Here is a 72,089-nt window from a genome sequence, read left to right as displayed (position 1 = left end):
TGACTCGGTCGTTGTGGTTGTTTTCTCTTAGATCTTAATCCTCTCTGGGGGAGCTCGGCCCGGCGGGCACCCCGGGAGTGGGGCGCTTACCGAGTCCCCCATGCGGCTCCCCCGGCGCCATCTTGAGCACATGGCGCCGGCCCGGGCCCGAGCGGCCGCCCGGCCGGGAGCCGGGAGCGAGGGCAGCGCCCTCCTGCTCTCTCCTCGCTCCTGAGCAAAAAGAGCCCTTTCCCGCCCCTTTGTCCCAACTTAAATAGGGCCATTCGCAGAGGCGCCAATTTGGCTCAACCTCCCCCGGGGGGGATGGGACTCAGATCTGGTGGCACAGGGAGCAAATCCCCTCCCCTGCCACCAGAACACTCCCCCACACATCAAACTATCACACCTCTTTTGGTTACCAGGTGTCTGCTCATAATTATTTCACAAGTTTTTGATGAGTTTAACAATATAGATAAGAATGATAATTACATTTTCATAAAACAGTTTATTTTTAATTTATTATTTCAAAATTAAGTTCTACTCTTGCTAAAAGCAGCAAAATGAGCATTAAAATAAATGAAATTGATGTTTGCCAATAATTGCTACCAAAGTAAAGTTTCTGAAACATTATTGAGGTAAAGGTATTTTATTAGGGGATCATGAGAGGAAGTCTGTTTTTAGCCTGTATCTGGGGCTAAACAATAGCTAGCTGTTCTAGTACCCAATGACCCCTCCCCACTCGAGGAAGGGAATCGGGAAAAAGAAGGAAGATCCATTGGTTGAGATAATAATGATAATAATAATATAAACAGAAAAGTGACGTACAGTGCAGCTGCTCACCACCCTTTGACCAATGTCATGCCCATTCCTGTTTAGCGATCCCAGAGCAGGAAAGTTTCAAAATCGCAATCCTGGAAGAGAGAGAGAGTAAGCTTTGGGAGCAGAATGATGGGTGAGACCCTCCAGGGGCCATTGAGGAAAAGAGCTCTTTCCCAACGAACTTTCCGATTTATAGTGAGCATGATGTTTCATGGTATGGAATACTCATTTGCCAATTTAGATGTCAATCACCCTGTCCACACTCTCCTCAGGTTCTTGGACATCTGAGTCATTAGCAAAAACAAGTTGAAAAGCCCTCAATCACTGTGGATACCTGCGTACCACGGTTGGCTACAAACTAAAACGAAGTGTCTTATCAACTTTCTTCTCACCAAATCAGGTGCCGCAATCTTCTTAAAAATGCATCTTACTTTAGAAATGTAGCTGCTCTGAACAGAAAATTAATTCTATGATTCCATCCCAGTGAAACCAGGACAGAGGAAGTGAAAGTTCTGAGGATAAATTTGTTGTAGATTTGCACTACATCAGATGCTCTAAGATGTGTATATATATACACATATGTATAGACATGTATCTTTATAAGTGTGTATGTATATATGAATGTATGCATCTGTGTATACATATATGCAGCCGCTGATGATGCAGCTGATTTTCCTGCATTTGAAAAGAAGACAGAGGAAAGTAAACTGCTAGATCCCCATTTCTCATCCTCCTCCTTTGCATTTTACACGTTGAGGGAGAGCTTTGCACATCTAATGGAAAGACGGATCTTTTCAAAGAGAAGTCTTTAGAGAAACAAGACAATTTAACTGATGCATTATTAAGATCAATTCAGAAAGTGAAACCTCGTACTGACGCAGTGAAGTCAGACTAATGTGACTGAGAGATTCTTGAAAACATGGGGTTGTAGCATGTTCCAAATTGACAAAGATAACAAAAGTGCAAAATTCCTTTGATTAGAGGCCAACTTGGTCTGTTTCAAGGCAGATAAATTATATAGCACTCTCTTCTAAAAGTTCCCTTGTATTTTAAATCAACACTTTGAACAGAATGTCTATCAATCAATGTATTAAAAAGCTTAAATGTGCTCCAACAGTTGAAACCTTTGTACCATGACGTGTAGAATAAAGATCTCTGATGAAATTGTGACAGCAATTGTAAAGACTAAAGACAATCAGGTGGAAAGAAGAGGATTTATCATCTGGGCTGTTATCAGTACTGTTTATATTTCCCTTGATTAACATGTTATTGGGTGATGGTCATTCACCACTTACAGTAATGTTAGCTGGAGGCAAATAGTTAGCTTGAAAATTAAAAAAAAAAAGTGTCAGATACCATTTGGTACAGCTGAGCAAGCTGACTATTTGTCCTGTTTCCCTGGGGTCTGTCACTAATGTGTATTTTGTAACTGACTATGACTATACAGGTGCACTCCAGTCTGAAGATGCAGCAGGAAAAATTGTGTCAGACTTACCACAGGCTGGTCAGGAAATAACATCAAAAGATGACACAATATCTTCTTGCTCTTTTACAAATCAAAGAAAGTCCTCTCCAATTAACTTTTCAAAGTACCTGAATAGGGCACGTTATCTATTTTTCCTCCCAATTTTTAATCTAATTTTTAGCAGGAGGAGGTGACCATGGGACATCATGCTGGCTGTGTTGAGACTGAGCAATATCTTTGCATGTTTAAAGGGCAGGAGAGAAGACACAAATACATCTAGAGACGATGCCCCTTGCTCATTCTCAGTCAAGAAGGACTGAACAAAGGCATCCATTTCCCTTGAGACCTATTGCTGGAGATGGAAATATACAGCACTGATATCCAGAAGATCAACATTTATGCTATCTTTGAGACAGATAGGAGACCAATATAGAGCCAGGAGCAGCTCAAAACATTTAGGGCACTCTTCTTAGCTGCCCTGAGGGTGGTGGCTTCTTTGAGATATGTCATTGTTGATCTGTCTCTGAAGAACCACCAAATTTTCACTATTTTCTCTTTTATGTGGTTGGTTCTTCAAAATTGTTTTATGCTGCTTTCCCTTTTCAGTGCAGTGAAAAAACTAAGGTAGGCCTTGGTTGATGATTTTTAAAATCACAACATCTTTCAGCCACCTGTATTGTTTCTTCTTATTTAGGAACATATTTTGACTCTAGGAGCTGTTTATACTGAATTCACACTTTATGAATTTATATAATCTCCACCTAATTTAAAATGTCCTTTTTATCAGGGAAGTCTTGTTTGGATGCTGAACTGATTAGGAAAAATTCTGTCAAGTTGTAAGCCCAACCTTACACTTACTGCTGTAATAAGAACTTTAGATCTCTGTCCTCATCAAAATACTCTTTATCTAAAATTACATAAAGCTTACACTTCTTTTCCTGCAATGTTCCCCACTCTGAGCTAAAAACACAGTGAGAAAGACAGTGTAATTTATGCAATTCCAAAAAAGAATGGCTAGGCAGATGCTCTGTGAAATGTAACCACCTCCTTGACCTTTAGGAAGGCATGAGAGAAGGGAAGAAGGGAAGATGCTGCTAGTTTCTACGTAATAATTCGTATTGTTTTCCTCAAAGCAAGGTATTCACTGGGGGAAAAAGGAAACGAGTTACCTTTGTATTCAGAAGAACAGCGTTCTATTAATGTAACTATAGCTTCATTCTGTAACAGCATGAAACAAATCAGATCTGTCACTTCCCCATGAAAGTAGGAAAATAAGGGAAAATAAGGGACATTCTCCTCCTTGCAAAATCCTTCTGTACAACCTTTTTTAGTTGGGGAAGATCTGAAGGATACTCCTTTAAAACCTAACCAAGAGATATACCAGTAGTTTTCGATATCTACTGTCTTCCTTTCAAGTAAACCCAATGTTTGCCCAGGTTATGATGTATGAATGATGTTATTATCATTCTTAGAATAGTACTGAGTGAGAATCTTTAGAGACATTGCAAACAGGTGCTAAAAGCATATACTCATTACAGTTTTTCATATATGACTTGCAAAATCCCAAGTCTATGATATAATTACTTTAGGTTCATATAATCTTTTGCTGTGGTTTTCACTCTGTCTTATCTGTTTGTTATTCCTGAAAGATCTGCAATAATTATTTGAGATAATAATAGCATCTGTGAGGTCAACATTCATAAAAAGACCTCATGAGGAAAAGCTGATTCTATTGACTTCAGTAGTGACATGATTTCACTGACTATCTTTTGTGTAAATTTGTGAGAGTTTTAGTACAAGAAGCGCCTTTTTTTTTTTTTTTAAACAAGGGGAAAAAATTAATCTGCTCTCTTCCATTTTAAACAATTTTAATAGCAAAAGTTCTTGAAATCTGAAATTCTATGACAATGTCAATAAGGTCCAAAGTTCTGTTATACATTGCTTTTAATCTTTATTTACTTAAGGAGTGTTCCTGGTCAGAGGTCAACATTAGTATTAATCATTGATAGATTCTACATATAAGAAGAAAATGCACCCATTTTATGAAAGAGTCCTTGTACTAAAGAATTCATGTAAGGGGTTTTACGTTAGACCCAAGCTGCAACTCGAATGGCATTATGAGAGCAGAGTGATGTTCCTTCAGTTAAAAAAACTGTCGTTGTACCCTGGATTTACAAAGAAAATCCCAGAGCTTACAAAATCCCCCCTAGACTTGCTTGCCATCATGATCACTGTGAAGTGAGGATAGGGATGGATGAGCATGGGCTGTGCCCATGGTGGAGGCCTGGCCTTCCTTGTCTCTGGTGAGAAAGTATGAGGGCAGGGTGCAGTCTGCCTTCTCCTCCAGGTTGTCCTGACAGCCTGAGGGAGGCTGGTGGTGGTGGTGGTTAGGTATTCTATAATGATCCAGCTGTCATGTACCATTCAATACCCTTTCAACTTGCAAAGAAGATCCATGTCAAAGCAAGAACAGAAGTATGCTAGATACTTAATGAAACTAGAGGGAACTGTATTGGATGCCACTCCTACTCAAATGTCAACTCCTTTGTTCAAGCCTCTTCTTCTTCCATTTGATGCTGGGACAAGTCCTTCCCTGCATGCAGACATTTGGAGGTAAAAGACTGCATTGCTCCTTGTGTTTTCCTTGGAGATGTAAACATGGGCTCCCCACCTGTCACATCACGGATATGCTATTTAGTTTTTACTTTCAGTCTTGCATAAAATTACAGCCCCGTCCTCCAGAAGGTGGTTAGCTGGTAGGCCCTAGTGTGGCAGAGCATTGCTGATAGCTTTGTAGCTAGCTGGGCGGCAGAATGTGCATGTGTCACACCATGACACAGTCAGCATCTCTTCTGTTCCACACCTGGGATGCAGGGTCAGAGTGGCCTTTGCAGCACTGTTGATTTGCACAGTTTGTGAATTATCTAATGACCTAGGGAGCATTAGGGAATTCATGAAGAATGCTGCCCAGGCTGGTACTAAGCATAGAGATTAAGGCAGCAAGTAATAAGGCAAAGAGCAACAGCAAGACATCTTAAAAAAGCTCTCAGATGATGCAAATTAGAAAATCCTTTGATGACACTTACGTACAAAAGGAGACCTATTCTCACTTGACCTGTGATCTTCCAAAATCTTTCGGAACAAAATAAACAGTTCCTCTCTGAACCAATAATCTCACCACCCTTAGTTTGTTTTGACCAAGCCAAGGACTGCAGCCCCAGGCTCTCTCTATATCATCGTAACAGTTCATTTAAGTGAAAATTCAATGACCCTGCAAATGAGCATTAAAAGTAGGAATAACTACTGCTTTTACTAAAGGAATAAGAATTTCAGGTGTTAGCAGTGAAAAATTATTTAACCTCCTAAATGGATGAACCACTAAAAGGGAACAGTAAACTGCAGTCTTCTGATACTTATAAATGGAAAGGTAGGTCCAAACAATGCACATTTGTAAATTCTCAAATAAAACCTTAAAATATCAGCAGACTTACTTTCTATTTTCTTTATCAATGCTTTAAAAGTGAGTAATTAAGATCAGACAAAAATTAGTTATAGTGTTTGACCACTCTTACAATAAAAAATATTTTTCCTTATGGCTACTTAAAATTTCCCCACTTGTTGCCTCCTTTCCTTTCACCATGCAAACCTGAGCTGTCTATAAGCCCTGCTTAAACCGCTGGAGAGGGAAAATAGATGCTCCTTAGCCTACACTTCAGGTTAAACAAGCTCTGTAGCCTCCCCTCATATGTCACGTGCCTTTCCCAGAAATCAAGGCATGCTTGCAACCATTCTGATGGTCGTCCATTGGGTTTCTTCTGCATGCTTCACAACTCTTTTCTATTGAGAGGGCTCAAAAATCAAAACTATATCCCAGATGCAGCCTCACTAGTGCCCAGCAGAGAGGAATAATAACTTTCCTAAACCTGCTGGCTATGCTGTAATTAATGCAAATGTATACCAGGTTATCTTTCATCACAATAAGGGTAGACTGGCCCATGTTCAGTTTGGTGTCAACTAAACTTCAAGTCCTTCCCTGGAGAGCTGCTACTCAACCATTCACTTACTGGCCTGTACTGTTGCACGGAGTTGTTCATTTCCTCTGTTCCCTTATCTCCCGCCAGACGCGGGATTTTGTATCTGCCTTTGTTGACAAAGCTAGCCCATTCCTCCAGTCTGACAAAGTCCTCCAGAATGGGAGCTGTATGGTCAGCATATCAGTCTCTTCCTCCCCTCCAAGTTAGTAACATCCACAGACTTCCTGGACAAGCTCTCCTAGCACCTAGGTCCCCTATGGAGATGTCACTCTGGCATCTTCTGAAATGCCACCTGGAACAGAGACTTTGAACTAGTGGTCAAGCCAGTTATTCATCCACTCTGTAGTTCACCCTGCTCCTCAGTTTGGGTACCAGGTTACTGTAGGAGACTGTGTCAAAAGCCTTGCTAAGGTGGAATAAAACAACATTCATGAATCCTTGTGAATGGAAGGTTGGCCACATGCTCTGTTCTCTCAGGATGTGGTCCAAAAAAGAAGTGGAAACCCAACATGAGTCTGAAATGTCCTCTAGCATGCATTTAGCCAAGGTGATGCTTGTCTGTTGAAATTTGCTGTGTGCAGTATATTTCGTCAAACATGTCAGTGCATGAAAAATCATCCTCAGTTCAATAAGCATAAATATAAATCAACAGCGCAGGAAACCAATATTTTTAAAAGACAAGATACTGTATGAATTTATCCACCAGTTTGTAGAACTGTGCCTGCTTAACATACGGCAGTTTTTACTCTCCTCTCCACTTTGTTTTCACCTTTTATTTCCCTTGTTTTCTACAGGTTGCCAATGAAAGAGGTTCTGTTTAGGTATGATGGTGAGTATCATTATTTTTCTGACTTGATTACAGTCAAACTTTGAGCATGTAACTAGTTCTTTAGTGTCACTTCAAACATTTTGTATGATTTTGTTTAAAAAAAGAATAGGATGTTGTAGCTATACAATTTAGTGTTTGGATAGTAAGCTGGCTATGTTTAGTGAACTATTTTATATATATATTTACCAGTGCAGAATAATTCAACTTAGCATCACAGAATAAAGTCACAATTAAATTAAGTGAGATGCAATCAAACAGAAGAAATTGAGGTATGGTCTGGAATTAGATTGCAAAGTAATGCCATTGAAATAAGATGAATATTATGTTATATTTGACTGTATAACCACATAGTGCCATTAAAATGAATAGTTTGCCGGAGTTAAACAATACTATATTGCAAATAATGAGCTATGCTTGAGAGCAGATATAATGTAGTACTTAACAAGGGAGGTCAGAAAATAGGTGATATAAAAAAGACTGAAATGGTCGATACCTTTTTTTTGTTGTTTCAGTCTTCACAAAAAAGGGTAATTATGACTTAAAGTTCATTTAAGTTATTATTAAGAATTTGGGAGTAAGATCATGGAGAGAAAAGGAAAAGAACACCTGGACTCCTGAGGTAAATTGGAGTATCCAGGATTAGACATTCAGTCTAATGAAACTTACCCTTAAAGTACTTAACCAAAGCAATTTGTCAAACACTAGTGATTAGCAAGATGAGTGAGTTCCCAGAAAACTGGAGAAAAGCAAACACAATGTCATATCTAACAAAGGAGAAAGGAAAATCTAAAAAAAGTCAGCCCTAATAACATTTCTAAGACACTGGAACAAAGTATTAAACAACCCATTTGTAGGCATCTAGAGAATAGCAAGGAGATAATAGGACTTGCACAGGGACACGTCAGAAGCAAATCCTATCCAGTTGATCTCATTTCCTTCTTTGACAGCAAAACAGATACAGGGGATGTGTTTGATACAGCGTATCTTCGATGAAGTCCCACATGATGTTCATAAGCAAGCAGAACAGATATAGACTAAATTAAATTCACATCAGGTAGATGAGCAACTGATTGGAAAGTTGGACTCTGAGAAAAATCTTTTGCTGCCGAAGTGGGAGAACATCTCACACAGGCTTCTACAATGCTGTCTTTTAGCTCTAGCACTATAAAATATTGTCATTAATTACTTGCTCAATCACATGGACAGTAAGCTTACTAAATTTACAGATAATGCCCATTTGGGAGGACTTGCAAACAATTTGCAAGACAGGATTAGAATTTGAAAAAATGTTACTTACATTAGAGAAACGGCTTGAAATCAATATGATAAAATTCATTGAAGACAAATACAAAGACATATGAAAAGCATAGATAGAAGAAGAATGACAATAATACTGCAGGAGAGAACCTGAGGATTACAGGTGACCACAAACTGAATCTCAGTTGATGAGGCAATGCTTTCACAAAAAAATGCCATTCTGGGGAGATGTTGAAGGGTGTGATTATAACATGATGGAGGTAATTACTCATCTCCGTTCAGCATTAGTGAAGAGTCAGTTGCATGGGATGTGGGAAACAAATGGCAGATTTAGAAAAGATGTAAAGGTTTCAGTGTCTTCACACAGAAGAAAAGAAATAAGGACAGAGCAGAGGCACAGCAGTATATATCTCTTCATAATGGACTGTTATAAAGGAGTATGAGTCACTTCGTCATCCGTCCTGCTAATATGAGAAAAAAAAATGGGCCTAAATTTCTGGGAGAGACATTTGGTTTAGAAATTAGACAGCTGACAGCTATGTGGAAATTTAAGTGCTAAAACAGTTTACCTCAGGCTGCTGCAAAGACAGGCAAGCATCTCACAAGGTAAGTTTGATCTGCCAGCTGTCATCTTCTCTCACAGCTATAGCAGTAGAAAGGCGGCTGAATATATCTTTAGTTTTGGTTTTTTTTTTATCTGAAACCATAAGTTACATTTGTTAGCCAGATCATCAGGTTGTATAAATTAGGAAAACAAAGTCACCTCAGTGTATGTTATGCAGTTACTAATCTGTATTTTTGACAACTTGTGTTCATGCGAACTCTTCTTTTGCAGCCTCGAATTAGGATCAAGAGCTAAAACCGTAGAGTATTTTGAGACCCGTTTCTATACTGAGAAGGAGCCCACAGCACAAATGTCATTTAAAGCATCATTTAAAAAAATTACTTGCTTTCAATGTGCTAATTGCAAAGCAGTAATAACAATCAAATATTCTTTCAAGAGATAATCTTGCGTACTAGCATAATTAACCCCAGAGATACACACATGAATGTGCTATACTGAAATATCATTTCTTGAAGTGCTTGTTGGTTTAAGAGATGCCCAATATAACACAGATAATTTTCTTTAGAAATAATATAAATTTTGAAATTAAATAAAACAGTATTTTTGTTGCAAAGTGCTTGTTGTGATTCTTATTTTTACTCCTGCATATCTGGCTCCACATATTTCAAATAGCTAAGAATGAATGCCAGCACCATTGGGAAAGGAACACTCTAATGCTCTTAACCTTGGTGGTATTTTGTGACCGTACAGATGCTTATGTTTTGTGAAATACTCCAGGAATTATTCACATTTATGTCAGCACCCACAGCAACCAGCATGCACAGTGATTCTGCCCTGCCAGGCAATACTCCTCGCCCTTTTAGCAAGGCAGTGTCTGTGCCAGCTGGTGAGTGCAGATGGAATTACTAGTTGCACTTCTGGTGCACGTGGAAGAATCACCACTTTCCTCTCCAGTTTATGACGCTGTTTTTTTGACCCTGTGCTGCTCCCACACAGTGTTGTATCTTAAAAAATTTGCTTCAAAAATGCACTATAAAAGTCTAAGGAAGCTGACTGTCTATGCTTGCATGAGTCAACTGCCGCCTTCTTCATCCCTTGATTGTTTGTACCACAAATCCCCCCACAGGTACGTATATGCTCAGGACCTTCACATCGTAGCCCTGTCCTGGTGTGCGGGAGCATTCTACCTCTTGACACATTGCTATGTGTTGTGGTTGAGATTAATATTTTAATGAGAATTGCTGCTGCTGCTGTCATTAAAATTAATGCGATGAACTAATTTATAAAATATTGTCATCAGTTAAAACATTAAAATTAAAAACAGTTTAAATGGAATAGTCCTTAGGTTACTCAGCCTCTTGCACTGTTGGACCTGCTGTAATTTCAATCCATCCTGCATATAAACTGTTGAACTCCGGAACCATGAAAACAGAAGAGAAGTTCAGCAATCAGTGAGTCTCTCTACATACCTTTACATAGGTAAAATATACGTTTTACCCTTGATGCAGGAGCTCACACATCCTATTGAACATCATGAACAGATTGACAGACATACAAGGTTTATTTTTCATTAGCTTCTTTTCTCAATAGAAAAATAATAGAAGTTGTGTGTACATGTTGTGGACAGCATATTCGTTAAACAAATGCTGAAAAGAAGAAATTGAGAAAAGCATTTCACTGAGTTCAAGAGAGAGTTCCTGGGGACAGAAATCAACACATATAGGTAAATATAACAAAAAAAGTATTGAAAACTTTCAAAAATACATATAAGATCATACATACAGACACATCTATAGCTATAAATGTTTTATAAATATTGTACAAGATGTAATAGGTCTACCCACTAAGGATCTTATTTTCAGTAGAGCACTGAACGAGGCAAAATTCGTATTTAGAACCAGTGTGATATGTGTGATTCTCAAAAGTCTTGGTAGGCTTTCCCACTCATTTTTTCAAAGCATTTGCTTTGTTCTGAATTTGTTCCAAACCCAACTTTCTTTTCCTCTTGAATTTTATTTTCGTAAAGCTCAAATCCTATTTAGCATGTCTAAGCAAGAGAATTATTCATACAGTATGGTTTAGGTTGAATTAGCCCAAGTGATAGACTGAAGCCCATAGTTGGAAGGAACACAAACAAGAGAAAAAACTACTGGGATTATAGGAGGGGCAAAACAGGAATCCTTTTGTTGATCTCTGGTTTTGTGAGTTTGTTCATCTGTGCATACTTTACAAAAGTTTCCCTATCTGTTCAAACAGCTTCCACCTGTAAATGAAAAATGAGAGTACGTTGGCAATTACAGTCTTGGAAGTGTATCCTGAGAAATCAATGGAAAAAGTATTAAGAGAAAAAAATCCTTTAAGAAGAGATTATAAAGAGCAAAACTCAACATGAAAATTTGATTGCTTTTTCAGTAGTACTGTAAAATTAATTTATGCTGTTTATTCAATAGTGTAATATATTTAGTCCAAGTTCTGATGTCTTTACTTCTATTCATTCTTTTTCTGGCAAAATACACATTCATGTCAGGCTCACAGTACTGCCTGTGTTTAGCGAGAGCTTATGGTTCCTTTTCTCCCTCATCCTCTCTTGCAGTCTGGCACACAGTGTTCACTCCATCCTGTGTGTGCTTGTTGCATTTCTGTTGTTGTTATGTGCTGCAACTCAAGCCGGCAAAAAAAGACTTATTGAGGTTGGCCCAAGTGGTGAGAAGGGAGATTTGCCTAGCTCAAGCTATGTATCTGGGCAGGGGCATAGAATTTCGTTGCTGCATCGGACTAAGGAGAGCCCTTGGCCCCAGGAATCAAATTCCTTGTCTGGAATCCAAAGCCTGGTTTGGTGTGGCACAGCTCTGTGGTCTTGACTCAGTTTTAATGAGAAAATTGCTTAAATATCAGGAAGTTCACAAGTTAAAGCTATGCTAAATGAGAAAAATGAAAGCACAGAGAGAAGCCTTTTGTTAAAAGAGTAACAGTAGCAGCTCAAGGATACAAAAAGAAAAAAATTTGTACCTCAAGGTATAAAAAAACCTTAAAAGTAGAGAAACTGGCAACTCATCAACACCCAGGATCAGCATTTTAAGAGGGCTAAGAAGCTCAGTCCTTTGCCACCTCACTGATGCTTGCCTACCCTGCATAGGCTCACTGGCTGCTTCACTGGGGTTAGCGAGCATGTTAATATCGACTAACCATTACGTGCATGAGTCAAGGCATAACTGTTTCGTATGAATAAGTTGTATATATTATTCTTGCAGCTTCTCTTTGTACGTTGTAAAAGACATCTGAACAAAAATGAGCTGATGATTTCTGTATAACACTGCTCTCACTTATGCAAGTAGTATCTAGCCATACACAGGGCAGTCCTAGGCTGTATTTCTACAACAGTCAAGTCATACACCAAATACATACAGCAAATGGCATGGAATAGTTTACAAGTTAAGGGAAGAGCTGGCTGCAAACTGTTTTTTCGAGAAGTTGACCAGTGACGCTCACATTGCAGTAACTCCAAACTTAATATGTGTCTGAAGTGTCTCTAAGCCTGCTTGGTGGTAAGACTAATGGTAGGCACATGGACAACCTGTTTACGTTTCTAGTATTGGTTTGGGAGGCTACTTCTGCCTCTACCTTTGTCAGTCTACCCATGGTCAAGAGAAGAGTTTAGACTTGGGGTGCCAGCATTCGCTGGTGGGATCAGATAGGGCCACATATTTGAGATGAACACCAGTAGGCACACATTTGCAGTGCAACACCAGCAGAACACCTTCTGAGAGCTCATCCCAACAGTGAAATACAATATGTGTTCCCCTTCTTCACCTTTAACTGGTAGGTGAGGTTTGGGATTAGCAAATTCACTGCAAGCATCATTGCTTTGAAACTATGTGCAGCCTTGCAGAGGCTAATCTGTCCACAGTAATCTGTGCTGACAGCATAACGAAGGTGGAGTATGGTCCATGATGTGCTGGGGCCACTGCCAAGATTTCCATGCCTGATTGTGCCTCCTGAGAGGTTCCTATCAACGTATAAGCCACAATGACTGCTGTTACCCATTCCACAATCCCTAGCGAAGCACTGTTTAGGAGAGCAATTGCAGCTGTCTGGTTGCATGCACATTGTGTTGGTTCATGCACAGGTTCTCCCATTCTTCACATGTATTTACTTGACTGAGCCCAGAGCAGGCTGACCTGAGGGCAATGCTAAAGTATGGCTGACAACAAGAAGAATGCAGGGGCACCTGCTACCTTGAAGTTGACCAAATGATACAACTGGGGTAGGAAGCATGTGTGGTGAATTACTGTGGTGGGAAGAGTGAAAAGGCTATGAGGCTGTAGCAACACTTAGTACAATGTGATACCTATAAAGTCGTCTTCTTTTACCTGTGGTTGTTGGCTTTGAGTGCTCGAGCACTTATGTGTGTGAATCTATGTGTGTGAGGAATGGGATTTCTTTGGCATAGGTGATTTGGGTCAGTTTCTCTTTCTCTACCTCTGACTTTGACCCTAAATCTGATGATTTAAATATCTGAGGAGCTGGGTGCATTGGTCCCAGAGGCTGAGTATGGTAAGTTGTGCAGTGGCAGGACTCTACTTAGACATCTGATGAAATTTGTCACCTAAACTACTGTTATCCTGAGTTACATGTAACCTAGATTAGCATCATAAAAATTAAGACAGGCAGCCTTGAAATTAAAAGTGGCACTGCTTGATACAGTGCCAGCAACCCACAGCAGTGAGCTGCCAGGCTGTTGCCAAACAGGGTGAAAACACTCCCATTACTGTGCTTGCTCCAAACATATGGAGACCAAAGTGACAGCGAGAAAATCACTTTAACAAACAGCTTTTCTCTGCATAAACACACGTAGGAGCTAGTCATTCACAGTTTGGGAGGATGAATCCTATTCTGTCGTTAGTACATAGAAGAGAGAAGACATTGTGGGATAATACTTTTAGTGAAGTGGTTTTGCTTTAAAAACTTTTACTGCATTGCAGCTATTACTAATAAAGAGTAGTAAGTGTAAACTATTGCAGCCATTATAGATCAGTGATGTATTTTGTGCAAGAAGTCACCAGGTAAATTTCCATTTGAGTTCAAAGAAAGGGATGGCCTGTATCGTTGCAGAGTATTAACTGGAGATAAGCAATTACACGTTTTCTCCAATGCATTGAGTTGTGTCTACTGGCAAAGGACTGAACTGGGATCTGTCATCCTGGTTTCTTTTTAAACTGACTGATCGTCACTTCATTTTCCTGGTGCAAGGTAGCAGTACTGCAATTGTCCCTCCAGGTCTGGGGCAAGGCTTGATCCCAGTGTGCTTGCAGCAGCCAGGAGAAGAGAAGGTGTTGTGGTCTTCTGATGGGGTGGACTCTGGCATCTGTCCTGAGAGTGACCTTCAGTATCCAGAGCCTTTCCGACCATTGCTATCGCCTGTACTCTAAAGGTGATCAGAAATGAGATTTTTATGATGCCCAATAAGCTCATTCAGACAAATCAGGGAGACATTTGAAAGAAAACTGGAATAATCCTATTCCAGCTTTAAAGAGATTCTTGGACATTTTAAACTGTTTTTTATTTGTTACTCCACCAAGTGTTCAGTGGTACCAGTATTTGAATTCCTTCTAAATGTGTAGTGTTTTTGAAGCTCAACAGTAGACATCAGGTAGTGCTGAAACAGGCACAAGTCAGCTATTTTTGTACTTAACTGTGAAACTAGAACTAGGACTAGGACCCTAACTCAAAAGCTTAGCAGAGCTATTATGCTTCAAATAAGTTAATCTTCAATAACAAAAAAAGATCATCTTTAACTGTTTCTAAATAGTTACAGGTAAGAAAACACGTGCTTTCATACAGTGAACGGAGAGGTATTTTTGCTTAAAAAGAAACTACTGAAATAAAAATATTTGCTGAACCACAATAGAATAGATTAATGAGATTTTTTTTTAAGGTTTGAATACATGCCAGCAGTTGTGAAAAATAGATTTTATCGAGTTTCAGCACCGTTTCTTGTGTCACAAAACAAAGCTGTTTAGAAGCCTAAGTTACATATTCACGTTTCTTTAAAAGAAATCTCATGCCTCCGTAAACTATTTTACGTAATTTCCAAGCAATTCCCTTGCCTCTGGTTTATCACCAGCAAGTCTTTAAAGCTGAAAATTAAATAAAAAAACCCACCTAACAAAACCAAATGAAACCAGAGTTCTGCAACTTAGATATGCCTGTTCACTTAATCTGACTGGCTGATAACATTTATCACATACAGTAGCTTTTTTTCTTTCTTTTGCTTCCAGAGCAAGGAGATAACTTTGCAAAAATGTTTCCAAAGATCTGTAATAACGGAGAACATTTGCATTTTGCTAATGTCAGTGCAAATCAGGAGTCATTCTCTTGGAACTGATGGCGCTTCATAGACGTAAGAAAAAGAACTGGATTGTCATTTCTAGTGAACTTGAGTTTCCATGAACATGTTTTTTCTCATTTTCCTCACATTGTATTTGATGCCTTATAGCAGTCAGTGACAGACTTAACACTGTCCAGATTTTTGTCTCATAAACAAAACTTAATAAAAAAAAACACAGAGCAAATTTGAAGGCTAAGATTTATGTCCTATTATGTGATGTACAGTGATTGTGTGTTGCTGACCTTGGCCTTTCTATTAACTTCCACACAGAAGATTGCTTGCAACAGAGCAAAATAAAAATTCTGTGGTCTAATGCAATTTTCCCTCATCCGCAGTAGTGTGGTGGGGACAGTGTGGGAGGCAGGTCCAATAAACGCACTGCTGGTAAGAAATTGTAGTAAAGGCTTGAACAGTTGGATTACAAGCCCATATATATAAACATACACACACATATACACACATTTCCTCTTAATGTCTGTCGTTCATGGCAGTGCATCCAAACCAGCTGTGCTGCCAGCTGTGCTTTCAAAAGCAGCTGCCATTTGATGGTATGGCTTCCTGTATCACTGAACAGCCCAGCTGAAATCACAAAGGGAAAGATCTCCTTCATTCTCTAGAAAAGAGTTTGCCATCAACTTCTCCAGGTTCTGATTTACAACAAAATGGACATAGAAGGATGACTGTTTTTTACCTCTGCTTGTTGAGCTCTGGAGACTTAAATTGTCTTGAAACTGTTTAGAATTGAAACTGATTTTTTTTTGCAATTTAGCCTTGCATGGTTTTTCTGCTAGGAACTTCAAAGTTCTTTGCTGCTTTTTTTTCTGAATCTTTTAAGTTTTGGCAACAGTACTGTGCGTATTTCTTTAAGTCTGCTGTTCAAAAACCTGGAGATCAAAGATCAAACAGTACAGGCTGTTAGACTTTTGATATCTGCTCTGGTTTTCTTTGTGGTTTTATTAATACAACTTTTTCCTTTTTAAATAGGAATGAGCATTCATGGGTGGATATTTGTTACGCTGTTTACAATGATTACCAATTTAATTTTGACTAAAGAAATGCAAACCTTAAAAGAGTATCTTTGGGTAATAGTTTATACTGAATATCACCTGACTTTTGAATTTGTCCACAGTACAACAATGCAAAATGAGGGATATAAAGCTAAGCTAGATCACTGGAAATGCGATTGAAATGGGGGATGTACGGTAAGTTTACCACAGTGATATAGCCCTGCATATCAGAAAGGAAAATGAAATGCAATCTAAATGTTACATAGTTTCCAATCACATGGAAAACATATTACAGGTAAATGAAGCCCGAAAGAGCGAGCTTCCTTTGACACTGTGTACTCATTCCTCACATTGTTTTTATTTGACAAGTTGAAAGTATAGAACTAAAATATTAGACCCTGTATATTCTGTATATTCTGAAACATTTACCACAAACATTCTCACTTGCAAAAGAACGCACCCAGTGTTTCATAATGATGAATACATAGTTGTGGCTCTGTTTCCAGTATCTCTGTAACCTGAGCAAACAAATCTGTTTACAGCATGTCTGACTAATATTTAACACATACAGAGTCTTCCTAGAAAACTGTAGTCTGCAGCTTTCTGTTCGCATTTCTTTCTGAATACTAACTGAAGGTATTACATCTACTGTAAACGAACATTTACTGATAAATTGAAGCACAGAGAGCCTCAGAAAAGACTGCTAGAGGCAGAAGAATGTGGCTCAATAGTCAGATATTGCTCTTATATTGCATTGCAAGTGAAGTCTGGATGCAAAAGCAGCTTGACTCTAGAAGAAATTTCCCCCGAGGACTCTACTCTGTTGAAGACAGTGGTTCTGCAAAATGGGACAGACTGAAAAGGAGCCTGTATCAGGGAAGGTCCTGCAGGGTACGAGGCTGTTGCACAGGAAGAGACGATGGCTGCAGCTTTAACATCGTCTCCAAAGCAGCTATATGTTACTGTGACCAGTTCTGTGCCTCAGGTTCTCCTGGCCCTGTAGACTGTTGTGCTGACTACTGGGATGTCTGTGACCACCCCATTGAGCCCACCAGGTCAGATGAGCCTTGGCCACCTCCAACATCAGGTAGGTATAAAGAAAACACTCAGTTGGCGTTAGTGCATTACGATAAAAATATACTTGGAACTAAAATTCCTGATTAATCTTTAGAGTGTATACAGCCTAAAAATGTGATTGAAGACATAGTAGACAAAGAGACTGAGTAAGAAACTGGTATAAGAATTATGCTTACCGTTATTACTTTGTCTTTAGGGGCATATTTTTAGTGTTGATTAGACCATATTTCCATTGGACAGAAGCTCTGTTTTACCTGAAACACCACAGAGATAACCTCATTGGGTCAAAATTAGTGTAATGTCAACAATTTCAACAGAGCTTCACAGATTAACTTGAGGTGAACAGCAAGCTCTAAATTTTTGTATCCATCAGTACAAATAAATCACCAAGAAAACTGGGGGTTATCCTGAATGATATTGCTCTGAGGTATTGTGCAACAGTTTTGATGCAGCATAGCTTTCCTGTGGGACACTATTTTTCCTGTGACAGCTCAGGTGCAGGAGTAGGTGAAGGGATGTGGTTAGAACAAGGAATTCTGGCATATTTTAGTTTCTTACTGGTTAGCTAGTAGTGGAAGTCCCTCCAGGATTACTCTAAACTTAGTCTAATTTTTTTAGAGCTAGAGATTGAAAAAAAAAAAAGATCTATAAATGGCTGGTCTTCCCTTGATTCCTGCATAGATAAGTTTAGAACTGTGAATTTTAAGACTATGTAACTTCTTACTATTGGTAGACCAAATCTGGATGAAAATATGGAGATTCTACCAAACTTTCAATAGCCAAAAATTAACAAAAATACTACCATGAGTTTTTAAAATTAACTCTTTCTTTGCAATAACTGCTTGTATTCCACTGCTTAGACCACAAGTTCTTCAGGAGGCTGTGCTCTTAAGCCAGGCATGCAGCCAAAATCTGATAAGTGAGAGTGACAGAAAAGCTGTGAAACAAATTTGATTTTCTGAAGTGTTTCTAATCATCTAAAAGAATGTTCTACCATTCATGTAAATAAAGACATTTGTTTCATATTTATTTAGTGCAGTGGTGTGTATTATTTACAACAGATCGGGGGTTGTTGTTGTAAGCTCTACATAAACATTTAGCAGAGTTTCTGCTCCAGAGCTGACAGCCTGCGGGTCTGGTTTGGCTAACTGCTTTGTGGAAACAAATCCCTACAAAACCTGAAAAAGTTTGCCATGTGGGCCCTGCCATAGGTCTGCCTCTAAAAGGTGAAAGTGTAACAGAAGGTTTAGATAAGGGAATAGGTGAGCAGTAAAATTTTTACTGCCTTTCTTAATTTTTTCACGTGTGTTCACTGTTTTGTAACTTCTGGACTGTACATATCCAGTATGCCAGAGATAGTAATTATATTTACTCTATTCAAGCACCTTTATTTGTCCTATAGGTGGGCTTATGTCTTTTTTTTTTTTTATATCTCATCTCAAAGCATGATTCTATTTTTCTGATCCTTAAAGTGTTTCCTTGATGGAAAGTCTGCAGCTTTTTAAAATCTGTTTATTGAATATTTGTTATGTAAGTAATTTAAAGGGTAAAAGGAGAATAATCAAGCTGCCAAAATACAGTAAGGAAAAAAAAAAACCAAACTCTAAAGGAACTTTCTGGAACTGGAATATCTGAGGAACAGGGAAGAGAGAATCTAAGTGAAAGGAAAAAAATGGAGAAGCAAAAAGGACTGAATGCCTGAAGATTAAGGAAACTATGAAGCATTTTAAGAAATGACATAAGTATATTAGCTGACTTATAGTAACTGGGGTAACATTTCTGCCTTTGGCTAAGAATTATTTAAGCACTAGAAGACCACATACGCTGAAGTACTTTTCACCTGGAAGATTTTGATATTTTGATTGCCAGTGGTTTTGCTCTCAGTGCTCTCTGAGTCATATTTCTTTAAGTAAACCGACAAACCAAAGTGCTTTCCACAGGCTGGAATGAGCAGCAATAAAACTGCTCAGTGCTTGATTTCTGGATCCCCATCGATTCACTGACTTGGTGCACGGCAGCAGTAACCTGCACTGTGACATTCCATGGGTGTGTGCCATGCTGAGGGCCGGTCTTAGTTTAACCATGTGGAACCGCTCTGACTTTGCCTTTATGAACCCAGCATTCAGTATGTTTTGATGGCTTTCCTGTGTAGTTTCAGAAGAAACTGTGAGCATTCCTGCCCTAGATATAAAATAGAAATTCTGGATTATTTTTATTATTATTATTATTATTATTATTATTATTATTATTATTATTATTATTATTATTATTATTATTATTATTATTATTATTATTATTATTTGTTATTATTTGTTATTATTTGTTATTATTATTATTTGTTATTATTATTATTTGTTATTAGAAGGACTGTTAGAGTTTTATTTCTTGACTATATTTATTATTTGTTTTATCTTCTTGTTTCAATCACTCTGATGGTACAAAAAGCCCTGTCAGAGTCAACACACTGGATCTCACCCTGTTGATGGTATAAAAGTGACATGCAGAGAGTTTGCTAATTGCTTTTACACTACACAGTCAGGATCTGGCCTACAAGTGAATAAATCTGGGGACATTTCGCTGACAGAAGTACCTACATCAATACTGAGAACAAATGAAGTGAGAGCTGTAAGGGTATAGGCATGCTAGGCTGGGAGGGAGGTCCTTGTTTATCAAATACTCTTCCCTCCAATCATGATTTTCACATCATAAAATCCCATTCACAAAATCATCAGGCTGCATCTTCAAATTAGTTAATTTCCCACTTAATTTATTGATGTTCCAGTCCAATATAGCCACAGCCACACAATCTCGCTGTGTTCTCATGCAAACATTGTCTTTTAGCTTAGATATCTCTGTGCTCTGTCACTGATGCCTCAGGGAGCACTCCTGGCCCTCAAAGTCTTAATCTGGCTAGACTAAAGAAACTTCATAGGTTCAATCTCCAATTCCCTAAGCATACATTATTAGAAAGCTGCTTCTGTATTTGTTCAGGTTCACATTTTCTCTTGGCCATGGGTGGGAGATCTGCCAGGAGAGCTCCAGCGAGATTCTGTCCCGTCTCTCAGATGCTGCATCAATACATCTTTCTTCAATATATTTGAAATATCTTGCTTGATGCCTCCTTCCAGCTACAACCTGATGCTGAATTTGTGTCAGACTGTGACAAACTGAAATGCTTAAGTAATTTGTTTTGGGTATTCTCTGAAAAATGTCTTGGATCTTAGCAGGAGCTGATCTAGAACAGACACTTCAGGCATCCCACTGCTCAGGTGGGATATATCTCACCTACGTCTGTGTTAGCTAACATAGCCTGCTGTTTGACTAACAAGGAAAGATAGGCACTTACAATTAATTCATCAGCTCTAGTCTACTTCTGCGCTTTGGTATGAAATGAGCTATGGCTTAGAAGTGTATATTTCTCTCCAGCCAGCAAAGGAGGTCTGGCCAGCCAAGGCACACATGTGGATGTTTGGGCAGACAAACTCCAATCCTTACCATGAGAGGCAGATGGCCTTCCTCACACTTCTGGTGGGAAAAAAGCCTGATATAATGCAAATGCAAGTCAACACTATATTAATATGAAATACGGTTTAAGCTTCTTGAAAATGGAGGAGAAAAGAGAGCTTGGCTATTCTGGTTCCAAAACCTTTCACTAGGGAAGGAATATGAGAAGCTCAGCACGAGCCAGGAATGTGCTCCTGCAGCCCTGAATGCCAGCCATATCCTGGGCTGCATCCAAAGAAGTGTGGCCAGCAGGTCGAGGGAGGTGATTCTGCCCCTCTACTCTGCTTTCGTGAGACCCCACCTGCAATACTGCCTTCACCTCTGGGGCCTCCAACATAAGAAGGACATGGAGCTGTTGGAGCAGGTCCAGAGGAGGGCCATGAAGATGATCCGAGGACTGGAGCACCTCTCCTCTGAAGACAGGCTGAGAGAGGTGGGGCTTTTCAGCCTGGAGAAGAGAAGGCTCTGGAGACACCTTCTAGCAGCCTTCCAGCACTTAAAGGGTGCCTACAAGAAAGCTGGAGAGGAACTTTTTGCAGGGGCATATAGTGATAGGACAAGGAGTAATGGCTTTAAACTGAAAGAGGGTAGATTAAGATTAGATCTAAGGAAGAAATTCTTCACTCTGAGGGTGGTGAGGCACTGGAACAGGTTGCCCAGAGAAGCTGTGGATGCCCCATCCCTGGAAGTGTTCAAGGCCAGGTTGGATGACGCTTTGAGCAACCTGATGTAGTGGAAGATGTCCCTGCCCATGGCAGGGGGTTTGGAACTCGATGATCTCTAAGGTCTCTTCCAACCCAAACCGTTCTATGATTCTATGATCTCTAGCTGTAGGATTCCCAGTGGAGGAACCATGAGAATAGGCTGGTGAACAAAGACCCATGTGATAAATGTACAATATTTGTAATAGACTGGATCCAAAGCCCTGCACAGGTATTCTGGACCTTTCTTTTACTGAAGCTTTAACAATAAAGCACCCTGAAGAAACAGTTTATGTGGAAGGTCTTAAAACACACACAAAGTCTTTTATCAGTGAAGTGTTTTCAAAGAAAAAAATTTGGAGGTCTGTATCTGTTTGGAAAAATTATCTCTCAATTCAGGTTTTATACTGGGTTTTAGACAGTATTTGAAACTGTCTAAACTAATTTGAAACTATTTGAAATTTGATATATTTGCCTAGAAACATAATTGATCCATCTATTTTTCAAAGAGGAATTAAACTTGAAAGGAGAAAGACTATATTACAACAGGTTTGGAATAGTTATTAGGTTTTTTTTTAATCCTATAGCTAGAAAAACTTATTTCTATTTAAATTGTCAATTAGAAAATGATTTTTATTAGAAATGTATTCTTTTAGGTTTATTACTGGAAAATAACTTTATGTGAATAATTATTTTTATTTACTTGTAAGATAATAATTTTCCAGTGGGTGTTTTGAATCTGTTGCTGATTTTATTTACTATGGCTGATAATGTACCTGGTAAAATATTAAAAAACCTCAAACTGTCTTCATCACTTGGAAGAAACTGGAAATAGATGTTTCCAACTTTTAACTAAATGATTTGTGCATACTGCATACAACCTATTAATTCAATAGTAGCAAGTGTTTTGAGTTAATTCACTTCAAAAATGATTATTTTTTTCACACATCTATATGTTATGTTGACAGGTTGTTATAAAGATGGCCAATATTACGGAGAAGGAACAATAATTAAAGACAACTGCAATTCCTGGTAATGTTTCAGAGAACAGCAAATTGAATTTTATTTAGCATATGTCATGAAACAGGAATTAAGGTCGTGCGCATCCTTAAATTCATATTAAACATGTAATCAGATCAAAATGACTGGAAGAGTAGTGCTGTATTAAGGTGCAGTAGAACTAGATTACAGCCAATTTAGAAGAATGGCAAGAGGTCAATGGGCTTTCTAATCGAGGTACGAAAGTGAGAGTATTAAAATCTCCACCTCACTGGCCTAATTCTGCTTCTGCTCAGTCAGTCTGCTGGCTCTGACCTGAGTCAAAACGCTTTTAGCCTAAACCTTGGCATTGACTTGGACACGGATAAAACAAGTATCATTAAAATTGAGGGGATTGTTGAACATCTTCCTCTGTTTCTTTGGCATGAGTAACAAGACCTTACCTTATTTCCTAAAGGAAGAACAGATATACATATATTTATGTAGGAAAGGGATGAACTCTTTGAGCATCCCTTTCTCTGCCTTGGGACAGGAGCCGACAGCACAGTCAGGGAGCTCTACTGCTTGCCTGACAGTCGGCTGCCTGAGCCTCCTCCCTGCTTTGCTTCTCCAAAAACCAGCCCTGCACCTCCAGCCACAGGGCAGCCTGAGGGGCTCCAGCAGCACCCAAACAGGGCTGGGGCCCCCACTACCCTGACTTTAGCCCAGAGTCCTTGGAGCAGGGTATCTAAAGGCCACATGGCTCCTTTCTGGATTTCCAGAGTGAAACTTCCTCAAAACATCTCATTTATAGGACATTGCCTTTTTACCCTGGTTTACTGTTACAAAGATGGAAGCAAAATTTTTCAATTACGACCTTTCCCACAAGCTGTAAAACTTTTCATCTTGTTCCAGTTATGATTCATTAGGTAGTGTAGTAATGAGAAGCATCATTGTGTTTTCATAAATACCATGTGACATTTATAGTGTTTACACTTTTTTCTCCATGTTCCTTATACTGTTAAAGCGCATGTTTTTCCTTTTCTGCTCAGTGATATTCTTGTCCTTTCAGCAAATGCTTCCAAAGTCTCTGGAAGTGTTCAAAAGAAGTCTGCCTTGTTCGCCAAGACTTAATTCAACACATCAATTCTGGAGATTATGGGTGAGAATGCTTTTATTTTAAGGTTTTGTTGTAAACCACTGTACCACTCATTGTATGTACATGCAAATTGCAAGTTATGCAGTCTTCCTCAACCCTTCCTTCTCCTATTACATTACAGCAATTTGACAGCAAATGTACATCTGTGAAACTTTCCTAAATCTCCGACAGATTATAGAGTTTAAAATGGAAAGATATTGAAAGTCTAATGCTGGTAAGAGTTGACATTGTAAACAGCTTTCTAAACTATTTTCGAAATCTAGTACAATTTTTTTTCTCTTAAAACGTTATTTAGATCATCTTCTTTTATTCTTCACTTTCTTTATTACTTGGATAGATATTTAAAGTCATTTTTTTCTCCTCCTTCAAGAGCATTGTTCCACATAATAGGACTCTAGGTAAGAGTTGGAAGTGTTGGAAGAGGAGAAGATGGGCCAAATGGGGACCAAGATATCAGAACTTTGTGAGGCTCAGTGTTTTACTTGCTACCATTACTCATTCCGCCCAGGTAGTGCAGATGGATTAGGGACACCTCAATACCAAAGCTGTGCCTTGGGAGCCTGCTGACTGTTCACAGAAAGAGATACAAGGGTTGCCTCCCTAGGAGCCGAGGTGCTAAATTCATCACTGAAGCCTGCACAGATTTCAAGCTGTGACTCACTGCTGAAACATCTTGTACTTCATGGAAGACATTCAAATCAGCTGATGGACAATTAAGTTAGGTACCTGGAGCCCTTCACCTTTCTCTTGTCAGTGGTAAGCAGTAAGGTTTGCCACAGAGTGGTTAAGCCCACCTGAGATATGACTCAATTTCTGCGGGTGCTAGCATTCTTCACTGACTACAGGCAGACCAACAGCAATGAGGCTTCTCATTTGGGCAGCATGAATCCTTGTTCCTCATACACAAATGTCACGGTTTAACCCTGCCGGCAACTAAGCATCACTCAGCCACTCGCTCACTCCTCCTTGGTGGGATGGGGAGAGAATCAGAAGAGTAAAAATGAGAAAACTCATAGGTTGAGATAAGACAGTTTAATAAGTAAAGCAAAAACCATGCACACAAGCGAAGCAAAACAGGGAATTCATTCACTACTTCCCATCAGCAGCAGGTGTTCAACCATCTCCAGGAAAGCAGGGCTCCATCACACTTTAATGGTTACTTGGGAAGACAAACGCCATCACTGAACTTCCCTCCCTTCCTTGTTCTTTCCCCAGTTTTATATATTGAACATGACATCACATGGTATGGATATCTCTTTGGTCAGTTGAGGTCAGCTGTCCCAACTTTGCCCCCTCTCAATTTCTTGTGCACCCTCAGAGTACTTGCTGGTGGGGTGGTGTGAGAAGTAGAAAAGGCCTTGACTCTGTGTAAGCACTGCTCAGCAATGACTGAAACATCTCTGTGTTATCAACACTGTTTTCAGCACAAATCCAAAACATAGCCTCATAGTAGCCTCTAAGAAAATTAACTCTACCCCAGCCAAAACCAGCACAACAAGAAGAAAGAAAGGGGTAAGGAGAATGCTCTCCCCTGTGGCTCAGCTCTTTGCTGATAGTAATAAATTTCAGTGTGTTTCAAATGTGTATGATAGCAAGGTGGGTTTTTTTTTTCCTGTTGTGCATATAGTTTGCAGAGTTAATGCTACAATCTGAGTCTAGTCTACCTGTGAGAGGAAAGGAATAATTAAAGAGCCGTGAAGAGCACTTTCTCTCAACCTGGCTATTGGTGTAAAGCTCAGGCAGAAGGTGTCAGCTGGCTTACTGCTGGGTTCAACAGTGTCTTGCTGCTGGTGCACCAGATCTTGAAGGCGATGCAAGTCATCACATGAAGCTGTTAGTTCTCTGTGGGCATCTGGTCTGAAACATAATTTGAGCATAACTTCAAGGCGGTAGTAATTGTTATGACTGAGCATCTTGTTTTCCAGTACTTCTCTGAAGCATTGCATGCTTATCTCCCGCAGGGTGACACGAAGATGACCTCACATCACTACTTTTCATATAACACTGTGTTGCTCCATCCTATGCTCATTTGCAGTGGAAGAGTCCATACTAAATATTTTATCATGTATATCGAATACAAGGTTTTGAAATGTAATTTGAAAGATTTATTTCTGGATATTACTGTTAGTGGTGCTCTTACAAAGGAAAAAGGTAGTAATGTGAGTGGTATCTCTAACTTGGGTTTTGTTTGTTCGTTTTCTGTCTGTGAGGAAGATGGAAAGCTGACAACTACAGTCAGTTCTGGGGAATGACAGTGGAAGAAGCTTTCAAGAAGCGCCTGGGCACCTTCCCTCCATCTCATTCCTTGATGAATATGACAGAAGTTCCCGTAAGTGTCATGTGCAATTGTTAAATTTTTTAGTAACTTTATCACATAGAAAAATGAATGTGGACAATTATAAGACTATGATTCAGGGATTTAACATTAAATGCTTCTATGTTGAGTATGAAGCTCCCAGCACTGTTCTCCAACCCATGGAGTGTGTGGTTTAGCCTAGCTGGCAACAAAATGCCACACAGCCACTTGCTCACCCTCCCCCCACCCCCAGGGGATGGGGAAGAGAATTAAAGGGGAAAAGGGAAGCAGACTCATGGGTTGAGATAAGTATAATTTAATAATATCAATAATAACAACAATAATAATATCTGTATGTATAACGATGATAATATATACAAGCAAGTGATGCATAGTACAATTGTTGACCGCCTGGTGACCAAGGCCTGTCCCATCCTGGCTAACAATCCCAAAATAGATAAGTCCCGACACCACAATCCCGGATGAGTGACAGGCCTGAAAAGTAAAGAGCGAGATAGCACTCTGAGGGTCTGAGAGTGAGAGCCCCGGGAAGAGCAAAAGCCCTTCTTTCCAGTTAACCCTCATCTATATACTGGGCATGACGCTGCATGATATGAAATACGGCACTGGCCAATTTAGCCCTCAATTCTAAGTCTAAGTTCAAATCTTAAGGGGAGTTGTGGACCCTTTGTCCCAGCCTTGCTCTCTCTCAGCTTGCCGTGCTTCTGCACACTGGCCAACTGGTCTCTGCCAACTATAAACATCAGTGCACTATCAATGTTCTTCTCATAATGAACCCCAGACTGAAGCCAAAACACAGATCTCTTCTAGCTGTTAAAAAGAAGAACTAACTCTGTCCCAGCTGAAACAAAGCCAGTCCTATTGATGGAAATCAAACAAGGAAGAGCAAAACCGAATGCTAACCATGGGGAAGATGTGCACCAATATTAACTTATCATTGTAGATCACCGGTGTTTGAAATCGTTGCTTCTTTAGGATGGTTTTGTGTTATCCTCTTCATTTGATAGTCATTGCACACATCATAGCTATAACCATAAAAAAAAAAGTAATCTGGTCATAGTTCATTAAGGTTAACAGCTGAGACTAAATAGCAGTCTGAAAGAAGCTCTGAAACCCTTAAAGATGAAGAAATGTAAAGATGCAGTAGGAGGTTGGGGTTCTGACTAAATGGAAAGCAAAATGATGGGAAGCATGGGAAAATTAGATGATTGTCTACTACCAGCTTTGTAAACCTCCTGGCCATGGCTATTTTCTTGGCAGCTAAACTAAATTTCCTATCATTCATTTATGCTCAAATTAGTTCTGCAGCAAAGCAAATGCACTTTAAGTTATGTAGGTAGGTTAAGCAATTAAAGAAGATATGCATAGTTACTGAATCCAGAGTAGATTTTCCAATGCTTTGGATCAGTTACTTAGCTTCCTTCTTAGAAGACTCCAAATTATGGAAATCATAGACTGAAAAGACGAACTACCTCACCATATTGAAATTAGAAAAATTGCAAGAGTAAGTAGATAGATTGAAGGTTCACAAATGACACTAAATATAACAGGTTTTTATCTTTGGCTTCTATATAGTTTGGGCAAGTGATGCCATTTGATTATCTATTTGGAGTCAGTTGTTGATGCTTGTATATGCGCACGGCAGAAGGGTTTCCTCATTATGGAAGGCTTTGAGGGGACAGCAGTGCAGAGCTACCAGTTCACAAGGAACTTGGGGAGAGGGGAAGGGTGAAGTGCCTCTGCAACAATCTTAACAATCCTGACTCTTTTGTTTGATGCAGACCAGTTGTTTGTCCCACACAAAGTCAGCTCCCTGCACCAGCATGGCGAAGCGTTGGGTTGTGGCCCACATTGGCCAGCTTGCTCAAAATTACACTATGGGGGGTTGTCAGAGCAAGAAGTTGACAGAAATTAGGCTTTGGAGTTTTGCCTCGTATGATTTGCTAGACTACTCTTCACAGCCAAAGATGGATTCGTTTCAGTTGAAGATGGCAAGTTAAAATAAGACAATGACATAAAAGAGTTTAGTGCAATATTTAGCAGCCATCTGCCACAAATTTCCAGTGAAATGCGTTGAGGCTCAGAAGAGTTGGACTTGATTTGTTGTTGTTGTTGTTGGCATTTTCCTTGAGGAATACAGTATGATGCTTTTATAGCAGAAGCAAACAGAGGATATCATGTACCTAGCTCAGAGATTGACTTCGACCTTACTAGATATCTAGTTAGGTGAGACAATTACCACCTAGGAAAACAAGAAAGGAAAGGTTGCAAGAAATGCTTTCCAGTACCTAAAGGGGGCCTACAGGAAAGCTGGAGAGGGACTTTTTACAAGGGTGTGTAGTGATAGGACAAGGGGCAACGGATTTAAACTGAAAGAGGGCAGATTTAGGTTAGATATAAGAAAGAAATTCTTTACATTGAGGGTGGTGAGGTACTGAAACAGGTTGCCCAGAGAAGTTGTGGATGCTCCATCCCTGGCAGTGTTCAAGGCCAGGTTGGATGAGGCTTTGGGCAACCTGGTGTAGTGGACGGTTTCCGTGCTGATGGCAGGGAGGTTGGAACTAGATGATCTTTGAGGTCCCTTCTAACCCTAACCATTCTATGATTCTATGATTCTAAATTATTTGCCATATTTCCTCTTTTTCATTTACTTTGGGGTAGCTGGTTACTCAGTGGTCCTGCATTATATCCAGCCTATTGAATCATTTTTATTAAAGTTCTTGTAGCTTCTTTGACTGCTGTACTACTTACAGCCTTTTTTCCACTGATACGTATATCAGGCATATTTTCTCTATCTGCTATCTTTTTACAATATCTATGAGCCACAACCCAACTACTTTTTGCCTTGCCACACACCTGAGGAGCTTTAATGCATTCTTCTCCAGAAATCCAGCTTTGCACATTTGTGCATTTAACCCTTAGGAAGTCCTACATGTTGCTGGAAGCACAAGCTTTGCACAGGATTCTAAGAAATCTTTCCCTCTACTTACAAAAGCTAAAAAGCTAAAAAAATAAACTCTATATGACTTACTCGGCTTCTGGAGAATTCTTTGAGCTTGCAGAAAATTGCTCTAAATTGTCCATGAGCCTGTCTCCTATATATGGTTTCTTTTCGGAATTAGAACTTTCTTAGCCTTACTCCAGTGGTTTCTGTCTTAGCTAGTCTTGATGTATAATATTTTTCTCTGAAAATTCTCCAAAGCTCCAAATCTCCCTGATTCTGTCTCCTTCTATAGTTTTCTAGAAGAACATCATCTCTTTAGTGTCCTTGTTCTGCCTCTGCCACATTTTAATACTTCACAAAAACATATAAAAAATGGTTTTCTTCACTCATAGCTGGCACAATATCTACCACCACTGCACCATCCAGCAATTTCATAGCATGGATTGGGCTCATCACGGGTACATCGACAGATTCTTCCAATTGGCAAACTAACAGTAGCCATGTTAATAGGGAGTTACCTTCCAGGCACTGTTTATGATAAGCATCTTAACAGACTTTCAGAGACATTCACCCCTGCTTTGCCTTCCACGAATAATTTTCTGTCACTGATATTTTGTGAAGCATACTAACATATTTACAAAGTCCTAAGTGATAAAAAAGAAGTGAGTTTTCATGGCAATGTTTCCATTAAGCTTCACCTGTAACTAGGTGTCAGCTCAGTAGACAGTAAAACGATAGGAATGACAAAATTCAGAAATAATGACTTTTTAATATTTTTCAGAGACATTCTCCAAATGTTAATGGTGTGACTTTAAGTGACTTTGATAAGTACTAATTCACCTGCAGGTCAAGGTACTAGTTACTTACTGTGGATAAATTTGCGCTAATTAAATATTCATGCATTCTCTGGGATTATTACTGCCTTTCCGAATTTGCAAGTGAAAAAACTGCAAGTCATTTGCCCAAAGTCATATTTTTAGTTGATAAAAATGCTACAATTAGTGTTCAGGAGTTTTTGGCACTGTCTTGTGCTGACCTGACTACAACTTGGTAACTTTGCTAGAAAGTAGAAAGAAAGCAAGTAGTAGAAAGAAAATCATAGCTACTCATTCATTAAATACAACTTTTTAAAACTTTAGATAAAACCCATCTTCAGCATGCTACTGGTCTACTATTTAGGGAATAAATAACAGTTTCTGATACTTGTTCTGATTATTTTCTATTGTCTTTTGGAGATGCTTGAGAAAAGCATTTTTTGTGTAGAAGGGCCTTCTTGCTCAATTGCATGAGAGAAAAGATTCAAGAACGTAAAGCCCTGCTGTGTTAACCACTCTACATCTACAGCAGAGTCTTAGTTCTCAACAGTGTTTAAAAGTTTGGTTGTGGAATAGAGGCCTTTTATTTGTCTGTTTGACTGACATATCCAACTACAAATAGAGCTTCATAACATCACTTCAAATTAAATGATGTGACATCTTAGGGAAAATACAAACTTCCTGAAGATGCCATAGAGCTTTTAAAAGCCTTGCTATTAATAGAAGACTATACCTGCTCAATAAGGTGATGCTTATGTCTGCAAGGGTAGTTTAACACGGTGACACATTAGAATACCTAAAAAACAATGATATGGAAAAAGAACTAAATCTGAACTGAGGACCCTCTGCTGCGGAGTGTGGCTAGACCTGAACACAGACTGACAGCTAAATATGCCACTAAAACTGTTGTGATGCCTGACAAAGCTGAAGCTCCCAATAGTGTCATGTGTGTTATCTTAGAAGGCATTTTGAAAGTGTTTACTGACTGCAAGAGATAGTTTAATCATTCTTGAAGTTCTATGTAGCACAAAAATAACCACTACACCGTTAAAACACATGGTGATAAACATTTGGTGGTATTCTCTCCGTACATGTTCTGGTAAGAAATACATTGCAATGGTGGGGTCTGCACCTGCCAGAAATGAGGTGCTCACTCAACTGCCATCTCACAAGAAAATGAAATACATAGTTTAGTTATAAGGCACCAGTTTGGATTAAATATCAAAGAACTCATAAAGACAATGTGAAAGCATACAAAATACAGCAGCTTTTCCTCTGATATATGACTTTTCATAGTAAAAAACCTCAGCAGTTGCAGAACTCCCTGTTGCAAACTGAAGGTCATGCATGCCCATTTTGTCTTCACAAAGCAAGTGATGTCCAGAACCTTTTTCCTGCATTAGAAAAAAATATTGATTTTCCTCAGAAAAAACTATTTCCACTTTCACAAATTCATTAATCTTCAGCTTTTTTTTTTTTTTCTCTGATGGGCTATCTAGCATTTCTGAAGAAGTCATGACTGAAGTACAAACGTTCTTTTATATCCACTTACCTTCCTGCTTTGGCCAGACTCATAGCTTCACTGCAGAGAATACATATGAAGGTTTAAAAATAATTTGCCAGTCATTTTGCCAATTGCATTGTGCTGTCTGATGTTGGTGCATAGAGCATACGTTGAGAAACAATTGTCTAGACTTGCTGTTTGTCACAAAACAGCAGTCCCTCTCAATATCAGGGTGGTAATTTCTCAGACAAAAAGCTGTTTCTGGCTACAGGTCATTCCTGCATTTCAAAATGACAAGGCTGAGGGTTAATGAGGAATTTGCTCTAGGATTTACTATATGAGGCTATTAAATACATTGGCAGTAGTTTAGGAACACATAAAGTAACACATTGTCTTAGATCAAAAATCTATTTAGAATTTGGTTTTTCTCAGCTGCCTTATTTGTAGCATTGTAAGTGGTCATTGCCCACATAAGTGTGCTAAACAACATTTGCCAAATTTTTCTTGTTTACTGCTTGATAGTGAGCATTCTTATTATGTGAAAGAAACACCAGTTGTCAGATTTTGCCCGTGTGATTCATCTTCAGAGCAAATCTTGTGCTTAGGTTTGCTCATTAATAATGAACATAATAATAATTGAGCAAGATATTCTTTAAATTAGCTGTTGCTTTCTGTGTATCATTTGAGGTTGTAAGTCCCAAGTATAACAAAAGCTTTTGAAAAAGCAGACTTTTGAAAGTGGTTAATCAAAATATTGAGATTAATATTTCAGCAAGATTTAAAAGATTCCTGGTTTCTTACGGCTGAAGGTGAAAATTTCAAAAGTGCTTTAGTGACTTAACAGCTTGTGGTATACTTTAATGGTATTTAGGACTCACAGCCTGCATCTAATCTAGAAGTACTTGAAAGTTACTGTTATGCACAGACTATATCAACCTATCTGTTGGGGCTGTATCCCAATCTAAGGTCAGATACAGACCTGAGGTGCAAGCTTCTTTTCTCCTTACCTACGTCTTCTCAGCCATGGTTTTTCTGTGGGAAATCCAGGTGTATAAGCTGGACGGAGGCACCACTGTTTCCCAATGTACACAACAAAATGATCTGGATACAGCCAAAGTGGTAAAGTTCAGTTCCCCAAAGAGTCCTGAAATAGTTTGAAAGAATTGGCCTCAAACATTTAAACCATCTTAGGAAAAGGTATGTAGTCTTGTAAGTCACATAAGCAACCTAGAAAAACGGTGCAGCAAGGATATCCAGAATTAGAAGACAAAGTAAATCAAAGTAAGATGAAGGAATTTGAACATGATAGAAGCCATTGCTCTTCAGGGTATAAACCTGCTTATAAGAAAGAAGCATCAGGGAATGTTTTGCTTAGGAACAGTTTATCATATTTTGTATATTGTATTTTCCTCTGGAACAGATGTTATCAACAATTGTTTGAGAGAAACCGATAGACTGGATGCATGAGTATTGCAATTCTTTGTGGTTATTCCTATTTCCTTATAAGAAATCATTCTATAAAGTTCAATGGTAAAATAAAAATAGGTCAATGGTTTCAATATGTGAACGCAGAGCAGATTGTTAGAAGTTGTACCAGATGGTTCTTGCATATGTGGATATTTGTGCAAAGCCTGGAGGACATAAATTAAGGCTGAGAGATGAAGATGCCAAAAATGGCTGTCCAAATGGCTTTAGTGAGCAGACCATGAATTCTTATCAACTCAACATCAGACTGCAAAGCAGAAGGAAAATCACTGATTTTCATTCTGGAATGAGGATAAGTGCTGGAGATTGAAAAACATCTGTGTAAAAGGCAAATCAATGACACACTGTACTGGTGCTTCCCCTGTGGTAACTAAAATTTCCTACCTACAGCCATGTGTCAAGGAGAATAGGGTGACAGGTACCAAACTTCACTGCGATTTGTAGCAGAAGGCTTTTCTTTCCGAAAACACCAGCTGGGTCATAACATGTTTCGTAGGGAATTGTTGTTTGAGATAAAAATCAGAGAGAAACTGGACAGATTACTCAGGTTGGCAGTTGTGGAGCTCAGCTTTGCAGCCCAGCTGGTGGAGTACCAGAACCTCTGCCTAAGAACACTTAGGCAGACCACAGCACCCAGCCACAGGGTAACCGCCACGGAGATGCTCAGGAAGCCACAGGTGCCAATGCTTTAGGTTTCCTCAATTTAAACATTAAGAATTTAAAAAACAAAACTAGGGTAAAGCTTAAGGCAAAATTAGGAATTGAAACATATACAGATCTCCTACACTTTGTTTTAGGGAAAATCACTTCCAGAAGAAAAATTTCCTGCATTTTTTGCAGCCACTTATGCATGGCCTGAGTGGATTCATGATCCTCTGGATCAACGAAACTGTGGAGCATCCTGGGCTTTTTCAACTGCAAGTAATATTTTTTTTTTTCTCCTTTTAAAAATATCATTGATGTTAGATGTGTAATGAAAATTTGTAGTGATTAGTAATGAAGTAATTTTAGCTTGCTGTCACTTTTTATCAGCAAATAGGAACATTTAAGATGGCTACAGCTTTCCCTCTAAGTAGTCTCAAAGTCTTAAAAAGTCAATCTAAGCTGTAGACATTTGTTTGCTTTTCATAAGTTTGTATAACATACGGAGATTTTTTGGTGACAGAAAGTAGAAAATTAATTGGTTAATGCACTCTATCCTAATCAGTTAAGTAACTTTTAAAAAATCTGCATCCCTTGCTTGCACAACTACAAGCTTGACTTGAAAGATTAAAACAGATAAGCTTTATTTTTTTATATGTATTTATATGTTTGTGCATTTGCCATTGTCCAACCTTTGCTATTGAACTAAATTAAGCATAATTTTTTTAATAATTTTATGAGAAGAAAACCCTGAAACTGCTCAGATATTTGTGCAATAAACTATTTTCAAATTCTGTAAGCAAAGAAATGTCAGTAACGCAATTCAGCCTCATGTGCTACAACCTCTGGTTTTATGAAAAATGAACACAAGTGTTTATGTCACTTTCTCCAAAGAAGCTACAGTGATCAGTTATGTTCATTTTTCTTATGCTGCATGAAATCTCAGTACATATTGGGATATCTAAAGATAGAGAAAAAAAATTATGCAATCAATCTTTATGACTTGATCCAGTTGGTGGGTCCTCACAGGTGCAGGTTTCTGCAGCTGCTGCTTTAAATCACAGCAGTAAGAGAAAGAAAGGAGCATTTAGGTCAGTTAATCCCAGCTCTCTGCCAAAGCCAGACTGAAAACACTCTATTACCAATATGTCTTGTCCAGTGTAATTTTGAAAGAGAAAACCAAGAGAGCTTCTAACAGCTCTCCTGACAGATTACTGCAGAGATGAACAGAGCTCACTGAGGGAAAGACTTTCCAGATAGTCTAAATTTTCCCTTTCATAGGTGAATCTTTTAATTTTAATTCACACAATTATTTTCAATGCTAAATATTATGAAATGCCTTCCCATGTTGTTTAGGTGCATCTAACATTTTCAATCTGAATTTTCAATCCTTCTCTGTAAGATTACACAGGCTGAGAGAGTTAGGGTTGTTCAGCCTGAAGAAAAGAAGGCTCTGGGGTGATCTTATTGCAGCCTTCCAGTACTTAAAGAGGGCCTACAGGAAAGCTGGAGAGGGACTTTTTACAAGGGCATGTAGTGATAGGACAAGGGGAAACGGCTTTAAACTGAAAGAGGGGAGATTTAGATTAGAGATAAGAAGAAATTTTTTATAATGAAGGTGGTGAGGCAGTGGAACAGGTGGCCCAAAGGACCTGTAGATGCTCCGTCCCTGGAAGTGTTCAAGGCCAGGTTGGATGAGGCTTTGAGCAACCTGATGTAGTGGAGGGTGTCCCTGCCCATGACAAGGGGGCTGGAACTAGATGATCCCTTCCAACTCAAACCGTTCTATGATTCTATGATTCTACGATTCTATGATTCTATGATTCTGTGATTCTATGATTAATAGTTGCTCAATGAACAGGCAAGCACTGCTATGTCATTTTTTCTTATCAGGAATAATTCCCATAAGTATTCTAAAACTGATCAGTAAAATCTTTTACACCTGTGAAAACAAATTCATTATCATGTGACATCTCACAAAAGTACAAAATACAGTCATTGTCAGCTGCCATCAGCAGATTCAGTCTTCTAAAGTCTTGTCCAAAGTTCACTGAAGTTAGTCTTGGTTTTGATGAGGCTGTAGATTTCAAGGGATTTATTTTATTTTATTTTCAGGTTCAAAAATGAAGGGCTAAAGATAATAAAATATAATTTAAGCACAGGGAATGACTGAAGTTGAGTCTTAATAATTGTTTCACTGTCACTCGTTCAAGAAAGGACAAGTGGTTTAATTTCATGTAAAACTTATGTAATATATTTTGCCTTTAAACCAGTGCATAAATATACTAGTGCTTAGAATTATAGCTATCTGATTGAGTTCAGACATCTAAGCTATCTGTCTCCAAAGAAGAGTTTTGTGTAATAAGAGCAGGAGGTGCAATGAATCCTGCATTTACACAGGAATATGAACATTTGCAAATATTCTTTCCAGTAAAACCAAGACATACTTTCAGTCTTGCATTTTCTTCTTCACAGGACTGTTCATTTTTGCTTTTCGTTTTTCTCAAATAAAGGAAGGAAAGGTAGAAGAGAAAGAAAAGAGATCTGGAGATTCAGCTGCAGAGAGGTGGGGGAGTATTTGCATCTTCTGCTGAGGTCCACCAGAGAGACTATCAAACTAAATTATGTGAATGCCTCGTCTGACATTTAGATATGTGGGGCTTTATGATAACCAGTAAATCTATGGATTTACAATATTACAGGAAAGTTGGTCGTGATGCTTTGCAGTTTCACAATCCTCTCTCTCAAAAGTCTGTACAGATTATATCTGTATTGTTTTGTAAAGATATCTGAACAGATAGAAAATATTGATGTTGTGTTTTAGTTCCTCTTTCACAATAACCAGCATGAAGCTGTGAGTAATTATTTGGTTTTGATAATGGAAAATTTATTTCAAAACAGGTGTTGCAGCAGATAGAATTGCAATCCGTTCCAAGGGTCAGATCACAGAGAACCTTTCTGCTCAGAATTTGATCTCTTGTGATACCAGGAATCAACATGGATGTAATGGTGGAAGTATTGATGGTGCTTGGAGATATCTGAAAACACATGGGTAAATATTTTATCTGTTTAGATTATTTTAACTTGAACAAGTTGTTGAAGTTACCATGTTACGTGTGATACAATGATGACTTTTGACCTTTCAAAAAAGAGCCATTTAGCTCTGCCCTAGGTCAGATTGACTGTATTACTTCATCAAGACTATCACTCTCTCTCATTCATACCTTCTTTAAATCACTTTCATGAAGCCCAGGAACTATGAAGCATTCCCAAAGAAATAAGCGAAGACTGTTTTGAACAAGGACTCTCAGTGAGAAAACCCTGCAATCACCCAGTTCCCATTTAAACCTCATTACATCTCAATGTTGTCATTAGATGTAATACAACTGGGGAAAACAGTAGCCTCTCCAACAGCATGACAAACAAGAAAGGATTTTTTTTTTTATGTCAAAGACAATACCATAAGTGGAATCAGAATTTCTGTGGTTCTTGGGATACAGGCTTTTCATGTTAAACAACCTTGAGTAAGCAATCAGTTGCAGGAGACAACATTTTGAATATTCAAAAGGATCAAACATTGTCTTTCTATAAAGCAGATTGTAATCATCCTATCCCAAACTTGTGCCAGAATGCAACACTGTAGCAAGGACATACCTAGATCCTCCTTCGAGGAAAGTTAACAGCCGTCAGACTCCACATGAACGGCAAGAAGCATAATAGTTTATAGAATCACAGAGTGATTTAGGTTGGAATGAACTTTTGGCGGTCATCCAGTCCAATGATCTGCTCAAAGCATGGCTAAATCTGAAATTAGATTAAGCTTCTCAGGCCATGTCCCTGGTCATATTTTGAGTACCTCTAAGGATGGAGGTTCCACAACCTTTCTTGCAGCAGGTCACTTTGCTTGACCACTCTTGTGGTCAAACTTTTTTTCTTATCTCTAATTGACATTTTCCTTGGCACAACTTGTGACTGGTACCTTTCAGCTTTTCACGGTGCATCTCCAAGAAGAATCTTGTTCTGTCTCGTCTATGACCTCTCCTTATGCAGTTAAAGACAGTAATTAAATCCCCCTTTAGCCTTCTCTTCTTTGGTCTGAACAAATCCAGCTGCTTCAGCCCCTCCTTGCATATAACATCCTTCAGCTCCCTAAGTGTCTTCCACTGGATGTGCTGGGTTTGTCAATGTCTTTACTGGGGATCTCATAGTTGAACACAGTACTCCAGATGTAACATTACAAGTGGCAATTTGAGGGGAATAATCACTTTTCACAATGTCTTGGCTATGATTTGCTAACACAACCCACTACTGAAAGTCCATGTTTGCTGGAAGGACCCATTGCTGACCCATATTCAACTTTCTACTCATCAGGACCCCAGGAACTTCTCTATGAAATGGCTTTCTACACAGGCAGTGCCCTGCCAGTACTGCTGCGTGGGCAGTTCAGGGTCAGAGGCAGGATTTGGCTTCTGCCTTTGTTGAACTTCATGAGCTTCCTGTCAGCTCATTTCTCTAGCTTGTTAACGTTGCTTTGAACAGCAGCCCTGCATGCTAACCACTCCCCACCAGTTTGGCATCCTCCACAAGTTTACTGGGGATGTCTTATGTCCCTCTGTGTTGGGTTTATGTGGTGGGGTTTTGGTAGCAGGGGAAGGGCTGCAGAGTGAGCCTCTGTAAGGAGCTGCGAGAAGCTTCACTGGCTCCAAAACTGGTCAGACAGGTCTCTGGCCAGGTCAGACCCCCCTCCCCTCTGGCCAGGGCTGAGCTGATCAGTGCCTTTGCAAATGCCCTATTTAAGAAGAGGACAAAGGAGCCTGAAGCAGGTGGGACCTGCAGTGAAGAGAGGGGGGAGGTGAGGGGCTGGCTCTGGCCCCCTGGGTGGGCAGCTGCTCACATTGGACTGTCGCTACCCAACTGGAAATGGACGCAGCATTGCGGCTTGGAGAGCTCTGAAGCTCCCCGCTCCCAGGGCACCTGGTGAGCGGAGTCCATCCTGCTGGGACTGCCGAGGTTCATTGGGCTGGTCGGGCCTAGCATGGACACAGAAGAGAGAGGACTGAGACCTGAGACAAATGGCTATGCAGACACCAAGGTCACTGAAGACGGAGTGAGAGGAGATGTGTAAGAGCTTAGATTCCTCTGCAGCCTGTGGTGAGATGGCAGGTGGCCCCCTTGCTGCCCTGGAGATTAATAGTGGAGCAGAGATCCACCCACAGCCCGTGAGAGAGGACCCCATGCTGAAGCAGAGACGTCTGCACCCAGAGGAGTTCATAGAAGATTGTCCCGTGGAAAAGGATCCACATACTGCTGGAGATTGACAGTGGAGCAGGGATGCATCTGCAGTCTGCGGAAAGGGATTCCACACTGCAACGGATGGCTGGGTCCTAAGAAGACATGACTCCATTGGAAAAGCCTGTGCTGGAGCAATCTGATGGGTAATGATTGCATCCTGCAGGAAGGACTCACATTAGAGAAGTTCATGGAGAGTTGTTTCATGTGGGAAGGGGCCCCTCGCTGGGTGCCAAAAAAGACAGTCATGGTTTAGCCCAGCCAGCAGCTAAGCTACCACACATTTACTCTCTCAGTCCTTCACCCTCAGTGCAATGGGGAGGTGAATCAGAGAAAGAAAGGTAAAACTCATGGTTTGGGATAAGAATAGTTAAACAGGACAGCACAAAGAGAGAGAAGGGCTAATAAGAACAATAATACAAATAAAAGAACAATACAAAATGAGTGATGCAATTGCTCACCACCCGGAACCCAATGCCCAGCTTGCTCTCAATCTGCGATGCCCCTCCTCTGGCTACCTCTCCTGGTATATATACTGAGCATGATGTCATATGGAATCGAATATCACCCTGGCTAGTTTGGGTCAGCTGCCCTAGCTGTGTCCCCTCCCAGCTTCCTGTGAAAGTTAACTCTACCCCAGCCAAACCCAGGACACCCGCTGTCCAGATAGTTAATAGAGATGCAAAACAGTGTTGCCACTGTATTAGCTCCTGAGGAATGCCACTAGTAAACGGATACTGGTCACTTTGATTTGTTGACCTTTCAGCATGCCAGTCCAGTTCAATTACTGATCCTGTAAGCAACTTTTCTAGTCTGATACAGTAGAAGAGCACCACAGGAGATCGTGCTGAAAATGTTGCTAAAGTCAAGGTGAATGATATCCACTGGTTTTCTTATTCTCCATGGAGCCAGTCGTTTCATCATGATCAGATTGTCTCATCTTATCATCTCATCATGGTGAGACATAATTTGCCATGGTAAATCTGTGCTGCCTGTTCCCAGTCAAATCCTTGAACTTCATATGCCTGGAAATGGCTTCCAGGAGAATTTGCCATAATCAGATTTTATGTAGTGTATAGTTACATTCTACTGTTTCTCATATTATCAGAATTTTTTTTTGTACTTCCAGTTCCATTCTAACATCTATTTCCTCTCTCACTTTCATACATTCTCATCCCTTACTCTGTCTTTGATGTACCTCATACTGACAGACAGAGAGACTTCAGGTGTGCTGTCTGTCAATTTTTAATTTTAGTTAAAAACAAACTATGGAAAGAGCAAAAGAATGTCAGATTTGACGCATCAGACGTCATAGTTAACATGGCAACCTGGGGATCGAGGTGAAGATCAAAGCTCTGTCATTCACATGGACTCAGTATACAAAGTGATCGTTCTGCTTTCTTCGAGTGTACCAAATTATTTCTGATCTGACAATATTGTATTGTTATGAGCAAAGTTTACATCAAGTGTTCCTCTGTCTTTCTGTCTCAGGGTTTAAACACTAAACTAGCTTTGATCTAGGTTTTGTGTGGGACACCTCTTAGGTGAGCCAGTAATGGGGTTAAAGGCTTCATTCATGAAGAAATGAAAGTTATAGCATAGCATTTTAAACAACACTTTTCTGTAACTAGAACAGGCTCCTTTAAATCAGTAGCCCATGCTCTTAAGAGAGTAAATACAACTCTTTCTCACTGGACTGTTTGCTTGCCTATCATGTTAAGGACAGGAGCACAAGAATTGCCAGTGTAGATAAGGTAAGAGATCTATTTTAATGATAATTATCTCCACAACAGTTGAGGAAAGCTATTTTTAGAGGAAAAACTCGAAAGAATGCAGCAATAGGACAACCTCCTAATCTTGCCCGTACCAACCTCATGAAGTTTAACCAGGCCAAATGCAAGGTCCTACATCTGGGTCGTGGCAATCCCAGGCATAAATACAGACTGGGTGGTGAATGGATCGAGAGCAGCCCTGAGGAGAAGGACTTGGGAGTACTGGTGGACGAGAAGCTCAATATGAGCCGGCAATGTGCTCTTGCAGCCCAGAAGGCCAACCGCATCCTGGGCTGCATCAAGAGGAGCGTGGCCAGCAGGTCGAGGGAGGTGATTCTCCCCCTCTACTCTGCCCTCGTGAGACCTCATTTGGAGTACTGCGTCCAGTTCTGGAGTCCCCAACATAAGAAGGACATGGACCAGTTGGAGAGGGTCCAGAGGAGGGCCACGAAGATGATAAGAGGGCTGGAGCACCTTTCCTATGAGGACAGGCTGAAAGAGTCGGGGCTGTTCAGCCTGGAGAAGAGGAGGCTCCGGGGTGACCTTATAGCAGTCTTCCAGTACCTCAAGGGGGCCTACAGGAAAGATGGGGAGAGGCTGTTCAGGAGGGCCAGTTATGATAGGACAAGGGGTAATGGTTTTAAAATAGAGGGAGGTAGGTTCAGGTTGGATATTAGGAAAAAATTTTTTACTATGAGAGTGGTAGAACACTGGAACAGGTTGCCCAGAGAGGTGGTGGATGCTCCATCCCTGGAGACGTTCAAGGCCAGGTTGGACAAGGCCCTGAGCAACCTGATCTAGTTGGAGATATCCCTGTTCCTTGCAGGGGGGTTGGACTAGATGACCTTTGAAGGTCCCTTCCAGCCCTAACCATTCTATGATTCTATGATTCTATGATTCTTCCGTTTCCTCTGACTGTTATCCCTGTGCAGGTATAACCACCATACCTGAAAGATGTATTTTTTTTACCTGAAGCAGTGTGGTTGGTGACACAGCCTGTTCTGCAAAGGCAGTTTAAGTATACAAGAGTTAACTTATTTCCATAGGGAAAGCAAAGCAGGCTGAAGCTGCATGAGACACTTCATTATCAACCTAGCTGTACCCACACAGGAGCTCGTGCTGAGGCAAATGCAGCAGTGGGATTGCTCCCTGACTGATGACAGACTCCCTGTGTGACAGTGGTGTGCAGAGCAGGCTTTCTGACTGATGTAAGCCTGTAATCATAGAATCATAGAATGATTTGGATTGAAAGGGGCCTTAAAGATCATCTAGTTCCAATCCCCCTGCCATGGGCAGGGACACCCTTCACTACACCAGGTTGCCCAAAGCCTCATCCAAACTGACCTTGAACACTTCCAGGGATGGGGCATCCACAACTTCTCTGGGCAACCTGTTCCAGTACCTCACCACCCTCTGAGTGAAGAATTTCCTCCTTATATCTAGTCTAAATCTGACCTCTTTCAGTTTAAAGCCATTGCCCCTCGTCCTATCACTACATGCCCTTGTAAAAAGTCCCTCTCCAGCTTTCCTGTAGGCCCCTTGAAGTAATGAAAGGCTGCTAGAAGGTCTCCCTGGAGCCTTCTCTTCTCCAGGCTGATAAGAAGCATATAGACAGGGCACATCTGCTCACCAGAGCGCACACCTGTAAACTGTCTTTTCACCTCCAAAGTCCCAAGTACTTGCATTATTGCTCATTATTGCTTGTCACCTGAGACACTTCGTGGTATTAACCTGCCTTTTGCAACTGACTGTCTGAGTAAAGAATCTTCAGGGCAGTCACGAGAATCATCACAAATCTTTGGAGGCTATCTAGATGTTCAATAAATCTCTGCAGTTCAAGACTATTTTCTTAGTCGTTCATACAGCTTTCTTGTCCCCATGGAGCCAGCTGCAGCTTGCACAGTATCACTGTGCTATTACGGACCTTTGCCAGATACCCATTCTTGTCCTCGATCATGGATTCTCCATCAAAGTACCACACACAAAAATACTTCTGCTTACCTGTTTTTATAAATAATGCTTCTAAATCCTGATTTTCTTTCCTCAAGTTCAAATCAAATTTCAAGTCCCCTTCCAACAATTTCAGGCACAAATAAACACCTTAAAGAAAATACAAAAATATCTGTGAGGACAGATACTGGAAGAACACAATGATGGCTATGCTGGGTCTGAGCACAGGTCCATCTAGCCCCATATTTTCTCTCTGATAGTGGCCAAGAACAAATAGTATCATAGAATCATAGAATGGTTTGGGTTGGAAGAGACCTCAAAGATCATCTAGTTCCAACCCCCCTGCCATGGGCAGGGAAAAAAAAAAAAAAAAAGAAAATTAAACTTTTTGATTCACTGGACTGATAATTGAATCATTTTTGCAGATAAAACCACGTAATCCATAACCCTTTACCTTTGACAATGAAAAAACAAGGAAACTTGTTGCATAAAAGTCTGAAGTGTATTTTGAATGAGCCCTATTAAGTAATGCTTGCTTCCTTACACTTTCACATGACTTTTATTTTGTGAGCCAGTGTATTGCAATTATTTTTTTCATTATCTCCATACCTTTCAATAGGGAGAAAGCACATTGATTTTCTGTGTGGGCTTGTAAATTTTCACAGCAGGTGTTCGATGCTGTTTAAAGCTTCTGGTTTTCCGATTTCTGAAGTGTGCTTATCTTAGGTTTTTGATAGATTTTCAGAAAAATAGAGTGCTGCCCTAAACTATCCTCATTGAAGTTAATGGAAGACTTCCATAAACCTCAATGAGGTTAGGTCAATGCTGCGACTTGATTTTTCAGAATCACTGAGCACCCAATTAACAGTGAAATCTGCTATAAATGGAGCTGAATGGCTGTTTAACTCTCATTCTCTCTCTGTCTTCCTCCATTAATTAAAGAATAAATCTGTATTCTACTTCTAATTATTATTAATTTTAGGCATTTAAGTTACAAGCCATAATTTGGGAGAAATCAATGTGGTTTGAAAACATCTGTTTTATCTGCTAAGGGAAATTGAAAGCTTATAGTCTTTAAGAATGAGGAAGATACATTTCATTTTCAGGTAGTAGAAAGCTTACATACTTGAATGCAAATATTGCTTCTAATCAGAGCTTGATCTGATTCGTATCTTGGGCTCTTAGCAGTTGCATGTTATGCTAAAGATATTATTGTTATTAGTTTTGGCCAACTTGTTAAAACATAATCTAATGTTTTAGATTATATTCTCATCTCACAATTCAAACATACAATAAAAACAGCAACTTTTTTGTTAGTTTGAACACATAAACATGACTTCACATAAACATGAATTCTGCCAAGAATATATGAACACACCACAGACTTTTGCTGCTTCTCCCTGGATACTGCTTGCTCCTAGTAGTACTTTTGTATATGTGTATGTATATGAGCACATAAACACATTCACATTTATTTATATTTTTCATCTATGACTCTTCTGGCAGAGTCTTCTTGAAATGTGTTTAATGTTTACTGTTGTGCTGATGCTTCAGAACGTACAAACTCACGTTTCAGCACAGAGCTGTTAAATTACGTTAATCGTGACTGCAGAAACTATGGGTAGTGAAAAGATTCAAAAGTGACTGCTAGTTCAGAATGAGTCATCAAGTCTGGATTAATACACAGCTCCAGTGTGTCAGTGCATCATTTGGACCTTCACTTCTTTTGCCATCAAGGTAAGACCCATCCATGCAGAATCTGTGACGACTCCAGCAGGACACTCCAGCTGAAAGGAGGGGGAAAAAAATCCCTACCCCAGAAATTAATGTCTCCCCTGTTGTCTCCCTCTGAGGTGTTTCTAAATACACCTGAGGAATAGGTGTCTTACCATTCCTTACACTGAGTTAACAGTCACCTACTCCTGCCCTAGTGATGCTAGATTGTACTCTGAGGACTATATCTGCTCATCTTACTTGCCTTGCAGGCCTGATAGCAGTCAGCAGCAATCCTTTATTTCTTTTGGAAATCTGTGATCAGGAATGTCTAGAACGATTATTTATATAGAGATAGATACATTTTATAAACATTACATGTGTATATAAATGTAAATCAAAGGCTTCCTTCTATTCAGCAATAGAAACAAATTTTAGAATGAGTAATAACAACCTATGTATATTTGGCCTAAATATTTACCATTGCCTGTTGGAAATCTGGGAATCCTGAATACCTTTAGACATTCAAAAGGCATTAAAAGGGGTTGCCAGCGAGTAGATTGAGGACCTAAGCAATAACAGCCTAACAACCTAACAATCTTACATGGACAATTCCTTTTCATGTAGGCAGAATTATTGCTTTTTGCAGCTCCTGGATGTGCCAGTCTAGTTTGGGCAGAAAGAATTTAGGAAGCAAAAAGACATTGTCCTCAGGGCCAATTTTTCTACCACCAAGTGCTAATGGGAAAATGCTATTTCTTATTCAAAGTAGCTGAAGCATATATGTGCTCATCTTGTAAAAATCCTGACAATTAAGTATATATAGGCAAACATAATTATCCTCCATATTGTGTGGAAAGACAGTTTTCAGTTCTTCAGATTCAGAAAGTTCAGTATTATTGACTGGCTCCTTAAATACATATCCTTTTCTGTCAGACTATCTGTTTTAAAATACTCTGCTTCTGTGAACTATGTAATCATGCTCTTTAAAAGAAACCCTCTCATAGGCCTGCACGGGCATTATCACAGAAATGTGTATATTGTTTTGGAAACAGTATAATGTAGAAAACCAGGAGGTCTCACTATCTCATAAAAAGGATAAAATAATATGTGGAAGATTTGGTGTGCCTGTATTTGATTTTTTTAGATTGTTAGTAAGTGCATTTAAAATACATCCTTTGTTTCCTTCACTTTATTGAGGTAAAAAGGATGTTCATTCAGTTAGCAAAACAGTCAAACTGGCTGAACAATTCAGGATAAGATACTTAGAAGAAACAAATTTACTGTATGAAGCAGCAGTTCATTTGATGTATTGCCAAGGTAAAGAATTAAAACCCCTCCTTGCCTTTCCTTGAAACCGCCTTGCATTTTCATTGCCCCTCTCTATTCTTGGATGCAATGAGGGCTCTTAACCTGTGCTTCAAAGCTCATTTGATTGAGCACTTTGGAGATTTTCAAATCCAAAATTAGCATAGATTTAAGTCTCAGATGAGTTATCACAGCTCCTTCACAATCACTCCCCTGGCAACATCAGTGTTAAATGGCTTTGAGTCTTTGAAGATTGCAACTAGAAGCCTGTCAGACAGATGAAATTTTCTTTGTTATTCAAAGATATGTCTTTGTTTCACTGAAAACAAAAAATACAATTCACATATTTGCAATTGCACATTTCCTCCATGATTCTTTTATTGTGAGTTTGAAATCTGTTAGAATAGAAACTGCCCAGTGATAACTGGACTTCACATTTTTAAATTAACATCTTCGTACGATACAGAATTTCATTTAAAAGTGTTAAAAATGAGTCATATTTCCTGTAGATAAATTCTAAAACATTGAAATTGAAAGCTTTAATGCAAATTTATAGTAAGTGGTAGGAAAAATTTAATTGCTCTGTATGTGAGCAAAAACTCTCTCAGCAATTAAAAAAAGTTTTGAGATAGATGCTTTTCTAAGAAATATCCAGGATGTTTTCAGGAGCTGTAGAGACCAGACACATGCCTCTGTGATACCATGACACAATCTGTCATTTTAGTTTCCTTGAGAGGCTCATTGCTGTCAATAGCCAGGAACTGACAGGAGCCCCATAGCCTGAGCCTCCTGGGATAGTCCCCAGCTTTTTGTGCACACTGGATGCCACATGTTTATAAGTCACAAAGTTTGTCTCTGTTTATCCTTTGGTCCACCTTCACTTCCAGGCACAAACCTATCTTTCCATTAAGGAAGGAATAGCCTGAACATTACTGCAAAATAGCAAAATCATAAAATTGCAGTAAGTCCCACCTCTCTGATACCTACTCAATCTCACCTGTTCTATGTCATATATTTTGTCCGTGTTTCAACCTGGGCAAAGCTCCTCCTGCCGGCATCACTCCAGATAATCTATTATTTTTATTTTCCCTGTGAATCAAGAAGGAGGAACCCAGTCACCAGTCCCTGTCCAAATGCTTCCCCTAGCACTGCTCTCCGCTTGGATTGTTCATTAACTTACTGAAAGCTCAGTGCTTAACATCTGCTGAGGCTGTATTCTCACTTGCACTTATCTCCCATGGATTTCTGGTAGTAGAGGTTCAGTTCTCTTTTAAAGGAGGTACACTCCCTACAGAAGTTTGTTGTTAGTATCAATTAAGCTATCGGTTTTATTTACTAAGTCTTATACCTCTCTTGGGAAAAAGCACTACATTTACTCATATGCCAACAGGACACTAACTGTTTGTACAAAACCTTTAAAAAATGAATCTAGGACTTTTAATCTCAACAAATGTTCATAAAAATGTGAGCAAATGTTCCCTTTGTATTGCAGTAAAATGGAAGATCAGAGACTTTTTAGCTAAAAGAAATAAAAATAACTGTAGCTTTCCACCAGTATTCATGTAGAAAACGTAGATCAAACTAGGAAATGGTTCATTTTCCTTAAAAATTTTGTGCTGCACAGATGCCCATTTTACAATCTAGTTTGCTAAATGGATCCTGTTGACAACACTGGTAATTTATTGATCTTATTCACTGTGAACTTTCATGCATCATTAATGAGATGAATATACTAAGTGAAAAGTGCTGAAACACGTTTTCTAGCCCACCTCTCTTTAGACAAGGATGGGGAGAGGACTACTAACACTGAGACTTAATCATAAACATCATGCATATGAATTGAAGCAAATGCCTTCCAGTTGAAGATATGAGACATTCACACTTTTGAAGAATGAGGGCCTCTGTACACTTACTTGAAATACGACATTCGTAAAATAGTTGAAAGCTTGAAATAAAACTGCAGAAATGTTTAAGCAAGCTTCTTATCAACTTTTTTTTTTTTTTAAATACCTGAACAGGCTTGTATCCTATGCTTGTTATCCATCATTTTGGAATGATCACCTGATGTCATCAGGTGAAAATCACTGTTATGTGTCAAGTGAATATGGAAAAAACTTTACAAACGGGCCTTGTCCCAATGCTTTAGAAGAATCCAATCGGTTATACCGGTGTGCCTCTCACTACAGAGTATCCTCAAATGTAAGTTCATGCTGTTCACTCATTGTCTCACCCATTTTTCTCCTTTGGGGTTTGAAAATTATCTGGTATATGGAAATATGTTCACTTCAATCAAAGACTAAAGCTGTGAATTTTTCTTCATATTGCCCTTGTATTTTCAGAAGAGTTTGAATTCTTTATAGTTTCTCAGTTTTACATCATCTCTTTCAAGCTACTGCTTTGTGGTTCTATAGAAATTAGAGATAGAAAAGGAAGTATGCAGTCATAACTGTACAGTAGTGCTTCTTAAACATGTTTCTGAAGGTTTAGTTAATTTGCTAAACCAAATATTCTCTAGCAGAAACACAAGTACAACGGTACATTTATACCATATATATATGTACACAAGGATAAATTAGTCTGAGTTTCAATTTTATTTAATAGAATGTATTCTCTTCTTTGCCCTCTCTGCTGTTGCTCTCACCTCCCCTCAGGAAACTGATATAATGGAAGAAATCATGGACAAAGGACCAGTGCAAGGTATGGTAAGTTTGGAAGATGAAAACATGATTATTGAAATAATGTAAGTGTGCAATGTCCTTGTATTATATTAGAAAACACAAATTACATTCCACAGTGAATAAAACAGATGTATGCACTGCAGTTCATCCAGGGACATTTGGTGGGTGAGTAGTGCCCCTAAAGGCAGCTATACTACATCAGAGTCCATAATGAGTAAAACAACCTTGAGCTGGATTTTTTTAAAATTTGCAAAAAAACTGTATGTGCTGGAAATGTGCCTCTCCCCCACGATAGTTCTTCGCTCATTAATGAAATTGCAATTTGAGGCTCTGCAGGAGGAGTTAAGTGTTAGCATAGCTCTGCTCTCCACGTCAGGGATCAATTCCCCAACTGGCTGAGGCCAACCCACCAAGCCTGCTTGCCTCTGAAGGCAACGTGGCACTATATGGGCCCTCCAGCAAATCATTCAGTGCTGGAATACTCCCAGAATTTCCCTTTTCAGAGCCCAAATGCTCTTGTTGGTTGTAGAGGGCTATCAGTTTTGAATTTTTCTGCTGAACCCTGAAATGAAGATCCCTGACCTCTTAGAGAAATAAAGACTTCATCAGGGAGTGCGGGACAGCAAAAGAGTTGTTTAGCCTGAATTCTGTCCATTTGCAGTCATGGATGATGCTGGAAGCACCTGAAAATGCAGGTTCTTGCTCATGCTCCAGGCCAGTGCAACTGGAGAGATTGAGAGATGTGTGGTTTGGGGTGACGAGGAAAGGTCATAGTGCAGGACATCCACCCCTCTTGAATAGCCAGCTGATGTAATACTAAAGCATTTTACTTCAGGGCACTTCTGCATTTCTACTGCCCTCAATTATATAATGAAGTATCATAACCTCCAATTTATTATTGAAATGGTCTTGATTATTAGATTTAATTCATTTCAGTGCATCAAGGAGTTGAAATTACTTCTTAAAGGTCTTCTTTATGTGGACAATTCCAGTTAATCTGAAGCTCAAACTTAACAAGATCTATAGTATCAGTCTTTTTTGTTCTACTCAAGTTTGTTTGCTCAAGAAAAATATTCTTTCCTGTGCTGCACTTGGTCTAGAAGTGAATACAGTAATTTCTGCTGGCTTTAAGAAAATGAAAGAACTAGGATTTTCAAGATAAAATTTCAGACCTCTCTCTAGTATTGCATTCATAGTCCATGTATAGACAGTTTGCTGGATTAATCTGTCAGTACTAAATCTTTGACATAAACCAATCTATATTAAGCCATTTGCTAGGTTTTAATCACTCAATAACTCATATAACTTTTTGCAATGTCAATGCTTTTTCAGAGAAAATGTCTGCATCAGGTTAAAGTAATGATATATGTGGAAAAATCAAGATCTAAAGAAAAGTATATAACTGAAGAGTGTGTATCAATGAGTGAAATCACTTTCCATTTTTTTCTTTTTGCTATAATGAGATTTTTAAATGAGTCACAGTTATGACCCAATAATTTGTCACTGATTCTCTATTCTATCTTCCTGTACTATAAATGCAATCAGGGCATAATTCTAATTTTAAAACCATATTGTACATTTTTTTCCCCAAAACATTCTGCAAATGATCTTCAGCCACTGAAAGAGAATTTTCTATTATTCATTCACTTGTCATTCCTCAAGAACTTACAAAGTGCTTATGACCAGTCTTATCTAATATACTAAGTAATGATTAATAGCTGGAAAACATTCAAGATCCTTTCAAGATCACAATGTAGAAAGTAATCCCGTATGATGATGAATATACTTGGATTTTTGATGTATTCAAAGTTAAGAAAAATACATATTTTTTAACAATTGGGGAAACACTAGGTGTAGGAATGTAACTGCAAATTTCCTGTTATACAGCTTTCAAGTTTGAACAATTTCTCTCTGACATATGTCATTGTTTTATATAGGAAGTGAGAAATTAGCACTTTCGGATGCAAATGATGAAACACTACTTTTAAAAAAAAATCCATTTTCAAATAAACATAGTGAAATTTCATTAATGCTTTGAAAACATTCAAATGGACAATCTAATATTGCCCATTCAAGGTTTTGTTCTGTTTGTTTGCATTTTTTTTTTTTTTTTTAATGGACTATAGCAAAATTCTCTCATAGTTACAGTGTTGATGCAGGAAAATAGTCCTTGCTCTCGCAATAGTCAGTCTCAATCAAAAGAAAAGCTAGTACATTGTTGTCAATGCATCAAAGTTTTGATCCTACAAAACTTACAATTTCAACTATCATGATCTTGGAAAAAAAGGAGTATTTAATTTGCTGATACACAAAAACGATCTGGAGAAAGCACTAGGCTACATTAATGTACAGTGCTACACTTTAATTCCTTTTGTAGCAACTACATTTAGTTTTTTGTATTTTTGTATGTCTGCGATACACAAGTTCCTGTTTAAGAATTTTGTGCAGAGGAATCCATAGTGGAATGAATCTTATCATCTGCCACATTTATATGCATAGTTATGACAGCTCAGCATGAATGAGGTAGCTCATGCATGAGCTACAGTCAACCTTATGAAAATTGCTACCTCTTCTGATTCATTAATAATTAATCCATTCATTTTGGAAAAAGCAGTGTCTCTTCCACGTGGGAGGGAACAAAATTGGCTGGTGGGCTGTGATCATCTTATCCTGTCCAGGTCACAGTTCATATCAGGACAAAGTCACTGAATAAATAAAAATATCTCAGTGCTTGATTTGAATTATCATCTCTCTGTCCACCCTATACTTCATGTATCCAGCCCACTAAACTCCAAAGATTCTACCATTATTTAGCTCTTGACTGCAGGGTATATACATATACATAAGTATGTATATTTACGTATATATACAAAGATACACATACACACACACACACACTAAATGTAGATATAATATGTAATCATGGATAAAATTCTCTCATGTAGATTAAAGTTATTCTGGAAGCACACTTCAAAATTTTCTGTCTCATTTCAGTGGAAATAATTTAGGTATGATGTTTCTTCGCAGAGCCAAGAACATGTGTTTTATTTAGAGCTGCCGATAAAACATAAATTGTTTTCTGAAACTGAACATGCAGACCTTGATTTCAAAGAACAATGTGATTTAGAAATGAAACTACCTTCTCCTGTCTCACTCTGATGATAGATGAAATCTTCTAACCTCAGACCTCCTGTGGGACAAGTGAATTTTGCAGTCCTTGCACTCATCCCTGTTTCTTTGCCTCCCTTTGGCCAAGGTATCAAAACAAGATCCAGGGAAGCCTCTACAGTAATTTTTTGAATGACTCATCCCCTTCACTTCTCCTCTGACACCCTCACCTGCACTAAGGCCAGTGGGAACCTTCTTCCCCCTTTAAAGCGCTCCTCTGCAGCTCAGAAACCTCAACAGCTAATATTTTACGTAGCGGTACAGGGACATCGGCAGGAGTTAGACTCCTAGCTCTGTACACTGGTGAGCCTGGGGGCAGAGGGAGGGATGAAACCTTTGCAGAGAGCTCTAGTTGAGTCCTGAGCTTGCAACTAGAAACAAAGATTAAGATTTGTGCTGTTTTCCACTTGGTCTGCTGCTGTCAATATGTGTGAGCTCTGGTTCTGCAGGCAGCTCGGCAGAAGCTGTAACATTATTCATTAAGAGCATTTAACTTTTTTTCTGATTTAACTGATATAGCTGTCCCCTAGACTTGCCACCTCGGTGGCATCATGGCTGCTTATTCCCCATGTGTTGCTATCTGCATACATTTTTAATGTGAGTGACCTCATTAGCAAAGTGTATTTTTAGCCAGGATTCCTGGGCAAGTGGGCTCTTTTGACCACGTTTTGAGCTGTTTTCTTTCATTCTCTAAAATTTGTGAATGTTTTCTGTTTTCAGCCAAGTATGATAGAGGCCAGGAGGTTGTAAAGATAGTTAATTTTCTTCAAGTTTATGAAAAATATTCAGGTAGGAGAAAGAACTTTGAAATGTGCCAGATGATAGAAAAAACTGCAGCATGAGCTCACCTACTAGATACTGCAGTTCTATATTAGGCTCAAATGTAATAGATGCTTCAACGACATAAAAACGATCAGTGAAACTTGTAATTTATGAGACTCCCAAGGTGTAAGACTTTAGGAAATTGGATTTCACTAATTCTCATGTTCCAAGTTGTGTGGCAGTCTAAGACCATTAAAATCATAATCTAAAAGTAAGTTAGAGTTAAACTTGTATTTAATGCTTCTGATTCACTGGAATCTAAAGGTAATGTAGACCTGAAAAATATTTTAATTTCTCTGGATCTGATAGCTCACCATATTGCAAAACAAATGGTACTACGGTGGCACAACAAATGTGGAAAAGAAACTCAAAATATTTTCTTAAAAAACAAGTGAATGATATTCCTAGGAAATAATGAAGAGAACGCAAATTGTAATCTTCATTCTCTTGCACAAAATTTCCAGTTCATCAGCTATTTGGCCTTATATTTTTATGGACACAAAGGTGGGGGTTTTCCTACACTTTTAGCTGAAACTCAGGATGAACATATATACAGACAGTCTAGTTTTCCATAAGGAGATTGCTGTGTGCTTAATGAACTTTACCTGGCTTTCAAAAAAAGGCGTACATATCACTCCACCATATTTTACAGAGTATACATTGTCTGTTAAATATTTTTCTTGAATATGCACATACTTGTCAGAACTGAGGATTTTATACATGAACCTTGAGGAGATGTATTTTATTGAATCAGATTTCACTGGAATTGAGAAAACTTATGTAAGCCTACACAAGCCAATATTTCTTCTTATTGTATTGGAAGAAATCCATGATAGGGAGTTTCCATGACAGGGAAATCCAATTGACTTTGCAAGAGACTTTTGAGAGAACTCTGTTGGAATATTTCCCTTGGTTTACTCACAGCAGGGAACTTCTGAGCAATTAGTGAATTTTGTGTGATTACAAGGAACACTTAATGCAGTCCAACACACAACAACAATCTCACTGGTAAAATGCAAGGAGCGAACAAGAATAGAAGCAATATTTGCTGACTGTACTTATTTTTCCTATTGTTTTTTTAGCTATAATGAAAGTGTATGAAGATTTTTTCCTTTACAAAGAGGGAATCTATAGACACTCCCAGAAAGCAGGATCTAAATGGAAAACTCATTCAGTCAAACTGCTTGGGTGAGTAAAACGTATTTTTTTACCCTTTTCTTCTGCCAGTCAGGAATGTAGTAAAATGTCAAAGACCACTTTGGAACCCAACATTTCACCATCAGAGGTGGAGCACTGTTAGCTCCCACCATGAGACTCAGAATTTTAGACAGCATTAGAAAGAGATATAGACGCCTCATTTTTTAATCTACTCTAACATCTGCTCTAAAACTTCAAATATAGTGGTTTATAGAATACAATATTTTGCTGAGTATTCACAAATATTGCATGTACACATCAAGTTGTGAAAAAAACTGACACAATTACCTCCAAACATGCCACCAAACAGGTTGCAAATGGAAACATAAAGATTGCCAGTGGTATCCTAATTAACAAGCACAGCTTACTGACACACAGCAGTCTGGGCTGTCTACACTCCGAACAGAAATCTACTGCTGCTGGGATACTGCTGATTTTATGTGGGATGCGCAAGGAATATACACCCAGGACTGAAACTGCTGCCGAAGAGTGTGTATAATACACTAGTGGATTTCCCCTCAAATGTAGATCAGTGCCACTGTGTTAAGATGACAAGTATCTAATGACACTAAATCTAACTACACTCAAATTACAGAACACACCACAGGGCTTTATTCTTTGACATGGAGGGAATACACAAGTATGAATTTATTAAATCACCAAGTGAGGAGTTACACAAAGAAAGGACTGGAGAGTCTCAAACAAGTGTTTTATAGGTGATCTAGAATATCAAATAAATAATGATTCAGGCTCGTGCTAGGAAGATTACTGAGAGTATCTATGACGTAGTTCAGGAAAATAAAGTTATGAAATAAAGTACATTCAGTGTTTGTGATCTTAATGAAGATATAAGAAGAATTACCCATCCTTTCATTTTCTAACGCATAAGTGTTTTGACCTCCATGATTATGCCATATAAAAATATTTACAGATGTGTTTAACTGTAAAAATTGAATTCAAGTTTGACAAATTTGAGATTGTTTGGGCCCAAGGCTAGATGTACTTGAATTTCTAGAAATTATAAATCCAGTCATAAAATGTGATTCTGCACCATGAAGTCTAAAAAACTTTTTTGTATAGATGTTTATGTCTTCAGGATTAAGCTATCACTTTTTTCATATCATTCATTAGTTTGAATTAATTTGAATGTAACATATGTGGCCCGAATATAAGTTCTGTGTCACTCACATATCACTTTGGTGGGTTTTATTTTGAGAAAAGGATAATGCAAACTCCTTACCCTAAATAAAATATTCATAAGAATCTCATTAAAGTTGGACTTCAAATAAAAATATTAACGATTATTTGCATTCTGCATAGCTGAGATGGTTCCTGGAGAGAGAAAAATGAGCAGAGACATACTGACATACAGGGTAAAAAATGCAGTTTTGTGTAGGCTGATGTTTATTGCAGTCTGATATTTTTATTTATAACCCCTTCTGTAAAAGAGATTCAATATTTCTAAAAGGCAGCCATGATAATGAATGATCATATTGAACTGATATTTGTAATCTCTTGGAAATGTTTTTGAGAATGCCTTAAACTGTCCTTGAATTGTACAACATATAAAGTAATGGAGTCATAAAATGGAAATAAATTTTGGTAAAGCTTGCAAGAGATATTTGTACAAAACCAGAAATGCACATATAAACTACCTAATTGATCATAAGGATTGTAAATGCATTGATTGATTTTCCTTGTTCTGCAGCTTGAAATTTTTAGTTATTTTCTATCTTTTGAAGGCTTCGTATTTATAAAACCAGCTCCAATAGGACTATAAGTCTGTCTCCAGTGAGTTACTGTGTGACCTCAAGCTCAGGGAGAGAATGGGAGAAGACAGAACAGCATGGAAGCAGGAGAGGAAAATGTGGAACAGCCAGGTGGAGGGTGTTGTGGGTAGCAGACCATTTGGGTTTGATCGCGGTCTCTATGGACAGTGAAACAGGGCTTTCAACAATCTGAAGGCAGGATAGACTGACCCCACTGACATTTAGAGAGAGAAGGATCTCTCAAGCAGTTTTTGTGTCTATATTCCAGAGACAGGGAGGTAAGCAGAAAAAGTGAATAACAGAGGCTGGGATTCATAACAGCTAGGTTTTGATTTGTAAAAGTTAGATTCCTGTGTCTCTGTTAGGCAGCCATGGTTCCTTTTATCTTCCATGGTTATTCATCTTCTCTCTCCAAGGCATGTATCTTTAGGTGAATTGAGTTCATAGAATCATAGAATGGTTGGGTTGGAAGGGACCTTAAAGATCATCTAGTCTTCAAGCTCATCTAGAATTGCTTTGTTGGATCTTATTTATCTTTGCTGGCTATAAAAAATTTATAGGGTAATACCAGACTTACATAGTTAACATTAAAATGTCTAGGTTAGACTAGAGGAATCCCACTTGTAATGACATCATAAAGTAGCTTAAAAACAAAACGATTGTGTGACTGTTACATAATAATTATATTAAGATAGTATCTTCAGAATGTCTTGCATATCTATTTATGTATATGTATACACACACATACATATATCTACATATATATACATACAGTTACAGCTATTAATGACATCAGAATGAAGAAAGCTAAAGAGGCATAATGAAACTGCAAATGATAAGTGATCTAAGGCAGACAAATTTGTCAAAGTTTGGTAACTCACTTTTTCAGCTGCAGTGTTATTTCAAGAAGCCTCATGACTGAAAAATGACATGTGAAGCTGTCATCTTTATTTCAAGATCTCTTAATAATAAAAGTAGACTGAATTCACATCAAAGATGAACTTGGTAGCAGATTTATCTCTCAGATCTATACATTTAAGCTAGAGTTGCTGAACAAACCTGTCAAATCTATTCTGTAGTAGATTCTCCGTAAAATTGGTACTTTTTTTTTTTTTTTTTTAACTCTTTTCCTTCTACTTCTCTGGCTTTCTTAGTTCCACCTAGGAAAAGATGACAGAAGACAAATGTAAAGCCTTGAGTAGCCTGATCTAGTTGAGGGGCGTCCCTGCCCATGACAGGGAGGTTGGATTAGATGATCTCTAAGGTCCCTTCCAGCCTATGCCATTCTATGATTCTATGATTCTATTGTCCATAGGGAAAGAAAACATGAGGCAGACTTGTTGATGGTATAAAGACGCCAAAGTTTATTCAGCATTGACATAAGTAGCTACAGTTCTAGTTCAAATATATCTCTTTTCAAAGTCAGACATAGTGAAGTAAAGTATCCATCATTAATATCTGCAGCCAGTTCAGACATATCTTCTCTCATACTCTTTCCTCTGCATCACTTCAGTATCAGTGCCAACCTATAATACCTGATTTGTATCTTCACTCAAAAAGCTGTATCTATTGATCTCCTGACACTGAAAAATTCAGAAAGGGCCCAGAAGCCCAAGTCTTTGGCTACAAACAAATCTATGGGCTGTCACCTTAAGGCTTGGAGGGGACAGGAATAATTTTATTAAAAGTCTTAGAATCTGTTTCATGAACAAGACAGATTTTCAGATGTTTGGAAGGTGCTCAGAATGACGAAGGACTTTCATAAGAGGACATTGAGAGATGTACATTAACTGGAATCACATTTCCCCTCTAATTTTATCAATGATTCACTGGAAGCTTTAAATTCAATAGTGCAGCAGATTAAATGGCAATGAAATATCTATTCCCTGAAAAACCATTAGTTAAACATTTCTTAACACAAAAGATAATACTAACGGAGATAAAGTTGACATGTGAGGCAAAAACTTGTGGTTTAGTGTTGAGGGGATAGCCAGATAGAGCAACAGCACTCTAAGATTTAATACACAATTAAATTACTCACCTGTGCAAAGTCCAAAGGCTTAAAAAATAACCAGTGACTACTGTTAGTGACATCTCAGGTTTTGGCTTTGAAGACATTGTTTTCATCTTCCTCTTCACTTGTCCTCACCAGCTTAGGCTCAGAAAAACAACAAACAAGCAACATCTTCAACCACCAAAAGTCACGACCCAAATTTTTTTCTTCCTGACTAAAGAAACCTTGGCTTGAGTTCCCTTTTTCTTTCATAGGGGAATAAAATCTACTTTATTATTGTCAGACAATCAACATAGATAATATAGTTTAAAGATTAAACAGTAACACCCAAAAATATTTTACAGCAAAGAGAAAACCATCAGAAGATCATGGGGAAAAAATACGCAGTGACTGATGATTCATTCAGTTAAATCCATGAGACTATCTTCCATATAATTAATTAGGGTAGATTTCTGGGAATGATTTAACTATTGACTCACTGATAATTTGACTCATCTCTCATGCTGAAAAGTCCAGGCAAAACGGTCAGTTTCAAATTCCAGCAACCTTTTTCTGAGACATTCTTTCTCACAGAGAACACTAGTCAGTGGCCCTAACTGCTGCCTTCTTAACAGAAGATTAAGAACTTAAATTTTGTCTAATTGAGTAGATGAAAATCTTGGTCTTTGAAAAGTAGTAGGATTTTGTGTTACAGGTCATAACCTGCAATAGTTACATCTTTTTCGTCTGGTAGTATTACGACAGCTATGTGACTAAGTCCAGGAAAGAAAATTAAATTAAAAGTTTTAGGCCACGTTTATTTCTGTCCTACTCTCTTTTCATCTGGACAAGGAGGTACTGTGAGCCCTTTATGAAAGTAAAACTTTGCCAGGTCAAGATGAGGAGGATCGACTAATCTTTGTATCCTATTGCTGTGTATATGTAGTCGAAGGGAAAACAGTATTTTTGCCTAAGAGATTTTGTCGTTTGTTTGGCCAGCGTGGTGACAACAAATTCACAGTGCCTATGTAAAAAACATAGTGTTAGGGAGACAAATGAGTCAGTTTGTCAGCCCTGTCTGTGGTCATCACTTAGGTGGAATGGATTATCTTCAGGCGTTATCCCTCTGTCTTGATTGTGAAGTAGTGATTCTTTTCCTAATCCATATGTCTCAGTTTCCTAAAGTTGAATTGGATGAATTTGAATTTCACCAAGTCTTGTTTGATCATCAGTATTTTTTTTTTCAGAGATGCAAAGGATCAGAAATATCTCATTAAGTATGTAACTGTGGAAATACCATGGTTTACATGCCCTGGCAGCCAAGAGGGCAAATCACATCCTGGGGTACCTCAAACACAGTATAACCAGCCAGTCAAAAGCGTTGACCATCCTACTGTGTTTAGCGGTAGTGCAGGCTCACCTTGAGTACTGTGTGCAGTTCTGGGACCCACAATTTAAGAAGATGGAAAGGTCCTTGAATGCCTCCAAAGAACAACAAAGCCAGTGAAAGGGCTGGAAGGCATGTCCTGCGAGGAACAGCTAAGGACTTTAGGCCTGTCTACTTTGGAGAAAAGGAGGCTGAGGGGCGACCTAATTGCTCTCAGCACCTCCATCTCCACTTCGCCTCCTTAAGAAGCTGCAGAGGTTCAAAGCTGTGCCAGGGGAGGTTTAGACTAGACATTAGAAAACATTTCTTTAATAAGAGGGTGGGCAAACACTGAAACAGGTTTCCTAAAGATGTGGTCAATGCCCCAAGCTCATCAGTGTTTAAAAGGCGTTTGGACAATGCCCTTAACAGTATACTTTAGCTTTTATTAACTCTGAATTGGTCAGGCAGTTGGACTAGATGATCATTTTAGGTTCCTTCCAACTGAAATATTCTATTCGCTGTTTTTGTTGTGGTTGCGTTGTACGTTATAAAAGTTTTTCTAGTTGTCTCATTTGACCTGAAGACCCATGTGAACACAGAATTTAACAGAAATGAAAATATTTGAAAAAACTAGAAAATTAGGAAAAAATGATGAAGCAAAATATGAGTAAAAACCATAACCTTAAAAACAGAATACATACGTTTCCTTTATACATCCTCTATGTATGCTGGTTTTTAACAAATCTATTGCCTCTGTCTGTAAAGATAGAGTGTGATACAATCCTATATTCAATGCATTCCCACTCTAGAAAAACAAGGAGAAACCATCGCAAACTAACAAACAAACCAGAGACAAATCCTAGCTTTATTCCTGTAAATCTGTGAGTTTTGCCAGTATCATCAGTGAATCCAACATTCAACCTACAAACTGTATAACTTGGAAACAGCAACTGAGTTGAAGTGGTTGGAAAAAAAATTTGCAGGAGTAATTTTAAACTGTATTTTGCTGTTTCTGTATCTTTGATTAGCAGACAGGGACTGTCGATATGGGAGAAGAGTCTGTTCTAGATATAAATTATTGAATGACAGGTTAGAAAGATGATGCAGAATGCTGATTCCTAGAGCACTGGTGTTCAGTGAACAGTTTAACTCCTCAGCAAAGCACTGACTGACACCAACAAATCTGCAGGGATTAACAGCTTCAGATCTGAGACCGTCATTCTTCTTTACTCTTAAGGCCTTATTTCCTTTTAGTTGATGTCTTCAGTCTTAAGAAGTCAGTTTGAATAATATTATTTAGCACACTCTTCAGTCGTCTTTGCTGCATTTGCTGTTAACCGCATTTTACATACAAAGCTGAATATAAGTATGCTAGAATCGAGTTTCTGTTCTCCTACAAAACACTTCAGTTTTGAAGCCACTGCTGATAACCGTTTTTGTTCTGTTAGTTTGTGTTTCGAGCTTTTTCACTGTTTTATTCAATGATATTTAATTATCAATTACTATGTGGGTTTTTTTCTGAAAATTTTCTTTATATTTCTCCTGTGAAGTCCGCCTTAATTGTATTGATACAGTTTCTTGAAAAAGAGACGAGGAAATGTTCAGACAAAACCAATTTTCATTCTGTGGAATACTGGAACAGTTTCCATATTCTAGTTTTTTAACTGTCAGGCAGTGTTGTGCACTCAGGGCCTACTCCTACAGAGTTAATATCAAGTGAAAGTTATTACTGAAATGGACTGCTAAGGTGCCTCTACTATATAAAACTGGATACAAAATTACAAAAATCTTTTTATGGAAGCACACAAGTACTCATCCTTTTATATGAAAGAGTGCCAGAATTCTCTTCACAGAGCAAGTTGGAGATGGTATTCTTTGAGTAAATGGAAATACTTTGCTTACTTTTTCTCCTGAAGAGGACTGAATGCAGTTTGGTGAAATTACTTCTTCTTATTCAAGGTTATTTTTCACTGAAGATCATGATGGTTTATTTTGGAAAAGCTAAGTGGTGTATTACACAATATTTTTGTCAGACAGAAGAAAACTCCCTTTTAAAAGTAATTTTCTGTAATTGATAGGCAGACCTTCTCCTTAATGATTCCTTAAAACCTCTTCTTTTTCTTTTCAATAAAAATGGAAATTTTGGAGGGGATAATCTTAAAAGCTTTTCCTAAAAATACCAAAGGTAGGGTCATTAGTGGTATGAAGCTTTGTAAAAATAACCTTAATAGATTCCCTGTCTCTGTGAGTAATAAGGTTCAGCATCTGTTTGCTTTTGAAATGTCATTCATTTGGAGTAAATATCAAGCTGGACTAATCACAAAAGCAAGAGATAAAAAAGTGCTATTAGTTCGATCATATTTCAGAAAATATAGTATTGTTCTCTAATGGGTGTTGTCCAAGAATGTGTCAGCTCACTTTTAAGTATCATTTCCACTTGGAAGCTATTTCCATTGGAAGTTAAATTACTTCATTGTTGGGATATTTTTCTTGATGTTTACTTTCCTGGACTTCTTCCCCTTATTCTATGTATAGACTAATATACAACACTTAATTTTCTGTTTCTGCTTGGCGTTTGAGCCCTACACACATCTAGGTCGTCAGTGTGTATATATTTTGACTTATCCTTTTGTCAATTTGTCACACAAATACCTGTTACTATTCTTTTTATTCCCAGCAGTGACTTACCAGATTTCTCGTAGCACTCCAGTCGTACACTGTATAATACTTTACTCAAAACATGCATGATCTTGCCTACTTTTAATCCCAGCTTCTTAAATTTTCTTTCTAATGTCATTAACATACTTAAAGCAGACTCCATGTCTAATTTGCTGTTCACTATCACATCTATTAGCTTCGAGGCCTTGGCTTCCCTGGAGACACTGAAAATCTCTGATTATCTTCAACAAGGTCAGGATATCATTAGTTAGGAAGATGTAGTTTGGGTAGAATCATAGAATAGTTTGGGTTGAAAGGGACCTTAGAAATCATCTAGTTCCAATGTCCCTGATAGGGGCAGGGACATTGTCCACCTGACCAGCTTGCCCAAAGCCTCATCCAGTCTAGCCTTGAGTACCTCCAGGGATGGAGCATCCACAGCTCCTCTGAGAAACCTGTTCCAGTGCCCCACCACCTTCAAAGGAAAGAATTTCTTCCTTATATCTAATCAAAATCTACCCTCTTTCAGTTTAAAGCCATGGCTCCTTGTCCTGTCACTACAAGCCCATGCAAAAACTCCCTCTCCAGCTTTCCTGTAGGTCATCTTCAGGTACTTCAGTTACTGGCTGCTAGAAGGTCTCCCCAGAGCCTTCTCTTCTCCAGGCTGAACAACTGAACTCTCAGCCTGTCTTCAGAGGAGAGGTGCTCCAGCCCTCAGATCACCTTCATGGCCCTCCTCTGGACTTGCTCCAACAGGTCCGTATCGTTCTTGTGTTGAAGGCCTCAGAGCTGAACACAGTACTCCAGGTGGAGTCTCACGAGAGCAGAGTAAAGGGGGAGAAACAGGTCTCCTTTAGGAAAAATTGGTAATGACTGCATTAGCTACATAAACTACAAGATCTCAGGAACAAGAACTGTCAGAGAAAGAAAAACAACTGTAGAAGATACAATTTTGACTGTATTAAAGAAATTATATCAGCCAACAACTCTGAAAGTGTCATAATTTTTTATAAAGTAGCGACAATCGTTTATTAATTCATGTTGATTTTAACTTATAGTCAAAATAGTGATACGTCTCAGATTCATGAGTAGATTCCCATATCTTTTCTTTAAAGATTACTTTCTGAAATCAGACAATGGCAAAAAGATTTGCTCTTCTACTAAGTAATTTTCACTTACAATGCCCAGTACAAAAGGGTTCTATTCCTTGATTAAGACTCCAAGGCATAGCTGCTTTACAGGAAAAAATAACCGAAGTGTCATTTTCCCTTCCAACCCGTTGGTCCCTAACGCAGCTCTTGCTCCAAGCTATGAGGGAACATAAAACTCATCCCAGGTTAGTTTAACAGCCTTTTTAACATAATGCATTCCTGGTTTAATTTTGTTCAACGAAACTGTTGATTTTGTGCTATATTTTGAAAAACTGATACATATTAGAACCATGATTTCCACATTTTTTAATTGGGATAATTTTACCCTCTTCTCTAAATTCTTTTATTTTATCCATGATGGTTTAAGATGGACAGAATCCAAGCGCTTCAGTCTGTAATGTCTTAATTCTTCTCGTCATTTATTCTGAAATTGTGTGTTACAGTTGTGCAGTTCTGGAAGCTGATGCATTCTATTGTCTGCTGATTCCCATTCTAACACTTTATTCACTGTATATTACCTGATAATTTCCAGTTGTCTTCTTTGCTCATTTCACGCTTCAGTAGGCAATTAATCATGTCAGGATTCAATTTGAGATTCAGGCAGATGTGATGTGTTAGATATCCAAATTCTTATCACAGAGATGGTGATTTAGTCAACAAAGTCAGCGGAGACTGGAGGGCAACTACAAGTTACAACTGCTTGTGGATCCATTAATTGCCCCCACACAAAGATTTGGTGCTACCAGAAGTGGGAAGAGCTTCCCACCTGTCTGTGACTCCAAAAGGACATGGATTTCTCATAGGTCTTCTGTCATGCCTGCCAGAAACATATGGATGTTTCAGGCACCCTGAAGTATCTCAGTTAGCCTAAGACACCTGCATTTAGGCAAGTGAATGGATCCAAATATACTTTGTTTGCTGCCATGGGAAACATACATTTAGATATCTTAATCTTGAACTAAATCCTGCAGTGTTTTACTGTCAAGAAAAAGACAAATTCTAATTCCAGTTCTGACACTAACATTTACATTAAGGATAATAATGCCAATGTACTTCTTAAATCTCAGAAGAGACCAGTAGAACAGTAGTAGACTGTATTAACTGTTTTTTTGAAAATATTGTGAAGGAATTATTACGCATTCTATTTTTCCACAATATACCCAAAGCAAGAATTTGCATTGATTAATAACATCCTCGTACTACTGATGCCTTTCATAATCTGTATAGGTTTTTCACTTTTCTGGGACAGAAGTGGGTGGTATGGTTTTCACTTTTAAACCCCAAAGGCTTATTTAGCTCCCTCAGGATTATACTTCTAGTTACTCAATTATTTTTTTTTTATTTTGATTTTGAAGATTTTGAGAGACCAATCAACACTTTCTCTGAGCTGCTACTCTGCAGGGAAAATGATCTGGAATGTTATCACTTTCCACCGTTGCTATCAATAATATATCAGGTTGTTTTTTACTCCCATAGTGTCTTCCATGAGGGCTCCTTTTTAATTTATTAATGAATAAGCTTTCACAACTAACGTCTATTTTAAAATATGAAACAAACAAAGAAGTCAAATCTCAAAGTTTATACAGATTCAGGAAAAGATATTTGCACAGAGTCACATCTGTATTGGAAAACATATAGGACATGAACTGTTGAACCAAGAGTGCTTTCTGAATTGTTGAAATAAGAGGCCATTCAGTTTCCTTTTGGCCTAGTGGATGGCTAAGAGTTTTAGAAGGTTAACATTTCCCCTGAATTTATTTTCAGATTACTAATTATTATTGGATCATTTATCAAATTTCTCTCATTCAGTCTTTGTTCATATTTCAAGAAGTAGTGCGTACAACAGCAAGTAAAACAGCAGTTAAAATGCAAGCTGAGTTTAATATCATTCATTTATATCATATATTTCTTTACAACTCAGAAAATTCACCCTCAGATGCCTGGCTTAGCAACAGAAAGGATATTTAGAAATTTTTTTTCTCTGAAGAATCTAAACTTGAATTAAGCTTAAAGTGGAAGCTGTGCTTGGATGCCATAACATGTTCGATAGGTGCAACTATGGAGTACAATGCAGAATGAGTTTACTCCATCAAAAAGGCTGAAATCATGAAAACTACTGAAGTATAACTTCATAGGCAAGAAAAGGAAAAAGGAGAAATTGTGAAGATCAAATACGATACTTATGCTGAGAAAACTATTTTAGAAAATTGAGAAATCTATTTTAGAAACTATATCCTTCTTTCCTAAAGATAATACTGCAGAAAGACTTTCCCCTTAGGAGTTTTTTGAAAGCATGGCTTCCTGTTTAGAAGTTGTATTAGTATGAATGAGCCAAGAAAACCCCAGAAACTCTCTTGATGGAGCTGGTGTTCATTCCCAGAGGCAGGATGTCAAATCAAACTGGCATGTGGCTACAAACAGTGCATCGTTAAACAATATATATAGAGCATGTTTCCCAAAATGACAGCTGTTTCCGTTGCAGCTTAGTGCTTTTTTCAGACTGAGAAGTGCATTAGTCTGGGAGAAATGAGAATCTGTGAATCGCAGCCGGTCTTTGGAACGAGTCGGAACAAACTGTGTCAAGTTTTAGGAAAGGCTTGGTAAACAGGCCTAGGACCTCATGCCACCGTTGCTGCCAGTAGAGGTCAACGTCCATGTAGGTGACATTCCATTCAACCTTTCCTGCTAAGTCCTGCTCCTGATTCATGTACTAACCCCAAGATTACTGGTTTGGATCAGTAAACAGTAGATCAACCTTATCTGTTCTTTAGATCGTAACCATTAAAAAAAATTTGCAAAATCACTTACTCTGTCACAATCTACTAATATACTTAGTTATTTAACTGTTACACAAAATGTATGCATTGAATACCAAATCTGACAACTCATAAAACTGTAGACAAACTGAGGCTGGAAGTTGTTCGGTCCGACTCTCTGCACCCTAAAGTGACAGGACCATCTCAGATCAGGTTGCTTAGATCATTGAATACTTTAGATTAGAAGGGGTCTCTGAAGGTCATCTAGTTTAATCCCCCAGCATGAAGCAGAGCCACCTTCATATTAAGGTTCATGGGGCTTCTCAAGTTGAATTTTGGATATGTCCGAGGACAGATATTCCACAGCCTCTTATTTCAATGGTGCCTAACCTCTCTTGTTGTAAAATACTGTTTCTCCTTGTATCTAATTGTGATTTCCCTTTGAAAACTGTGACTGTCATCTTCTGACCATTGGCTGCACATGTTTCAGGCAGGAGAGCCTGCTCTACTTTATATTCGCCCTCTGTAAAGCAGAAGACAAAAAAATGGATCTCCTCTGAGCCATCTCTCCTGAGGGCTAAAGAAAGCCAATTCCCTCATCCTCTCCTTGTACATCATGTGCTCCAGATCCCAAACATCTTGGTAGACTCCTGCTGGTCTTATTCCAGCTTATTAATGCATTTCCTGTACGGGGAAGCCCAAAACTGAAAGCAGTGCTCAGAATGACAAGTCCTGAATAAATGAGATTAATCACTTTTCTTGACCTGCTGGCTGCACTCTTGTATACTTTAATTTAATGTATTTTAATTTAGAGTATTTGGATGAATGCCCATGGGCATGGGTTACTGAGTAAGCATCTCTTCTTTCTAAACTGTAAGATAAAATGCATATTTCAGGTACCTCTGTTTGTATCTGACTGTAATAGAACAAAATCTAGAAATTTAAATTCATGTTATAGTCAAGGATAAACAAGGAACCTTTTCCATTTTGGTTTCTTAGTTTTCTTTCATTTAGAAACATTTCTGAGAATCAATAAATTCCTATCAGTGTATGAAACTAGAAGTTGTCTTTTTTTAGAAAATAACAAATGTTAGAAAAATATTTAATCACAGAAATGTGAGTCTGCAGGAACTGATTATCATCCTGCTCAAACAAGTAAGAGAGATAATATGTAGTATTGAATGCAGGAATACATGAATATAAATTCGAGGCAATTTTCCTCTGTCTTTAAGACTGATGTAAACACTGGACTTTCACAGTGCAGCTAATGTAATTTTTTTTAGTAACATTGTCATGAGAAAATAAGTAAATCTGAATCTGATGTGAAATTAGACAACCTATTATATTTTTTTAAAAAAATTATGATCATGATAGACTGCATTTGAAATATATTTGGCAAAGAAATGACAAAGATTATTAATAATCCCTTAACTTCCACACGGTAATTCAAAAAGCGTCATGAGGCCTTTTTAAAAAAAATAAATAATTACATTCAATGGTCATTATGACCATAATTGTTTTTATGATTCCTTGCATTTAATGAGCTGTAGCTACAATTTGTACTTCCAGCTGTAATCCAGACTTCACCTCTCTGCTACTCACTAATTTGTCTTGCTTTCTCATTTCTTTGGCTAGAACTGCAGGTATTCCACATATATTAGGGTTCACTGTTAACCAAGGAGAGCTGATGCCACCATGGCTGTTCAAATTTCTTTTACAGAGACGACACAAAAATCCTAATTTCCCCATTCACAGTGCGGAATTTCTTACCATATTGTAGCCACATGTCTTTCAAAGTTAATGCAAATACAGCTTAAACATGTGGTGTTGTTGAGACATACACTGATAAACACCCTGTCAATGACATTCTCTATATTCTAGGATTAACTTTGTACTGTGGAAAAACCTGTAAAAGTACACATCTTTGGTTTTTTGTTTATTTGTGTCCTTTTACAGGCACCCAAGCATCATGACCTGTGAATAGTAACTAGATAAGAATTCATTAATAAATACAAAACAAGACAGAGTTCTTTAAGCAATCAGTAGACATACCATATATACCTAGCTGCTTAAGGTGTGCAGTGCAGCTTTTGCTCATTGAAATATATCCAGACAATTGCCTTGGAACTTCTGCCCTGTATACATACAAAGTGAGGCTTAACAACTCAGACCACTGTGCCGTTCAACTACAACTACACAGTTATGAAAGCCCTATCACCTGGCAAGTGGGGACAATCTCTTGTGTGGCTTTGTGGATGTTGCCACAACATTTAGCATGTACTCAATGGTGTCAAAGAAACATAAAGCAAGTTTACAGGACATTCCCCACACTGTGCTGTAAAACCAATTCAGTTGTCAACAATTTAATTTGAGCTGAGAAAAGCTGGGAACATTTTCAGTCCCAACTCACCAGTTATTTTTGTAAAGGTATTGGATGAGATCTTTAACAAAAATGTTCCTAGGGATCTCCAGTTGAATTGAAGAAATGTGTTCACATTAATTTCAATACTCCTACACAGTTGAGTTCAGTTCAGTTTAGCTGGCAAGCTCTCCAGAGGAGAGATTCTGTCAATGAAAACAGGCTTCTGCAATAACAAACTAAAACTGCACTTCCGTTAAGTTTTTGTAGTCCCTAATGGCAATTTGGCTTGTGGCTAGCAAGATACTTATCTTCATTTTCATCATCCGCACGGTTATTTGAACATGAAGATGGCTATCAGTCATGCTCTGTTCTGATACTGGCATTAGGACAACGAACTAAGGAACAAGCTTTTCTATTGTGGTTGCTTTTTCAAAGCTATAACATGTGAATACGTGCATCAAAGGTCTCACTAGTATCATTTCTTGTAACAGGTGGGGAGTATTACCGGACAAAAATGGACAGAAACAGAAGTTCTGGGTAAGTGAATCTTTAGCACTGTGTTTCGAGGCAGAAGAAAAAAAATCTCTACAACGTAGATTGTCTAAGACAAACTCATTTCCTTTCATTCACTCTATCTGCATCTATTTTTCTTCTTCACCTTAACATCTCCTGTATAATTCTCTTACCTTTCTGGAAACTTTTATCATGCTGATCCTACCTCTATTTCAAAGCTTATTCCATCTGATCTCCCACCTGTATCTATGTTTTTTACTACATTGTCTTTTCTATCTCAAATCTTATTAGAATTCTTGAACGTTACTCACCTTTCCCATGAAGACACAGCTCTTTCTGATGTCTGCAAATGAGACTCAATAAAAGTAATCAATATTATTTGTTAAAATATTTGGAAAAGACAAGATATCTATTTAAACAGCGTTGGCAAATGCTATCCAGCTATCAGAAAAAAAAATTAAACATTGGCTTTCAGCCATTTAAAGTAAGTCAGATTTTATCACTTTGATTATCATTAACAGTTCATCTTCTGTATTCAGCAGAATGTAATGTGCAGTTTACATAGCTGATGACAGACCTTATGGCAGATAGTTTCACTGACATCTAGGGCAAAACTTTTACTGACTTCATTAGAAACTGAATTGCTCAGTATGTCAATAGCTACTTGAATTAAACCTAATTTATTAGAAGTCAGCTTATTTGTATCTTAGGTGTCTCTTTAGCAGATTAGTTGTAATTGGAATTTTGACCATTTGTGTTTCAATGACCACTTACTCCAGCCAATAGTTGAATTATCTAATGATTTCTGCTTCAATTTTTCTAACTGCCTTGTAGAAATAGTGTTCGATTTTTGTTAAACCTGGGTTTGGAACTGAAGTTTCGATCAAAACAAAAAGGAGCAAATTATTAGAAATGCAAAAAAGAGGCATTTCGATTCTTAGCACACCAAGTCTGAGAAACTCTGTTTCTTAAAAAGGAAACTAACATAAAAGGTTCATTTTGCATTTTACACCCTGCACTTTTAAATACTACTTTAAAATTAAAATTGGTATTTTTTCCTCTTTGTTTTTTCTTTAGATTGCTGCAAATTCCTGGGGAAAATCTTGGGGAGAAAATGGTTATTTTAGGATTCTACGTGGACAAAATGAGTGTGATATTGAGAAGCTGATTTTAGCTGCTTTGGGAGAGCCGTAGTGTTCTGCTTTAATTGTATTGTACCATACTCTGCTTTATGTATCTGGTCTTTCCATTGTTGCATACTGAGTCTTTCTAGAGAAATAAAAATATCTTCTCTGTAAGTTACCTTTCTTTCTATTATGGCTCATTAGGGCTTCCTGACTTGAACAAACCGCAGCTATCACAGCACTCTCAGATCTCACCTGGTACAAACACTCCTTTATACTAATAGCAAGTTGTATCCAGGACTACTGAAAACCTTGGTGTCTCATAGAGCAAAAAGTTCCCTCCTCTGTTATTTACGTCTCTCCACTATTTTGTTCTATTACTAATGGTTGATTCAACAATGCCTGAGATAAATGGAGCTACATTTACATTGTTAGTATTAATCTCTTTGCTCAGACAGCTCATGGTCATGCTGGATAAAAAATTCCGGAGAAATGTAAGTAGAGTTCTGATCTTGTTGCTGAATAATTATTTCTTATCCTAGCTTAGATAAGTTGTATCTATGTATCATTAATGTCTTCCAGAAGATTAATTTTTTATTCGTAGATCCCACAAAGGCAGTGCATTTAGAGTAATACAGAAATTACTTGCAGTGAAACAACATATTCCTGTTCCCACAACCACAACTGAACATGTACAATTTTAATAATTTGTATCATTAAAGGAAAATAAAGAAAGAAATGTAATTTCTCCTCAGTGAAGTCCAGACTAGACTAATTCCTGAACCGCTTGCTTTCCACCCCCTGTTTAACCTGGGAACAGGCATGGAATCATAGAATGGTTAGAGTTGGAAGGGACCTCAAAGATCATCTAGTTCCAACCCCCCTGCCATGGGCAAGGAAACCTTCCACCATACCAGGTTGCCCAAAGCCTCATCCGACCTGGCCTTGAACACTTCCAGGGATGGGGCATCTACAACTTCTCTGGGCAACCTGTTCCACTGCCTCACCACCCTTTGAGTGAAAAACTTCTTCCTTATATCTAATCGAAATCTCCCCTCTTTCAGTTTAAATCCATTGCCTCTTGTCCTATCACTACAGGCCCTTGTAAAAAGTCCCTCTCCAGCTTTCCTGAAGGCCCCTTGAAGTACTGGACGGCTGCAATAAGATCAGCCCGGAGCCTTCTCTTCTCCAGGCTGAACAGCCCCAACTCTCTCAGCCTGTCTTCATAGCAGAGGTGCTCCAGCCCTCGGATCATCTTTGTGGCCCTCCTCTGGACCTGCTCCAGTAGCTCCATGTCCTTCTTGTGTTGGGGACTCCAGAGCTGAACACAGTATTCCAGGTGGGGTCTCACGAAAGCAGAGTAGAGGGGCAGAATCACCTCCCTCAACCTGCTGGCCACGCTCCAATGGTGGCATGTGCCACCATTCCCAATGAATAGAGATGGAAAAGACATTCTGCTGTTTGTCTCCACTAACATATCTGTAGCCCAGGCACAGTTCTCGTGCAGAACTTTTCACGGCAGTGGTATACAACAGATGTCCTTGCCACTGAAATAATCTCTCTTAAACTAAACTCGGGTCACAATTTATGTTGCATCACTACTGAAACAGCTATTATTAAAATGTTAGGATCATACTGCTGCACAACAAGCTCTTCTGTGGCCTCTAGTGTCATACAATAAACTGAATTTAGACATAATCTAAAATTGCTTTATCACTCGAAATTTATAGCAAATTGTAACACAAGCAATTTTAGAAGAGCTAAGTGCTCTGAGAGAAGTAACTTTTCTAGGTTTAGTAAGCTAAACCAGTACTTGAGAGGAAAGTGGACTGAGCCATCTACAGAGCTACTTCCCAAACTCTCAGTATATATTGATTCCATAAGCATCAAGATTTCAAAAGAGTAGAATTTAGCTCTGAAGTGAATGATACTGTAAAAACATATCCTGTCAACTCTGGTTTGTTTTTTTTTTCATTCAACATCAAGTTGGTTTGCATTGCTGTAGCTCTTACTTTTGTCAATGATTGTTGCTGCTCCTGATTTGCTTGCAAGATCTTTCTGAGATCCGAGCAGACATGTTTAGTTTCTTCAGTGATGAGAAAGCTCAAAACTACTCTTCCAGATCTTTACCTGATCTAATCATCATTTTGGCTTGAACAAAACACCATATGCAGGTGAAACAAATCCAACTGCATCAAAGCAATTTAATGATTTGCAAAGTGATTTTACTCTACCCACCTTCTAGGGTTAACCTTTGGTGCTCCGAGTGATATATGTGCTCAGCATCACCTCCATATCTCCTCAGTATCATAAATCTGTTGTCTGTGGGAATGCCACAGTACCCAGAATTTAACAGGTAGGCAAATGTGTCTGCATGTGGAAGCCAATTTGCTGTTTGAAAACAACCTTGATGCTGAGGCAGCTATTCTGCTGCTATTCAGAGGACAGGTAAAGGCTCTCCTGCCAGTGCAGGTCTTCTCAATCACAGTGATCAAGAGACAGAGGGGCCTGGGAGCCACCAGTGGCTCTGCCTCACACAGATCACCTGGAGACAGATTTTAAATGTCAGAAAGGCTTTGAGCTCTTCTAGTCCACCGTTTGGCAGGAGTATGGGGAAACTTGCTCTACATTAAGATGCCACCTCTCTCATTTATCTTTTTTTTTTGGCCTCTCCATCACTCAGCCATGCCAGCTAGCTTGGGCTAAAAGTGTCATCTAGCCTAGAGCTCTTTCTTGTATAGAAAGGAACAATATATGACTCATGTTAATACAATAGACAGCTCATCAGCTTTAAATCATTACTATCACTAATCACCTGTGGGAACTGTAGAAAAGGGTGGTACCAGGAAGGGAGAGTGATGCAAGAATAGCCTTTGTGTTTGTGACATGGTACAAATTTCATTTTCCCTAAAAATAGGAAGGTAACATTTTTATGGCAAGCAAAAAAATAAATCCCCAGTCAGGTTGCACATTACAATATTTCTTGTTAACATCATGCTTAATAAAGTTTTGATTAGTTGTCAGTCTA

General features: G+C 38.6%; 1 protein-coding gene across 1 annotated transcript; it reads left to right on the top strand.

Annotated features, from left to right (window-relative positions):
* Positions 1 to 17,060: 17,060 nt before the first annotated feature.
* Positions 17,061 to 69,131, top strand: TINAG (tubulointerstitial nephritis antigen). Its single transcript, XM_086608325.1, has 11 exons — positions 17,061 to 17,430; positions 22,594 to 22,657; positions 23,676 to 23,765; positions 25,977 to 26,091; positions 33,625 to 33,748; positions 36,371 to 36,521; positions 47,520 to 47,700; positions 48,153 to 48,198; positions 53,252 to 53,357; positions 67,916 to 67,961; positions 69,015 to 69,131. The coding sequence occupies exons 1-11, from the start codon at positions 17,061 to 17,063 to the stop codon at positions 69,129 to 69,131; spliced, it is 1,410 nt and encodes a 469-aa protein (XP_086464451.1).
* The last annotated feature ends 2,958 nt before the right edge of the window (positions 69,132 to 72,089 follow it).

This window comes from Tauraco erythrolophus, chromosome 2, assembly GCF_009769465.1.
Source record: "Tauraco erythrolophus isolate bTauEry1 chromosome 2, bTauEry1.pri, whole genome shotgun sequence".
Classification (NCBI taxonomy): Eukaryota; Metazoa; Chordata; class Aves; order Musophagiformes; family Musophagidae; genus Tauraco; species Tauraco erythrolophus.
Note: the sequence above shows the minus strand (reverse complement) of the source record. Positions and strands in the feature narration are given on the sequence as shown.

Coding starts and splice junctions, on each gene's coding strand:
- TINAG (XM_086608325.1), top strand. CDS start 17,061: ATGTGGCTCAATAGTCAGATATTGCTCTTATATTGCATTGCAAGTGAA. Junction 22,658..23,675: donor AAAGACAACTGCAATTCCTG/GTAATGTTTCAG, acceptor TTGTCCTTTCAG/CAAATGCTTCCAAAGTCTCT. Junction 67,962..69,014: donor GACAGAAACAGAAGTTCTGG/GTAAGTGAATCT, acceptor TTTTTTCTTTAG/ATTGCTGCAAATTCCTGGGG.